Source organism: Tympanuchus pallidicinctus, unplaced genomic scaffold, assembly GCF_026119805.1.
Source record: "Tympanuchus pallidicinctus isolate F22 unplaced genomic scaffold, pur_lepc_1.0 scaffold54, whole genome shotgun sequence".
Taxonomy (NCBI): Eukaryota; Metazoa; Chordata; class Aves; order Galliformes; family Phasianidae; genus Tympanuchus; species Tympanuchus pallidicinctus.
In genome coordinates this window covers 50,001-108,842 of record NW_026294774.1, presented here as the reverse complement: position 1 = coordinate 108,842, position 58,842 = coordinate 50,001, and the positions used below count along the sequence as shown (strand labels likewise).

At 48.2% G+C, this 58,842-nt stretch overlaps 4 protein-coding genes and 1 pseudogene across 4 annotated transcripts; 3 read left to right on the top strand and 2 right to left on the bottom strand.

Moving 5' to 3' along the window:
- The first annotated feature begins 13,535 nt into the window (after positions 1 to 13,535).
- Positions 13,536 to 14,386, top strand: LOC128091863 (olfactory receptor 14A16-like; annotated as a pseudogene).
- Positions 14,387 to 26,389: 12,003 nt separating this feature from the next.
- On the top strand, positions 26,390 to 27,443 carry LOC128091891 (olfactory receptor 14J1-like). Its single transcript, XM_052705297.1, has one exon. It carries the CDS (start codon positions 26,390 to 26,392, stop codon positions 27,323 to 27,325), a length of 936 nt encoding a protein of 311 aa, XP_052561257.1. The 3' UTR covers positions 27,326 to 27,443.
- A 7,727-nt stretch (positions 27,444 to 35,170) lies between these two features.
- On the bottom strand, positions 35,171 to 36,140 carry LOC128091881 (olfactory receptor 14A16-like). Its single transcript, XM_052705288.1, has one exon. The coding sequence runs from the start codon at positions 36,119 to 36,121 to the stop codon at positions 35,171 to 35,173; it is 951 nt and encodes a 316-aa protein (XP_052561248.1). The 5' UTR covers positions 36,122 to 36,140.
- An 8,449-nt stretch (positions 36,141 to 44,589) lies between these two features.
- LOC128091888 (olfactory receptor 14C36-like) lies at positions 44,590 to 45,537 on the top strand. The gene has a single exon (XM_052705293.1). It carries the CDS (start codon positions 44,596 to 44,598, stop codon positions 45,535 to 45,537), a length of 942 nt encoding a protein of 313 aa, XP_052561253.1. The 5' UTR covers positions 44,590 to 44,595.
- Positions 45,538 to 52,359: 6,822 nt separating this feature from the next.
- LOC128091890 (olfactory receptor 14A16-like) lies at positions 52,360 to 56,298 on the bottom strand. The gene is made up of 2 exons (XM_052705296.1): positions 55,401 to 56,298; positions 52,360 to 52,507 (listed from the first exon to the last, which is right to left on the bottom strand). The coding sequence occupies exons 1-2, from the start codon at positions 56,295 to 56,297 to the stop codon at positions 52,448 to 52,450; spliced, it is 957 nt and encodes a 318-aa protein (XP_052561256.1). The 5' UTR covers position 56,298; the 3' UTR covers positions 52,360 to 52,447.
- Between the last annotated feature and the right edge of the window lie 2,544 nt (positions 56,299 to 58,842).

Genomic DNA, 58,842 nt, shown 5'->3' with positions numbered 1-58,842 from the left:
TAACCCTAACCCTAACCTTAACGCTAACCTAACCCTAACCCTAACCTTAACCTTTACCCTACCCTAACCTAACCCTAACCCTAACCCTAAACCAACCCTAACCATAACCCTAACCCTAACCCTAACCCTAACCCTAATCCTAACCCTAACCCTAACCCTAACCCTAAACCTAACCCTAAACCTAACCCTAACCCTAACCCTAACCTTAACCTTAAACCTACCCTACCCTAACCCTAACCGTAACCCTAACCCTAACCCTAACCTGAACCCTAACCCTAAACCTAAACTTAACCTTAACCCTAACCCTAACCCTAGCCTTAACCCTAACCCTAACCCTAACCCTAACCCTAACCCAAACCCTATCCCTAACCCTAAACCTAACCCTAATCCTAACCCTAACCTAACCCTAACCCTAAGCCTAACCCCAACCCTAACCCTAACCCTTACCCCACCCTAACCCTAACCCTAATGTGGAGGAATGGCTACGTGACAAAAGGCACATAAGCAGGGTACCGCTCACTGATCACGAGCTGGAGGGTTACAGAACCTAGCTTGTCTAAATTGTTAACACAGCAGGGACACAGGACATGGTGGATACAAAGAAACAGAAGCAATATCTAAGGAATGAAGAACAGGCATAAGATGGGAGGGATTGGCATTCAGCTTTAAGCACCAATGATGAGCTCGCTTTTGCACTATGTATGAGGATCATTAAGACCTGTATAAAAGAGAATCTTTGGTAATCAATAAACGTGACTTGCTGACCATGATAGCATGAGGCTTGTCTCCCGCGGCTCCTTTCAACAAATGGTGACTCCGACGTGATACAAGGGCGGCCAAGGATAAAGGAGCCCCGTTGGGTTCGGGTCCTGCGGCAACCCAGGACGATGATAAAAGCAAGGTGCTTCGCGTCCTGAGTGACCACATCGGTGGGCTCAGCCGATACGTGCTGCCGAAGCCTGGAGGGTTGCAACAGCACGCGCTGAAAAACAGAGGTAATGGGATAGGCAAGCAGCATATGATTTATTTTCCCATTTCCTGCGTCGCAGACAGGTCAAGGGTATAGATTTAGATAAGGAACTCCCTCAACTGTTACAACATGCCGTGTCTTGCGGGTTTTTTACTAATCCACATACTGTGCATGAGTTAGGAGAATGGAGGAGGTACGGGGATAAGTTATGGGAGTTGGTTTTGAATGACGATAAATCAGCTAAACGGATGAGTAAGTTGTGGAAAGTGGTGCAGGATGAGATACTAAAGAGTCAGGCGGAGAAACGGGTGGCTCAGGGAGCACAGGCAGCGCAACAGAAAAATCAGGATTATGGGGCAGAGGCTGGCGCCCCAAATCCGCCGGCGTTTGCCACAGTGCATGTCCCCACGCCTGTTGCGCCCTCAGCCCCCCCAGTGAGTCAGGGGGGCGATCCCCCGCAGAGCGCCGTTTCAGTTCCTGAACTGCCGTCAGAAAGGGCAAGTGTGGATCCTGTTTTAGGGGCAGAATCGGACTTGTTTGAGGCAATGGCCAGAGAACGGCGAGAGTTATGGGCTTGCTTGGCCAGGGAGGGACTTGCGACTGGCGATGCTGATCTGGTAGAGGCGGCTGGTGAGAATTTAGCTTTTCCAGTTCTGTTCACCCAGAACCCTCAAGGCGGTTTGAACGCTGAGATTCGGACTCTGGACTGGAAATTGCTATCTCAACTACGCGCCACCGTAGGGAGTTATGGGGTTGCAAGTGAACCAGTAAATCAAATGCTTGAATTTCTTTTTAATGCGCATATTTTACTCCCGACGGATATCAGGAGTATTGCCCGTTTGATATACTCCCCACATCAATTGCTCCTTTTTAATGCACATTGGCAGCATGAGGCTACTGCATCGGCATCGGTTCAAAGGGGGCCCGGGGACCCCCTCCAGGGCATCACTGCAGAACAGTTAATGGGCTTAGGACCGTGGGTTCGGATAGAGGCTCAGGCTACCGCGGGTCCTGATGTGCTGCGAGAGGCGATGACCGTGGCAATGCGTGCTATGAAACGAATTAAGTCTCCAGGTGGGACGCCCATATACATGGGAATTAAACAGAATAGGGATGAACCCTTAGGCGCGTTCGTGGACAGGCTAATGGATGCCATTACAAAGGCAGGCGTCCCAGATTACATGCAAGGGCCTTTACTTAAGCAGTGTATCCTACAAAATGGTGGTCCGACTACTCGTACATTATTGAATTCCATGCCGGGTGACTGGTCCTTGCCCGATTTGTTAGAGAAAGCAGCAAACACACCCACCGGCACGCAGGCATTACTGGTTAGTGCTATAGAGAGGCTAGGGGAGAGGATAAAGGAGCAGGCTCGACTCTTGCGGAAACATTCTGAAAGCTCCCAAGCGCAAGTGTTGGCGGCTCTTGCGCCCCTCCAGGCGGCAGCTCTCAGCCCCCGGTCAACTAACAATTCCTGCATACGCTGCTACCGCTGTGGCAACCAAGGACATGTTCGCAAAGAATGTCAAGCTTCTGGAGTCTGGTGCAATAAGTGCCACTCGACTACGCACAATACCAGCATGTGTAAGCGGCGGTCGGGAAACTTCAAGCACAGCGCGAACAGCAGCCGCGCCCAGACACAAATAGCCGCTGCCATGGCACCGAGCAACAACAATCAACGCTCCAACCCCAACCCGCCACTAGGGGAAGCCTCGGCCTGGACCTGGCAGCCTCAGTAGACGTGGTCGTATTGACGTCACAGCCTCACAAGGTTCCCACAGGCATCTTTGGCCCTGTTAACATAAATGGACAAATTATGGGAGGACTCTTAATAGGCCGCTCATCTGCAAGCATGATTGGAGTATTTGTTATACCCGGAATAATTGACGCAGACTATCAAGGCGAAATTATGATAATGATCCACACACCATCTCCTACAATAAAAATTCTAAAAGGTCAGCGAATTGCCCAGTTGGTACCCTTACCCCAATTTACAGCGAATCTGAATCCTCTTAAGTCACAACCTCGCCTTGACAAGGGGTTTGGATCTACTGGAGGACTTACCCTTTTAACCCTGGATCTGTCAACCCGCCCAAGGAAGGAGTGTACGCTGATATTCCAGTCCTGCAAAGTGGTTTTGTTAGGATTACTAGATACTGGCGCGGACACCTCTATAATAGCTCCAGAGAGTTGGCCAACTGAGTGGCCACTACAGCCTGCCACTACAACAGTTTCAGGTTCAGAGTGGATCCCTGCTCGCTGGACAAGACCCGCAGAGTCACCTCACCCTGGAGAGGACGACGATCGCGTACGTTGAAAGCTGTTTGCAGCTACTGGAAGACCCCCACCTTTCGCTCGTACTTTCGATCTGGCTGTCCATCAAAGAACATCTGCGTGAACCGTTTTCTGAACTCTACTACCCATACCGCGAGTTGGCGTGGGCAGTAGGTCAACTGCGGGGTCCTATTCCAACCAAGTCGGGGTGCTGGGGCTGTAATAGCCTGCTTCATAGCTCTCAGATTCAATTAATCTGTGGCGGCTGCGGTGCCTTGGCCTGGCTCCCTCAAGCTCACTTCTGGCACCCCCACCACGCATTGTGGTGTCGTCATTGTTCGTGGACGTGGTGGTCTATTAACGCGGAAGACAAGGGCCTGGACCCGGGAACTCCAGGCCATTCTGCCTGGCACCTGACCCATCTTGCCAGTCGAGCTTTGGCTGTTAGAAGGTCCCGAATTATCAATTATCAATGTCCCCAGGGCCGATGGGCCCCAGCTGCCTAGCCCTATTGGTATGGCCATTATTAAACTATGCCATGTGGGCTCCAGTCCAGCCCAAGGAGAATATTTGGGTTACCCTGGCTAATAAGACTGGCCAGGACGCCATTTGTCTAGCCTTAACAACCCCCGGGAATCCCTTTTCTACCTGCCTGGTGGGTATCCCGTTAGACGAGCCCCCTTGCCCACACAAGGCTACGTCCTGTCAGCCAAACAACACCCAGCATTATGCAGATAATTGGGATTCCCAGGTACCATACTTCCCGTCATCTCCCCTAGAACCCCAAGAATTGGAAATTTTGGGTTCGATTCGGGCTGACTGGTGCGTTTTCTTTAACTGGACCAGTGTGTATCGGGCCGGTCCTACAGGTAGACAGGCAAACCAGTCATACCCTATAAGCGTCAACTCTAGCATTCCGGTGTACAGAAATACATCGGCATGGTGCAACTACAGAAGTAATAATGTCTCCCGATCATCCAATAGCCCTATAGCATTACTCTACGGAATATTCCTGATCTGTGGTGATCGGGCTTGGCCGGGTATACCCTCCAAGATCGAAGGGGGTCCATGCACCCTAGGTCGCCTCACATTGTTAACACCCAATACATCTATGATTCTGCAAGCCTATAGAAATTACTCAAAGGGCTTCTCTAGGGTAAAGCGGGTTGCTCATGCGTTTGCAAAGGATTGCGATGACAACCTTAATTTGTGGAATTTTGAAGAAAGGTTTTTCTACTCCCTACATCCCCTAGGGGTGGCTAGTGCTAAAGCTCTATCCAGCCTTAATAAGCTAGGTTGCTGGCTCGCTAAGCAAACAAATGCCACCTCAGAAGCACTATCTCAGTTGTTAATGGATGTGGATTCAGTACGGCATGCCACGCTTCAAAATAGAGCAGCAATAGATTTTCTGCTTCTAGCACAAGGGCACGGGTGTGAGGACTTTGAGGGTATGTGTTGTATGAACCTATCTGATCATTCGACATCCATACATCAGCAAATACAACAGCTACATGAGCTAACAAGCCATCTGCAGGTTAATTCTGGCTTTGGCCTTGACGATTGGCTGAAAGGCCTGGGCTTGGGGCCCTGGCTAACCTCCCTCTTACAACACCTGATTGTATTTGGTCTCGCGGTATTGGCCATGGTATTGTTACTCCCTTGTATTTTCAAATGCTTGCAAAATGCCCTCATGCGTATAGTTGATTCTAGGACCAGTGTTTCATTGATCGCTTCTAAAGAAAACGGGGGAATTGTGGAGGAATGGCTACGTGACAAAGGGCACATAAGCAGGGTACCGCTCACTGATCACGAGCTGGAGGGTTACAGAACCTAGCTTGTCTAAATTGTTAACGCAGCAAGGACACAGGACATGGTGGATACAAAGAAACAGAAGCAATATCTAAGGAATGAAGAACAGGCATAAGATGGGAGGGATTGGCATTCAGCTTTAAGCACCAATGTTGAGCTCGCTTTTGCACTATGTATGAGGATCATTAAGACCTGTATAAAAGAGAATCTTTGGTAATCAATAAACGCGACTTGCTGACCATGATAGCATGAGGCTTGTCTCCCGCGGCTCCTTTCAACATGGGCCAAGCATAGAATGGGGCAGGAACTTGGTGAGACAGGACATGGAAAAGTCTCTGATACTCATTTCCTTCCTCACGGTTTATTAGTTGGTCTGGGCTTCTTGGAATCCTGGGTGCCAGAGACAGGTGGGAAATGTTGGTGCAAGGCAGATGTACTGTTGGTGGAAGAAGAGGTGATCAGGGAATAGCTGAGCAAACAGGATCCCTTGTTGGAAGAGGCTGACAAGTATTGTAGGATTTTTGAACGGTTTGGGTTGGAAGGACCTTAAAGCCCATCTAGTTCCATCTCCCTTGCTGTGTGCAGGGTTGTCACACAGTAGATGAGGATGCCTGGAGCCTTTGACATCTTCAATATCTCCAGGGATGAGGCAACCCCATCTTCTCTGGGCTGCCTGTTCCATACCAGCTCCATGCCTCACATCATGATCTGTGGAATGCAACGAGGAAGGCTAAAGCCTGCCTGGAATTAAATCTGGTGAAGGGGATAAAGGATAATAAAAAAGGCTTTTTTAAGTATGTTAACAGTAAAAGGGAGACTAGGGAGAATGTGGCTCCCCTGCTAAGTGACGGGGGTGTTCTGATAACAGGGGATGCTGAGAATGCAGAGATACTGAACGCCTTCTTTGCTTCTGTCTTCAGTGAAAAAGCTCCCCGTCAGGAATCCGAAACCCTGGAGGTGAGTGAGAGGGTCTGGGGAATGGAAGACCTCCCTTCAATCAGGTAAGAGGCGATCCGAGAGTGCCTAGGCAACACCAGTGTTCATAAATGCAAGGGAGCCGATGGGATGCATCCACGGGTGCTGAAGGAGCTGGCAGATGTGATTGCTGAACTGCTTTCTGTCATCTTTGAGAGGTCTCCAAGATGGGGGAGGTGCCTGAAGACTGGAGGAGAGCCAATGTCACTCCGGTCTTCAAAAAGGGCAAGAAGGGAGACCCAGGCAACTATAGGCCAGTCAGCCTCACCTCTGTAGCTGGAAAGGTGATGGAACAGCTTGTGCTGGATGTCATCTCCTGACAATGGAAGAAAAGGAGGTTATCAGGAGCAGTCAGCATGGATTCACCAGGGGGAGGTCGTGTTTGACCAATCTGGTAGCCTTCTATGATGTTGTCTCTGGCTGGGTGGATGGAGGGAGAGCAGTGGATGTAGCCTACCTTGATTCCAGCAAGGCTTTTGATACTGTCCCCCACAACATGCTTACAACAAAGCTGAGGAAGTGTGGATGGATGAGTGGACAGTGAGGTGGGTTGAGAACTGGCTGACTGGCAGAGTGCAGAGAGTCGTTGTTGGTGGTGCAGAGTCTGGTTGGAGGTCTGCAACCAGCGGTGTTCCTCAGGGGTCTGTGCTGGGTAAGGTCTTGTTCAACATCTTCATCAATGACCTTGATGAGGGGATGGTGGCCACCCTCAGCAAGTTTGCTGATGAGACGAAGTTGGGAGGATTGGCTGAAGGCCGTGCTGCCATTCAGCGAGAGCTGGACAGGCTGGAGAGCTGGGCAGAAAAAAACGGATGAGGTTTAACAAAAGCAAGTGTAGAGTCTTGCATCTGGGGAGGAATAATTGCATGCACCGGTACAGGTTGGGGGATGAGCTGCTGGAGGGGAGCTCTGCGGAGAGGGACCTGGGTGTCCTGGTGGCCATGACAGGTTGGCCATGAGCCAGCAGTGTGCCCTTGTGGCCAAGAGGGCCAGTGGCATCCTGGGGTGCATTAAAAAGAGCATGGCCAGCAGGTGGAGGGAGGTGATCCTCCCCCTCTGCTCTGCCCTGGTAAGGCCTCATCCAGAGTACTGTGTCCAGTTCTGGGCTCCCCAGAACAAAAAAGACAGGGATCTCTTGGAAAGAGTCCAGCGGAGGGCCACAAAGATGGTGAAGGGCCTGGAGCATCTCTGCTATGAGGAAAGACTGAGTGAACTGGGTCTGTTCAGCCTTGAGAAAAGGAGACTGAGAGGGGACCTGATCCAGGTCTATAAATATCTAAGGTGTGGGGGGCAGAATGGCGAGGCCGGACTCTTTTCAGTGTTGAGTGGAGACAGGACAAGGGGAAACGGCTGGAAACTGCAGCATAGGAAGTTGTGCAGCAATGTGCGAAGGAACTTCTGTACAGTGAGGTGATGCAGCACTGGAACAGGCTGCCAGGGAGGTGGGGGAGTCTCCTTCTCTGGAGATGTTCAAGACCTGCCTGGATGCTGACCTGTGTGACCAGGTGTAGGGAACCTGCTTTGGCAGGGGGTTGGACTCGATGAGATATGGAGGTCCCTTCCAACCCCTACAATTCTGTGATTCTGTGAATGTTAGAAATTCCTTCCAAACGTCTAATGTAAATCTCTCTTTTGGTTTGTTGTGTTTCATCCTTGTCCTATTATTCAGAAATGCTTTAGAAGTCGCCCTCCACCTTTTTTTATTTGAACAAGAAAATGGCTCGAAGATGCAGGAAAGCATTAAGCAGAGTAGTGCCTCCATATTTCAGATCTCCAACACAAGAAAGACGTCTGCAAGTGGGAGCTGATATGTATTACCACTTCTCAACTTCATATAGTCTCACGTGTCATCCCCCTTTTTAAGCTGAAAATGCTCACTTTTGAGGGGATATTGTGTCTTTTATTTTATTTATTTATTTATTTATTTTTCCAAAAAGCACAGTGTTTTCCAGAATTGTGTTTGCAGGACACAGATGCCTTCAGGTACAGGGACACAGACAGTGGTGCCAGTGCCAATGCCCTGTGACCTATGCCCTCCGTCCACCGCTGCTCTACCCTGCTGTGTATTTGATGTCCCTCATCCTCCAGGTGTCTCCAGCTCTCCTAAATCTGTGACCACGGTTCAGGGCATGTTTTCAGCAGGCCATCTGGACACATGCTCTTCCCACTGCTCTCCAGATGTCCCCATCCCTTGCTCGTTCTTCACTCAGATTCTTCCCAAACATATGGCTGATCCATCACCTTCAGGGAGATTACTGGAATTTGCTCCATCTCTCCAAAGTCTGATGAACTCTTTTCTCAACTCTTTAACTGTGATTCTATCTATCCTTACTTATCCCTGTCCAACATATCTCTTGTACAAATATTCCCTGTGAAAGACAAACCTCGTTAGATGCAGCTTGGACAAGGCATGCAGCTGACCACTGTGTTTTACTGTTCACTCAATTGCATCATGTTTCCTTCTGTTTGTTGGCAGAAAGAAAAAGAAAAAAAAAAAAAAAAAAAAGAGAGAGAGAGAGAAATCTTTCCTTGCCCATGTGCAGCTATGTGCACCTCGTTCTATGAGGAAAGCCGGGGGGAGTTGGTACGAAGGAGGTTTAACACTGAGCAAGCGACTCCAGAGGAGAACAGTGTTGTGAGGAAAAGAGATGCAAGTCCTGTGGGGCCAATGTGAGTAGAAATGGGGTGGGGATGTTGAGGTGGATGTTGGTCCACAAAGTGACAAGAGCAAAGCTCATTAGGGGACATCCTGGATCAATACCAGTCGCAAAGTCCTGCTTTAAGTTCATGTTTAAATCTAACAGTATGAAAATTAACAAGTGGACTTCGTATTGCCTGTTCTTCTCTTCCCCTTTTAGCTCTCTCCAGATTCCTCACCAGTTTGCTGTACAAGTTCTGAACACCTGAAAAAAGATGACAGGAAGGCACACGGCACAGCACGGCTCTTCAGGTTGTAATGAGCCCCTAAGGGGCATTTGCTGCTGAGTCCATCAACCTCTGGTGCAGAGAGAAGATTGCACAAAGTGCTCAAGAAGACAAAGTCAGAAGGAACAGTGAAGTTTCTTGGAGTATTAATGGGTCCCACTGAGGGCCATTCACAAACAAGCTTCCCCAGGGACTTGTTAGAGCAGAGAACTGTGATTCCATCTATCCCTTCCTATCTCTGACTAACATATTTCTTGTACAAATATTACCTGTGAAAGGCAAACCTCACTAGAGGCATCTTGGACAAGGCATGCAGCTGACCACTGTGTTTTACTGTTCATTCAATTGTATCATGTTTACAACTGCTGTTGGAAAAAAATGAGAAATCTTTTATTTTCCATGTGCACCTTGTTCTCTGAGGAAAGCCGGGGAGGGCCGGTGCAAAGCGTGTGTAACACTGAGCGGGTGACTCCAGAGGAGAAGGGCAAAGTGAGGGAAAGTGATGCAAGTCCCATGGGGCCAATGTAAGTAGAAATGGGGAAGGGTAGCTGAGGCAGACATTTGTCCACACGGTGACAGAGCAAAGCTCATTAGGGGACATCCTGGATCAATATCAATTGCCAAGTGCTGCTTTAGCTTCCTGTTCATACCCAACTTTAAATAAATAAATAAATAAACAGTCTTCATAAATGCCCGTCATTCTCTTCCCCTTTTAGCTCTCTCCAGATTCCTCTCCAGTTTGCTGTACAAGTTCTGAACACCTGAAGATGACAGGAAGGCACAAGGCACAGGAGGGCTCTTCAGGTTGTAATGGGCCCCAGGAGGCATTTGCTGCTGAGTCCGTCAACGTCCAGTGCACAGAGAAGATTTCATGAAGTGCTCAAGAACACCAAGTCAGAAGGAACAGTGAAGTTTCTTGGAGTATTAATGGGCCCCACTGAGGGCCGTTATCAAGCAAGCTTCCCCTGGGACTTGTTAGAGCAGAGAATGCTCTCTTTGGAAGCCATGATTACAGGCAGACGAAGGCAGTGGGATGGTGGCTGTGATGCTGAGAAAAGCCTCCTTTGTCTTATGGAGCAGAAAGACCAAGCCCTGATCCCCAGAGCCTTGGCAGGGAGATCTTGTCTCTTCTGCTGGCTCAGGGCCCTTTCTGGGGCAGTGGGGTGGAGGTTTGTCTGATGTCAAATGAAAAAGCAGGGGACAGCAGCTGCCAGACTCTGCATGGGGTGCAAGGATGCCGTGAGGCCCAAGTCCCATGTGGGCAGTGTGTCTCATCCCAGGATGTGGGATGTGAGAAGGGACCACTCTGAACAAGCAGTCAATCCAGATGAAACATTGAACTTCAGATTCTCAGTTCTGGTGCTCTCCTTTGGACAGCGTCCCGTAGTTTTATGTCCTTTATGTTCTGCAGTGCCCAGAAGTGCACCCAGTGCTCCAGGTGAGGCTGCAGCAGTGCAGAGCAGATCAGGACAATCCCTTCCCTCACCCACATGGCAATGCCATGCTCAGTGCATCCCAGGGGACAGTTGGCCTTCCTGGCTGCCTGGGCACACTGCTGACTCACATTCAATTTCATGCTGACCATGACCCTGAATCCCTTTCAGTGGGACTGCTCTCCATAGTCCCATATCCAGTCAGTGTGTATGTCCAGGGCTGCCCCTACCCGGGTTCAGAATCACACACTTGTTCTCATTATACTTCATCTGCATTTTGTGCTTACCCAGTTCTCTAACTGGAGCACATCTCTCTGTAAGTCCTCTCCACCCTCAATGGAGGCAAGGAGCTCCACCCTATTTGGTACCAGCCGCAATCTTACTCAAAACATTTTCTGGCCATACATGCACTCAATCACAAATGCATTAAAAAGAAGTGGTCTTCAAACGGAGCCCTGGGGAACCCTGCCAGTGGCCATCTGCAAGCCTGATGGAACCCCATTTGCCACCCTCTGAGTCGGACCCACTGGCCAACTGCTCACCCACCACATTCTATTTCTGTCTAGCAATATGCAGGACATTTTGCCCAGACGAATTCTGTGAGATACAATATCAAAAGCTCTCCTGAAATCCTCAAGGATAACATCAGATGGCTTCCCTAGTTCATCTAAATTTGACCTTGTCATAAAAGGATATGAAGTTAAACAGGACCTTCCCTTCATGAACTTGTGTTCTCTCTGCCATTGACAGAATTGTTCTTCAGGTGCTTTTTAATAACTCTCAGTATCATTTTTTTCCATAATTTTACCAGGCACTGACTTGAGACTGACAGGTCCAGAATTGCCTGGATAATCTTGCTTGTTCTTATTGAAAACTGGAGCAGTGATTGCCATTTCCCTGTGAACTGGGAACTTGCATGACCTGAGACGACTTCTGATGCCATTTACATGACAGCCCAGAGCAAACTACAGTGTCATCAGTGAAAGAATGTAAATGTGTCCTAGCTTTGTAATGCCTTGAACTCCAGAGTATGCCACAGGTGGAGCACAGAGGAAGATCTGCCTCTTCTGTTGTGAGTTCATCCATTTGGTCAGCAGAATAACACCACATGCTCCTTGGGGCAGGTGCAAAAGGCACACTGGGTGCCCTAAGCACAGGGCTGTGGTGGCATTTAGGATGGCCAAGAATGCCTCCCTTCTGGCCCTCAGCTGATGCTCAGGAAGGAGGTGTCTGTCTCACAGATTTGCCACCACAGCTTACAAGCACCAGCACACAGCTGGGATCACCCCAGGCACCTTGGGCATCACTGAGTGTCTGTGTGTGAGCAGTGCAGTCCTGTTGAAGAAAGACCAAGGATTCAGATGAGGGCCTCACACACCGACACCTCATTGTGCACATCTGAACTCAGCTAAGAGGACTCCTGGCTCCCATGGTTCTGTGAGGAACTGATCCCATTTCAGCCCCGGGGTTTCCACCAGCAGATGAGATGCCTACTTTTAGGATTTGGAAGTGATGGTCTGACAGTAATTAGACAAATTGAAACGGCTTTTAAATGGTTTTAGGAAGACATTTCTTAGACACAGGCACTGGAAAATGTTGCCAAAAGAGGCTGTGGATGACCAAACCCTGGGTACATTCAAGGTCAGGATGGATTGGATGCTGGACAGGCTGATCTGGTGGTTGGCAACATGGCTGGGGCTTGGAATTAGTTGACCTGCTTCTGGAATCCAGTGGATGTGTTGATTAATTGAGCTGACTTTGAAATACGTTCTGCAGAGATGACCCTGATGCCTTGGAAGAGCTCAGGAGAAACATGGATATCTCCAGGGAGAGAAAGAAATCACATTCTTGGCTGCTGAGCTAGTCTGGTCTACTGGGAAACAGAGCTCATACAAGTAGGCAGCACTGCAGAGAGACAGTTGTGCCCATGAGCAGCTCCTGTGAAGCATTCAGCAGAGCTGGGGACATGATCTGCAGGTGACAGGACAGAAGAAAGAGATCTTACACGCTGTGTGGCATGTTAGGCTGTGAGCTCACTGGAGGAGCATTGCCCACAGCCCTTGACAAGGCAAGTCTCTCATTGCAGGCAGCGTTGCGACTTTTACTGCAGGAATCACTGAATTTGGGACATCCATTGCAAAACAGGCTGAAGGCATTCCATATTTCTTTATTTTGGATAAAAACCTGCTCCAGCTGAGGGCTTTCCTGCTGCAGCATCAGAGCACAGCCCTGAGGGCTGCGTGTTCCAGGACGGCTGCAGGCTGTGCAGCCAGGGCTGCAGCCGGGTGCCCAGGGCTGTCCTGCAGAGCAGGTCCTGCTGTGCCCCAGGGGCTGTGTGCCGGGGCAGGGACTGTGCTGCCTGCCAGGCTCAGCACTCAGCCTGCCTGGGGAGCTGCCCAGGGCGCTGTGGGGAGATGTGTGGGGGGAAGGAGCCCCCCGGCAGGGCAGGGCAGGGCAGGGCAGGGCAGGGCAGGGCAGGGCAGGGGCCTTCTGCTGTCACAGCTGCTGCCTGGGGCAGGGGGTTCACAAGACACACTGCATGCCAGTGTGTTTCCAGGGGCACGTTGCAAGAGGAGAGACAAAGAAGGGATTTTCCATTTCCTGTTCTTAGGGAAGGGGAAAGAGTTGGGAAATCTGAAAGAAGCTGTGAAATCTGAACACGTCTCTGAGAATCCTGAATTCTACCTTCCTCAATCTGCTATTATATGAACAAGCTCTTCATGTGCTTTCCGCGTCTCCTCTCCGAAAGTACCAGCTGAAATTACCAAAATTATCAGCAGACATGAATATTGCACTTATCCTGCACACAGGCAGCTTTCCCTAAGAGAGAAATTTAATGCACAGAGGCTGAGATGGGCACTCTGAGTGCAGACGGGGAGAAGATCTGAGGCATGGAAATTGTTCCAAAGAGGAAAATATCCACAGAGCTGGGGTGTGATTAGGAAATGAGAGGAACGTAAGAGCTCCTTAATCTTGTACTTCTTAGGGGTTGATGAAACTCATGAAAATAAATTCAAATAAAATGAACATTTTCCTAAGAGAAAGAAAAACTGTTATAGTATGGTGGGAGGAGAGTCTCTGAAAAAGGTCTTGTTTTGTCATTATCTTCTGCACTCTGCACAGGACTCCAGACCCAGCAGGAACTGCAGATGCCCAACAGCAGCTCCATCAGCGAGTTCCTCCTCCTGGCGTTGGCAGACACGCGGCAGCTGCAGCTCCTGCACTTCTGGCTCTTGCTGGGCATCTACCTGGCTGCCCTCCTGGGCAACGGCCTCATCAGCACAGCCGTAGCCTGCCACCACCGCCTGCACACCCCCATGTACTTCTTCCTGCTCAACCTCGCCCTCCTCGACCTGGGCTGCATCTCCACCACTCTCCCCAAAGCCATGGCCAATGCCCTCTGGGACACCAGGCACATCTCCTATGCTGGATGTGTTGCACAGACCTTTCTGTTTGTCTTTCTGATGTCAGCAGAGTATTGCATTCTCACCATTATGTCCTATGACCGCTACGTTGCCATCTGCAAGCCCCTGCACTACGGGACCTTGATGGACAGCAGAGCTTGTGCCACCATGGCAGCAGCTGCCTGGGGCAGTGGAGTTCTGAATGCTCTGTTGCACACTGCCAATACATTTTCACTGTCTTTCTGCCAAGGCAATGCTGTGGATCAGTTCTTCTGTGAAATCCCTCAGATCCTCAAGCTCTCCTGTTCAAATTCCTACCTCAGGGAAGTTGGTCTTATTTTCTGTAGTGTCCTTGTCTTATCCGGATGTTTTGTTTTCATTGTTGTGTCCTATGTGCAGATCTTCAGGGCAGTGCTGAGGATGCCCTCTGAGCAGGGACGACACAAAGCCTTCTCCACGTGCCTCCCTCACCTGGCTGTGGTCTCCCTGTTTGTCACCACTGGCTTTTTTGCCAATCTAAGGCCCCCCTCCCTTTCTTCCCCATCCCTGGACCTGGTGGTGTCATTTCTGTACTCGGTGGTGCCTCCAACATTTAACCCCCTCATCTACAGCATGAGGAACCAGGAGCTTAGGGATGCAGTGAGGAAAATTATGTCATGGCCACATTTCAGCAGGCATAAGCTTTTATTCTGTCTCTACATGTGATACTGTCTTCTCCACAATGACACTATTTTATGCTCGTTTCTGTTTATTTTATGTATTTCTTTTCATTAATATATACTTCTACTTTACTGTTCATATATATATGTGTCTGTATTTACTGTCAATGGATATCATGTTCCTAAACCTGTGTTTGGATTCCTTCCGCCTCTATGAGGCATCACCCTGCTCTTTTTCTCCTGGAGTCCATATGACTGGGAAGGACTTAGCGCTCCTGTTGTATGAAAACCCTTACAGGAGCCAGATGTGTGTTTGCAGCCGGAGACCAACTGTACCCTGGGCTTCATCAACAGAGTGGTGGTCATCAGAGTGAGGGAAGGCACTGTCCTTCTCTACTCAGCCCTCAGAAGGCCCCATCTGGATTGTGATGTTGAGTTTTTGGTGCAGGTCCAGAGGAAAGCCACAAAGATGAACAAAGGGCTCGGGACACTGCTATGAAGAGAGACTGAGGAAGTTGCAGTTGTTCTGCCTGGAGAAGAGAAAGCTCTAAGGAGGATACTTTGCAGCTTTGCAATATTTAAAGAGAGCTTAGAAGCAAGAGGAAAATCAACTTCTTACATGGGCAGATAGTGATAGGACAAGGGGGAACAGTTTTAAATTAAAAGAGGTGTGATTTAGATTAGAAATTGAGGGGAGGTGAGGTCCTGACACCATCCAAGTCTCCACCATCCAAGCTGCAATTTTCCCTTTCTCTTTCCTGCTGTTTCCCACCACCAGGGAATGTTGAATCATAGAATCACAGAATGGTTTAGCTTGGAAGGGACAACAAAAATCACTCAGTTCCAATCCTTCTGCCATGAGCAGGGGCACCTTTCTCTTGCCCCATCCAAACTGACATTGAATTCTTCCAGGGATAGGACTGCCACAACCTGTCTGGGCAACCTCTCAAGTTCATTATCACTCTCATAGGAAAGAGTTTCTTCTGAAAATCCAATTTAAATCTCCTCTCCTTTGATTTAAGCTGTTACCCCTTGTGCCATCACTTCATTCCTAATAGAGATTCCCTCCTAACTTCCTTGTAGAGACTTGTGCTGTGAAAAGCAGCCATATGGTCTCCCTAGAGACGTCTCTTCCCCAGGCTCAATGACCCCAACTCTCTCGGCCTCTCTTTGCACACGAGTCATGTTCCAGCCCTCTGCTCATCCTTGTTACCCTTCCCTGGACTTGCTCCAGCAGACTCATGTCCTGTTGTTTGCGGCCCTTGATCTGAATGCAGTACTCTGGGTGGAGTCACACAAGAGTGGAATCGAGGGGGAGAATTAGAATCATAGAATCATAGAATCACCAAGGTTGGAAAAGACCTAAAAGATCATCCAGTCCAACCGTTCACCTATTCTCAATTGCTCCTACTAAACCATGTCCCTCAATACAACATCCAGTCTTTCCTTGAACACCCCCAGGGTCGGTGACTCCACCACCTCCCTGGGCATCCGTTCCAGTGCCTGACCACCCTTTCCGAAAAGTAATACTTCCTCATGTCCAGCCTGAATCTCCCCTGCCGTAGCTTGAAGCCATTCCCCCTGGTCCTATCACTAATGACACGAGAGAAGAGGCCGACCCCCAGCTCACTACAGCCTCCCTTCAGGAAGTTATAGAGAGCAATGAGGTCTCCCCTGAGCCTCCTCTTCTCCAGGCTGAACATTCCCAGCTCCTTCAGCCTCTCCTCATATGGCCTGTGTTCCAGACCCCTCACCAGCTTTGTTGCCCTCCTTTGAACACGTTCCAGGGCCTCAATATCTTTCTTGCAGTGAGGGGCCCAAAACTGGACACAGTACTCGAGGTGCGGCCTCACCAGTGCTGAATACAGGGGAACAATCACCTCTCTGCTCCTGCTTGCAACACTGTTTCTGATGCAAGCCAGGATGCCATTGGCCTTCTTGCCTCCCTTGACCTACCAGCTACACTTCATTGGATGCAGCCCAGGATACGGTTGGCTTTCTGGGCAGTAAGTGCACGCTGCCAGTTCATCAACTAACACCCAAAGTGTTTCTCCTCAGGACTGCTCTAAGTGCATTCTCCACTCTGCTTGCATTTGTGCTTGAGATTGTCCCAGCCCATGTGAATATCCTTGCAAGGGATGCTGTGTCAGTGCCTTCCACAGCAGTAATGATATCTGTCATTACTGGCTGATACGTGAACCCCATTGTACACTGGAAAAGTGGCTTTAACTTGCTCTTGCTTACAAATCTCACCTGAACAGCTTATTTGCTTTCATAATGACAAAGTTAGAATTGTTACATGCTATAAACACTGTCTTAAAGTATATCTAGAAAGTCAGAATGCTAGAAGTAAATACTTCAGTGTTTCTGGCCTACTGCTGTTTTTTCAGTTGCCTGATCCAGCTACTTATGCAATGAATATCAGCCTCTCAGCAACACCATTTTGATGATGCTGTCAGTACGTGCAGAAATACATATCACTTTGTACGTCCTCAGCACTACCTTGAGGGTAGAATTATTATATAACAACCATTTCTGTCTCTCAGAAATGGTGCATTTGTCTAGAAATAGCACCTCAGGCATAAAGATTGTCACAGAATAAGACACGGAACAGGTTTTGTTTTCCTCTGGAGTCAGTTTGGATGTGGAGACAGAAATGTGTTTTGTTGTTTTGTTGGATTGTTGTGGGGTTTTTTGTTTGTTTGTTTGTTTGTTTGTTTTCTTGAGAACGCTGACAGTTTTCCATGCTTTGAGGAAAGTACATTTTCTTACGAAATTAGCTTAATGAAGAGTAGCAACAATGGTTATAATAACATAAATGCACAATCATGGAATCGTAGACTCATAGAATGGCTGGGGTTGGAAGGGACCCCAAGGATCATCAAGTTCCAGCCCCCTGACACAGGCACGACCACCAACCTCCAGCATAAGTAATGCACAGAATGGAAATTTGTAGAGATCTTCCGAGAACTTCAGACAAGGAATCACTATTATGTAGAAATGTTAACGCGAGACGCTGTAGGAGACTGCGCTCATCGTCTCTCTGGAAGTGTAGTGGTTGGTGACACCTAGTGGCCTTCAGCATTCACTACAGCAGCGTGCCACAAAACTTTTCAGTAATGGAGTTCAGTTGAAAGGGGAAAAAAAAATATTCCTGGAGCTGTTGAAAGTGATTGTTTATTTCTCAAAGGCATGAAAATTTTGCCTCATACAAGAGTTCTTTTCTTTCTTCTATTCAAAATGATCATCATGAGGGATTGTGGAAAGAGGGAGAGCTTTTCTACTGGGTATTTCTTCATTACTACTTGAGGATGCAGGATGTAGAATTGTTTTTTGGGGGCTATTTGGGGCTATTTTTAATGCTAAACAAATCAGCTTTATTTTTCAGTGAGAGTTCTTCCACCAAGCTATGTTAATGAAAAAAAGGAAAAAAAAAAAAAAAAGAAAAAAAAAAAGCAAAGCAATGTTTTCTGACAAGGAACAAAGTATTTCTTACATTTGGCTGTTAGCATGGTCTTTCTCAAGGCAAAGTGTCCTCACTGAAAATGATATAAAATTAATTACGTTAAGCTTCATCTCACCAAACAAGGCTGTTGTTCTTCTGTGAGTCTCACATTTATTGGGAAGCTGAGGCTTGTCTTTACTGATGCTTTCAAAGGTTAGGAAAGAAAAATATGAAAGTTGCCTTCCTTCTTTTCTGTGGTTAGGCCAAGGTAAAGTGAGGAAGACTGTTAAGCAAAACAGACCTGGCTGGCCTGAAAGGGTCAAACAGGGAACATGCGGCCCCTCCTGAAAGGGAAGGACTGTCATGTGAAACTGGCAAGCATAAGTTACAGCTTCTTCGTTCCGTGACCAAGAGCAGAACATGTGCTGTGAATAGAACGCCTTTTGATCATAATCCACAAAAGAGTTAATTAAGTAATGATGTATTGCTGTCAGCTGCATGAATGTTATCTGATTTAAGTATTGTATACTCCTGTAGCTAAAAGATATAAAAAGCCTGTAACAACAATGAAGATTGCTTCTTGCGCCACCAGAGCCTAAGCCCGTCTGTTCCAGGTGTCTTGAGCTGGTCTCCGTCAGTAAAGGAAACACATATCTTACTGTCAAGTTCTGTTCCCTAATAAAAGTACATTTTAGTTCTTAGCTTCACTGAAGAAAATGAAAATAATAAGAATCTACAAGCGTCCTTTGCAGCATCAGATGCTTACCAGAATGCTTGTGCTTGGCCAACAGCTTAGTGGGTACATAATGGTTTGTGTTTATCAGATGACTTGTGTTCATGTTGGAAGTTATGCCTTTTAGGGCTGTTGTTCCACTTTTTAATTTATTTTAAATCTAACAGAATACTTTTACAAATTTCCTTGTTGGTCATATTGAAGAATTTATCAAAAACTCTTTGGAGTCTGATCTTAAAGTAAGCAAGTATTGTTCCAGTAAGTTTTGTGTTGATTTAGTGATAAGTCTGCCTCTCACCAGGGTAGACATGAAAGCACAGTCATCTCAGTGAGTTATAACATACACAAGGATGTTTGTGGTGGAGCAGGAAGGTTTGTCCTAGTGAGAGGCAGCTGCTGTGCCTTTCAGACCTTTTCTACTTCTGGAGAAACATCATTTAACAACCCATTTCCCCTGAAAGTACTGGTGGTTCATGTTCTTCTATGGCAGATGTGCTCAATTGGCCAGAATCCATTGTAATCTCTCATTTAGCGGTTCTGATAATGAAGTCTTGACTCTGAGCAGATGGGGATTGCAAAGCAGTTCTGCTTACCACTAGTGGAATCTATGGGCCAATTTGTGCCTGAGTGTGACTTTTACATGCAGTGAAATGGCAGACTGGGTTAGGTGCTGTAGGGTGCTGAAGCTGGAATTACTCTCGGACTTATATTTATATACCTCACAGCAAGATGATGTCTGGACTAATCTTTGCTTTTGTCTCACCATGTATCCTTCTAGCTACTGCATTCAGTCCATGCATGATCTTCCAAAAATGCTGAGAACTGTTTAGATCAGTTGACAACTCAAGAAGGCAGTCCAAGTTTGTCATGCATAAGTTTCTGTTTATGTAACTGCTATAGGAGTTCTGCAGCTTCAGTAGAATGAGTTCTAACAAGTGCATTATTTGGATTGCTATGCAAATGGTAAATGTGGAAGGCAGTGTTGGTTGCACATTTGTGTCTCACACTCAAGTTTTTGATAGGATTCCTTATCCACTGAGTGGCCGATCCATCAGTTCATGCCTCTACCATCTAGACAGAAGGGTGTCATACAAGGCAGTATCAAATGTCTTCCAGCAGTCCAGGTAGACTGAAAGTACAATCATCTCACGGTCTACCCTCCAGGCAGTGTACCAACACATCAGCCTTCTTTTGGCCTGCCAGCAGACCGCACAGATGAAATCTCAACATGACCTCTCAAGTTGTCGGCGCTCAGTCCAGTTAGAGCTCTCACAGTTTCCTGTAACATCAAAATAGTTCTCCTTTATTGTGTTCAGCATGCATCTTATACACCATTCACTTAAAGCAAGAAATTCTGTCCTGCTAATGAGTTAATTGGGCTTAGCTTCTCCCAAACAGCAGTGATAAAGGATGAAAGGATTCTTAAGTGTGATCAGATTAACAGTGCATACAAACAGAACCTCCTGTTTACCCTTGGACAAACAGACATCATTTGCTCTCTGTCTTACACTCCAGACTCCCAAGGTTTCACAGTGACAGGGGCTATCAAGGAGACTGATAAACTCTTTGCTGATTCGCTCAGTTACATCTTCCCCAAGTAAACTTGGATAGAAGTGTGATGTAACCCCAAGTGAAGTGTGAGAAAACACAGAGAAAAGGGTTAGCAAACACGGAATAAAGTGTGAGTAAAACCCAGAGTAAGGTGTGAGTCCACCGGGAGTAGAGTAAGAGTAATCTGAGAGTAAAGAGTGTGCAAGCCTGGTGCAAAGAGTGAGTAAAACCTGGAGGAAACTGTGAGTAAACCAGGACTAAAGTGTAAGAAAATCTGGGAGAAAAGTGTGGGTAGGTCCGTAAGAGAAAGCATACACAGCCGGAGTAAAATGCCAGAAAAACCCTGAGAAGTGAGAATAAAGCCAGAGAAAAGTGTGAGTAAAGTTGAAGGTAAGTTTGAGTAAGCCTTGAGTAAAGTGTGAGTAAACTGGTACAGTAAAGTGTGGTAAAAGAACAGCGTCAAGTGTGGGTAGGCCCCAAAAGAGAGAGCATACACACCCGGAGTAGAATGTCAGTAAAGCCTGGAGAAAAGTGTGAGTAAACCCAAAGAAAAGTGTGAGTAAAATTGAAGAAGAGTTAGAGATGACTCAACACGAGTTAGCAACTAAGTCCAACATTTAATGGTAGAGCAACAGAATACATAACTTTTAAGTACACTTGTCATGTTTTCACTGGCTATCACTAATGTCTGTCGACCTGTAACCATGACAACGTGAAGTTCCCTGCTACGCCTGCTTCCCACAATGGCTTTCCCATACAGCACAACTTGCAACCAGTTGTTTACTCAAACTCCTTTACACCGTTATCGTGTCCTTGATACTCTAAACATAGCCTTGTTTTTCAAGCCAGCCCTCAACAAGGGCATGTTTTCAGTAGGCCATCTGGACACGTGCCCTTCCCACTGCCCTCCTGATTTCCCCATCCCTTGCTCTTTGTTCACTCAGATACCTCCCAGCCATCTGCCTGATCTCTGATCTTCAGGGAGATTATTGGAACTTGCTCCATCTCTCCAAAGTTTCATCTACTCTTTTCTCAACTCCTTAGCTGTCATTATATCTATCCCTTCCTGTCTAACTCACTTCTTGTACAACTATTCCCTGTGAAAGACAAGCCTCATTAGATGCAGCTTGGACAAGGCATGCAGTTGATCACTGTGTTTACGGTTCATTCAATTGCATCACGTTTTCTACTGTTTGTTGGTAAAAAAGAGAAATCTTTCATTTCCCATGTGCATCTGGTTCTCTGGGGAAAGCCAGTGGGAGTTGGTGCAAATGAGGTTTAAAAGTGAGCGGGTAACTGCAGAGGAGCAGAGTGATGTGAGGAAAAGTGATGCAAGTCCCATGGGGCCCACGTGAGTAGAAATTGAGTGGGGAGGCTGAGGAGGATGTTTGTACACACAGTGACAGAGCAAAGCTCATTAGGGGACATCCTGGATCAATATCAGTTGCCGAGTGCTGCTTTAAATTCTTGTTCAAACCCAACTATAAAAAAATAAATAACTAGACTTCTTAAATGCCCATCTTTCTCTTCCTCTATAAGCTCTCTCCTGATACCTCTCCAGTTTGCTGTACAAGTTCTGAACACCTGAAGAAGATGACAGGAAGGCACAAGGCACTGCACGGCTCTTCAGGTTGTAATGGGCCCCAGGGGGCATTTGCTGCTGAGTCCATCAACCTCCAGTGCAGAGAGAAGAGAAGATTGCATGAAGTGCTCAAGGAGACAAAGTCAGAAGGAACAGTGAAGTTTCTTGCAGTATTAATGGGCCCCACTGAGGGCCATTCACAAGCAAGCTTCCCCTGGGACTTGTTAGAGCAGAGAATTGGAAGCCATGATTGCAGGCAGACCAAGGCACTGGGATGGTGGCTGTGATGCTGAGAAAAGCCTCCTTTGTCTTATGGAGCAGAAAGGCCAAGCCTTGATTCCCAGAGCCTTGGCAGGGAGATCCTGTCCCTCATGCTGGCTCAGGACCCTTCCTGGGGCAGTGGGATGGAGGTTTGTGTGATGTCAAATGAAAGAGAAGGGGACAGCAGCTGCCAGACTCTGCATGGGGTGCAAAGATGTCATGAGAACCAAGTCCCACATGGGCAGTGTGTCTCATCCCAGGATGTGGGATGTGAGAGTGGCCCAGTCTGAACAAGTAGTCAGTCACAACCGATCTTTCAACTTCAGATGTCTCAAGTCCAAGGTACAGGCACCATTTCCTCACTGGGATGTATGGCTCTGAGGATGGCATATGTGATGCTAAACCCACATGCAGAGCTCCTTCCGGGTCCTTCACTTTGGATACAATAACCGCATGCAGCGCTACAGGCTTGGGCATGAGTGGCTGGATGACTGTGAAGTGGAAATAGACCTGAGGGTGATGGTTGATGCTTGGTTGAACGTGAGCAGACAGCATGCCCAGGTGGCCAAGAGGGCCAATGGCATCCTGGCCTGCAATAGAAACAGCATGGCCAGCAGGAGCAGGGAGGTGATCATCCCTCTGTACTCAGCGCTGGTGAGGGAGCACCTCGAATATTGTGTTCAGTTTTGGGCCCCTCACTACAAGAAAGACCCTGAAACATGTCCAGAGAAGGGCAACAAAATTGATGAGGGATCTGGAGCACAGGTCTTATGAGGGGCGGCTGAGGGACCTGGGATAGTTTAGTGTGGAGAAGAGGAGGCTCAGAGGAGACCTCACTGCACTCTACAGTCTCCTGAAGGCAAGTTGTGATGAAGAAGGGTTTGGCCTCTTCTCCCAGGCAACAAACAGGACCCGAGGAAATGGCCACAAGTTGTACCAGAGAAGGTTTAGGTTAGACATAAGGAAAAACTTGTTCTCTCTGAGAGTGGTCAGGCACTGAATGGCTGCCCAGGGATCTGGTGGAGACGCCGTCCCTGGCAGTGTTCAAAAGGCATCAGGATGAGGAGCTACAAGATATGGTTTAGTGCTTGTGGTGGAAATGGTAGTGGGAGGACGGTTGGACCAGATGATCTTACAGCTCATTTCCAACCTTGTGATTCTATGATTCTATGATTCTAATCTGCCTTGATCCATCATCACTGCCCTACTGCCCATTGTGACAGAGCAGTGGATCTGCCTTCACTGTGCTCCTTCCCACTGTGACAGCACACTAACTGACATCACAACGCTCCTGGCCTGCATCCACTGGACAGCACTGTGACCCTGACATTACAGTGTTCCTTCTCACTGTCACAGAACAATGACTGCAACACCACTGTGTTCATCACAGTGTGCTGTGACAACACAGTGCAGCTGAAATCACTGAGTTTGTCTCTCCTTTACAGTGCAGTGACTCTGACATCACTGTAATACTGACCACTGCCACAACTCAGTAATTCTGACATCACTGCTCTCCATGTCTCCAAGACATCACAGTGACTTGGAGTCGCTGAGCTCCTATCCACTGTGACAGCACAGTGACTTCAACATCACTGTGCTTGTGCCCACTGTCATAGAATCCTGGCATATCCTGCAATGGAAAGGACCTGTAAGGATCATTAAGTCCAACTTTTGGCTCCAAACATCTGCCCTAAAAGCAGACCATATGACTGAGTGTGTTGTCTTATCATGGAGTGATCTAGAGCAATCTGTGCCCCTGACAGAGGGCAGCAGGCCTGCAGTCCTACTGGCCAAAAATAATAATAATAATAATAATAATAATAATAATAATAATAATAATAATAATAATAATAAATCAAAATAAAATAAATAAAATAAATCAAAATAAAATAAAATAAAATAGTAAAAATAAAGCAGCGACAACAATCTAAGGAGGAAAGTCAAATTTACTAAATATGATATCAAAATGCAAGACAACATAATATTATAAAATAAGATTGGAATTTACGGTATTAAATCAAATAAAATGAGAGAGTGAGTGTCTGAAACCAAAAGCCTGACTTTGAACTGAAGGTGCACAGCTGGGGAGCGCTCCCACACATGGGGCAGCAAGTAAATGAGAGATCCCGGGGCTTCCTCCCTTATCTTCCTTATCTTCCCTATCTTCCTCTCTGAACTCAGAGTCCTCTGGGGTATGCAGTTCTTCTTCTCTTCTGAGAGCCAGGTGTTCAGAACAGTCAGTCCACAGAACTGGAGTGTTAAATCTTCAATTCCCCGTGCTTTACATGATGTTATGATGTGGAATACCGATAGCAAGAACTGTAAAACCACCAGACCAGATGGAGCATTTGCAGCTTTGCTAGGCACACACAATCTGCTAGGACAAGCAATGCTTCAGGAATCAGTCTGTCTACTGGTGATTAATTCATCTGACTTCAAAGTGCATTTTACAGAGATGACCCTGTTGTCTATCAGGAGCTGCCAGCCCCAGAGCCCCAGGGTCATCTCCAGGGAGAGCAGTGAGAAAATGACATCCTCTGCTGCTGAGCTGGGCCGGGCTCCTGGGAAACAGGGAGCTCCTACAAATGGGCAGTGCTGCTGCAGAGAGACAGCTGTGCCCAGGAGCAGCTCTTCTGCACAGCACAGCCTGCAGGTGACAGGAGGACAGAAGGGAAAGGAGAGAGAGATCTCAAGATGTGTACATTGTGAGCAGCTGTGAGCTCAGTGCAGGAGCATTGCTCGCAGCCCTTGACAAGGTAAGTCTCCCTGCAGGCCATGCAGCTGCTTTTAGTAGAGGGATAACTAACTCTGGGATATCCCATTGCAGACCAGGCTGAAGGCACTCCATGTTTTGTTATCATGGAAACATTTTGGCTTCAGCTGAGGGCTTCTGTGCTACAGCATCAGAGCCCAGCCCTGAGGGCTGCGTGTCCCAGGACGGCTGCAGGCTGTGACATGCGGAAAATCAAACCCTGTAGCCTGTAAGGACACAGAGAAGCTATGTTTTATTGGCAATTGCACAAAAGCCCTGGTGCAAGGGGGATAATTCCTCCAAGCTGGCACACTGTCCAGAAAAGTCGTGCTACAGATAAAGGGCGAACTAATAAAAAATCAATGGTTTCCCGGAATTCGGATACATATTCATTATAGCCCAAAGCATGCAGACCCTCCCCTGTTGCGCTTGCATAGTGGGTCATGAGTTGAATTTGTTGTCTTTTTCGTGAAGGCTTCTGACCTTCCTCGCCATAACTCCTGGCAGAGAAGGGGGGGGCATCCCCCAAACTAGTTTTGTCTCACTCTTGTGGACATCTAATCACCTCCCTGCCAGATGTCTCAAACCTTATCAGTATGGCCTTCATCCCCCTCACTATCCCAGACCCTGTGCCTGCTATTCCCCTTTCTCTAACAAGCTCTACATTCCTGCTTCTACAAACTATCCCTAAATATCCGCCTTTATCCTCCCCCCTATTCTCAGTTACAGTGAAACCTTCTTTTTGCCTTTTGCTTTTCTTATGCGGCCCCTTTTCCGTCTTTCAGGCTGTGCAGCCGGGGCTGCAGCCGGGTGCCCAGGGCTGTCCTGCAGAGCAGGTCCTGCTGTGCCCCAGGGGCTGTGTGCCGGGGCAGGGACTGTGCTGCCTGCCAGGCTCAGCACTCAGCCTGCCTGGGGAGCTGCCCAGGGCGCTGCGGGGAGACGTGTGGGGGGAAGGAGCCTCCATCACAGCAGGGCAGGGGCCTTCTGCTGCCACAGCTGCTGCCTGGGGCAGGGAGCTCATAGCTACACTGCACCCAGAGTGTTTCTAAGGGCATGTTGCAAGAGGAGAGGCAAGGCAAGGATATTCCTTTTCCTACTCTGACTGAAGGATGAATGAAGGCAGGAATATAAAAGGGGCTGTCAACTTTGAAGACAGCTCTGAGACTCCCAGATTTTTCTTTAATCAATAGCTTGTTTTGTGTACAGGCACATGCAATCAGTCTCTCCTTTCTCAAAGGATTGAACCTGTTGAAATTATTGCAGACATGAATAATGCACTTATCCCACAAACAGACAGATTTCACTAACAGACAGTGCACAGAGGTTAGGGTTGTGGGCTCAAAGAGCAGTTGGGGTAAAGATATGAGACATGAAACAGATGAAAATATCCTAGGAGATGGGATAAGATTAAAAATGAGAGAAGGGTAAAAGCTTCAGATGCTTCCTCTGCTTATGAGTAGTGGAGCTTCATGAAATTAAATGGAGCCAATGGAACATTTGCTAAAGAGAAAGTAAAGGTATTATAATATAGCAGGAGGAGTGACTCTGAGAATGGCCTTGACTTGTCATTATCTTCTGCACTCTGAACAGGACTCCAGGCCCAGCAGGAACTGCAGATGCCCAACAGCAGCTCCATCAGCGAGTTCCTCCTCCTGGCGTTGGCAGACACGCGGCAGCTGCAGCTCCTGCACTTCTGGCTCTTGCTGGGCATCTACCTGGCTGCCCTCCTGGGCAACGGCCTCATCAGCACAGCCGTAGCCTGCCACCACCGCCTGCACACCCCCATGTACTTCTTCCTGCTCAACCTCGCCCTCCTCGACCTGGGCTGCATCTCCACCACTCTCCCCAAAGCCATGGCCAATGCCCTCTGGGACACCAGGCACATCTCCTACTCAGCATGTGTTGCACAGACCTTTCTGTTTGTCTTTCTGATGTCAGCAGAGTATTCCATTCTCACCATCATGTCCTATGACCGCTACGTTGCCATCTGCAAGCCCCTGCACTACGGGACCTTGATGGACAGCAGAGCTTGTGCCAGCATGGCAGCAGCTGCCTGGGGCACTGGGCTTCTCCATGCTCTGCTGCACACTATCAGTACATTTTCTCAGCCACTCTGCCGTGACAAAGCTGTGAATCAGTTTTTCTGTGAAATCCCCCAGATCCTCAAGCTCTCCTGCTCTGGTTCTTACCTCAGGGAATTTGGACTTATCATATTTAGTGCCTCAGTTTTTGTTGCTTGTTTTGTTTTCATTGTTGTGTCCTATGTGCAGATCTTCAGGGCCGTGCTGAGGATGGCTTCGGAGCAGGGACGGCGCAAAGCCTTCTCCACATGCCTCCCTCATCTGTCTGTGGTCTCCCTGTTTGTTACCACTGTGATGTTTGCCTACGTAAAACCCCCCTCCATTTGCTCCCCATCCCTGGACCTGATGGTGGCAGTGATATACACAGTGGTACCTCCACTAATGAACCCCCTCATCTACAGCATGAGGAACCAGGAGCTGAAGGATGCTCTCAGAAAACTGTTTGGGGATATATTGTTTCAGCATCGGTGAAGTGCTCGTCATGTGGCTACCAGAAATTCAGGAACAGCTCAGATTGCCTTTATTTCAACTCTCACCCTCCCTCCCTGTTTGTTGTTCCTATGATAATTTTCATTCCAATAAAGCAATACAGGTCATCACATTTCTTCTTTATTTTCTACCTTGTTTTTTGAATGGAAATCCTACCAAAGTACAAAAGTAACTTGGCTCTTTGAATAGATAAAGAATTCATCAGAAACTCATTTATCTTGGGTTCCACCTGCTCTGGATCACAGAGAGCAACCCTGTACACAGGTGGGGTGCAGGAACCAAGAGCCCAATGCCACACGGAGCAGCAGCCCTGGTGTCTGTGGGGCTGCCCCTCACTGCCCGCTGGGTGCTCCCTCTCTGCTGCCTTTGAGCAGTGCTGCTGCTTCCCTGCAGCCATGGTCATGGGCAGCAGCAGGACGTGGTCTTTTCAGTGCTGCTTTCTTTACATCTCCCAGTTGTCCTCTTGTGTCCTTGCATTTCTGTCAGCTCTCAGTTCTGGTGCAATTGGTGACAGTGCTGCTGTCTCAAGGGTGGCATCCCTGTGGCTGCAGGCAGGGCAGGCAGTTGTGCAACACTGTGCCACAGCTGAGCCCCCTGCTGGGACCATCGTAACAGATGGAGCTGCTCAGCGCAGGGCCACAAGTCTGAATGCCTCTTCCAAAGCTGTGCCAGGAATACAGCAAAGGAGTTGCCCTCGGGAAAGTCCTCTAGCTTTGCTGGTGTTCAGAATGGTTCACAGTCCCATGTAGAGGAGCAAAGGATGGATGAGAGCTCCCTTCTTGGTTGTACATAGCCCAGCAAACAGTAACTGGTCTTGAACATGACTGTGTGGGACAGTCATCGCTGCAGTGGGGCTGATGGCAGATGTTGTCCAGGAGAGAAATCTGGAGCAGCCCAGAGATGCCAGGGGATCTCCAAGGACAGTGTTAGAGCCTCAGAGGGCAGTGATTGCTTCCTTACGCAATGACAGACCACTGATCCAAAGGAACAGGTGAACCTGGGGAGCCCACATGCAAATGAGGGCTCTGCAGTGGTGCTGCTGAGCCAGCAGGGCAGATGGAGAGGGACTCAGCAGTAGAGATCCCATCCAGCTGAGACTGCCTCCCACCCTGAGCAGCACAGGGATGTGCTGGGATGAGTGGTGTAGGGATGCGCTTCCTGTCCCCACATTGACTCGCTCCAGCTGCCAGCTCGGCAGGCTCCTGGGGGTACCGATAGTGGAGTTGATGGTGTGGAGCAGAGTCCAGAGAGAAAAGGTGATGTGAAGCAGCATTTTGCTGTGGTGGCCTCCATGTTAATTTTGCAAGTGAGAGCTTGTGCTCAGTGTGCTTGTGGCCTGGAGCTTCTACTCCAGCATTACCTTCATTGGTCATGGCACAGGAATGACGTTTCATAGACCAACTGTGACAGAGTTAACTAGATCTATCCATGCCTGTGACAAGCGGGCAGTAGGCCCCTGGCTCTGCCCCCTTGGCCCCACAAAATGGGAAGGAAAAGGGAAAGAGTTAGGGAGGTGGTAGCTGGGCTCAAGTAAGGAAAAAAAAAAATAACAGCAGCAACAATCTATGGAGGAAAATTATTTTACTATGATATTGGAATGCAAGATAATACAATATAATACAATCTAATTAAAATTAAGAGTAATAAATGAAATAAAATAGGACAGAGAGAGTTCCTGAGACTGAGTCAAACCTGGAAAGCTTGGAACATCTAGGAAAGTACCTCCAGCACCCACTGCAAGGCAGTAAGAGACTGCCCCACCCAGAAGGGGCAGATCCCGTGACTTCCATAAACGTATAGGGACAGGTACCTGGAATTGCAGCATGAACACTTTAACTCCCAGTGCACTGCATGATGTTATGATGTGGAATACTGAAAACCAAAAACATAAAACTGTGACACAGTTAGTAAACATGGAGTGAAATGTGAGTAAAACACAGAGTAAGGTGTGAATCTACCTGGAGTAGAGTAAGAGTAAAGCCATAGAAAAGAATGTGCAAATGTGTTGCAAAGTGTGAGTAAAACCTGGAGAAAATAGTGAATAAACCAGGAGTCAAGTGTCCGTAAACTTGGAGTCAAGTGTGTTAAAAATTCGGAGTAAAGTGTTGGTAGGACCAGAAGAGAGACCATACACACCCGGAGTAAGGTGTCAGTAAAACCCAGAGAAAAGCATGAGTAAACCCAGAGTAATGTGTGAGTAAAGTTGAAGGCAAGTTGGAGTAAACCCTGAAGAAAGTGTGAGTCAAAGGTGCTCCCAAAAAAAAGTGTGAGTAAGCCCAGAGTACAGTGCAAGTAAAATTGGAGTAAATTGTAAGGTAACCCCAAGTCATCAGTGAGCAAAGCTGGAATCAAGTGTTAGTAAACGTGGAGTAAAGTGTGAGTAAAACCCATAGTAAGGTGTGAGTCCACTCGGAGTAGAGTAAGAGTAATCCCAGAGGAAATAGTATGCAAGCTTGGTGCAAAGTGTGAATAAAACCAGTAAACACTGAGTAGCCCAGGAGTAAAGCATGAGTAAACTTGGAGTAAAGTGTCAATAGGCCCGGAAGAGATAGTGAACAGACCCAGAGTAGAATGTCAGTAAAAGCCGGTGAAAAGTGAGAGTAAACCTCTGAATAAAGTGAAAGTAAAGTTGAAGACAAGTTTGAGTAAACCTTGAGTACAGTGTGAGTCAAACACACTCAAAAAAGAAGTGTGAGTAAACCCGGAGTAAAGTGCAAGTCAACTGTTTTTACTCTGGCCACAGAGCACAGCGGGTTGTTGCTGCCCGCTGAGCTGCTCTTTAAGGCTAAAGAGGTCCAGGCTCCTCAACTCAAGATGGAAATCTTAAAGGCACAAGAACAATCTGCCCAAATGCCATAAGGCAAGCCATAGTGGAAGAAGACTGGTGTGGATGAGGTAAGAACTGTTGTTGAGATTCTGGAGGAAAAAGAGAGTCTATGTCCTCTGGCAGAAGGGACAGGCTACCTGGGGAGATTACAAGGAAGTTGCAAAGGTATGCAGGGAGGAAGTTAGGAGAGCAAAAGCCCAACCTGAACTCAGATTGTCCACTGCAGTAAAAGAATAAGAAATCCTTTTATAAATATATCAGCCGTAGAGAAGAACCAAGGAGAATTTCCATCCTTTACTTGATGCAGCGGGGAATGTGACCACTGAGGATAAGGAGAAGGCTGAGGTCCTCAGTGCCTTCTTTACATCTGCCTTTAATAGGCAGATCAGTTATCCTCAGGGCATGTTACATCCTGATCTGGAAGTCTGGGATGCTATGCAGAATACACCCTGGTGATTCAGGTGGAGACAGTCAGAGAGCTCCTCCTCCATCTGGACTGTCACAAGTTCATAGGGCCAGACAGGCTTCATCCTAGGGTGCTGAGGGAGCTGGTGGGGGTGATTGCTGAGCCGCTTATGGCCATCTGTTTGGCTTCTGGTTATCTGGAGAGGTAGCAGAGGATTGGAGGCTTGCCAATGTGACTGCTATCTACAAGAAGGGCTGTAAGGAGGATCCAGGGATCTACAGGCCTGTCAGCCTGACATCGGTACCAGGGAAAGTTATGGAGCAAATCTTGGGTGAGATCACATGGTCAATCTACCTTGGCTTCAGCAAAGCCTTTGACATGGTCTCTCACAGGATTCTCCTGGGGAAACTGGCAGTTCATGGCCTGGACAGGCATACACTTCTTTGGTTAAGGAACAGGTTAGAGGGCCTTGCCCAACACTTAGTGGTTAAGGGTGTTAAGTCCAGCTTGTGACCTATTACAAGTGGGGTCCACCAGGGGTTGGTACTGGGCCCCATCTTGTGTAATATTATGTCATCTTATTGATGACCTAGATGAGGGGTTGCGTGCACCCTTAGTAAGTTTGCAGATGACACCAAGTTGGGAGGTAGTGTCGATCTGCCTGAGGTAGGGAAGCCCTTCAGAGGGATCTGGATAAGCTGGATCACTGGGCTGAGGTGAGTGGGATGAGCTTCAACAAGGCCAAGTGCCGGGTCCTGCACTTTGGCCAAAATAACCCCATGCAGTGCTACAGGCTTGGGTCTGAGTTGCTGCATGACAATGAAGAGGAAAGAGACCTGGGGGTGTTGGTTGATGCTTGGCTGAACATGAGCCAACCGTATACCCAGGTGGCCAAGAGGGCCAACAGCATCTTGGCCTGCATTAGAAATAGCATGGCCAGCAGGAGCAGAGAGGTAATCATCCCTCTGTACTCAGCTCTTCTGAGGCCACGCCTCGAGTACTGTGTTCACTTTTGGGCCCCTCACTACAAGAAAGACATTGAGGCCCTGGAGAGTGTCCAGAGAAGGGCGCAAAGCTGGTGAGGGGTCTGGAGCACAAACTTTATGAGGAGCGGTTGAGGGAGCTGGGATTGTTTAGTCTGGAGAAGAGGAGGCTCAGGGGAGACCTCAGTGCACTCTACAGCTTGCTGAAGGGAAGTTGTGGTGGAGAGGGATTTGGCCTCTTCTCCCCGGCAACAAACAGGACCCGAAGAAACAGCTGGAAGCATGGGGAGATTTAGAGTAGACATAAGGAAGAACTTTTTTTCTCAGAGAGTGGTCAGGCACTGAATGGCTGCCCAGGGAGGTGGTGGAGTTGCCGTCCCTGGCAGTGTTCACAGATGTCTGGATGAGGAACTATGAGATATGGTGTAGTAGCTTGTGGTAGTAACGATGATGGGAGGATGGTTGGACTAGGTGATCTTACAGGTCGTTTCCAACCTTGTGATTCTATGATTCTATGTGAGTTGCTGGGCACCCCAGGGAACTGGCATGACGCTGGGTTGCTTCTGATGCTATTAACATGTGAGCCTTGAGTAACATGAAGTTTCGTCAGCTGAAGAATAAAGATGCGTGCTAGTTTTGTAGTGCTTTGTGCTCCAGAATGTGCAGCAGATGAAGAACAGAGAAAATCTGTGTCTTCTTTTATGAACTCATCCATTTATCCAGCTGAATAACTCTGTACGCTCCATGGAGGTGGGTGGAAAAGGCACACTTGGGTGCCCTTGATACTGGAGTCTGTTGTCAGGTAGGCATTCTTGGACATCCTCTGTTCCCTCCCTGGCCCTCAGCTGATGCTCAGGAAGGAGGTGTCTATCTCAGATGTTTCCCACGCAGTTTACAAGCACTAGCACACATCCAGGAGCACCCCAGGCATTTTGGTCATCGCCCAGGGTCTGCTTGAACAATGGAGACCCCACTCCATTGGGAATAAATGCCAAGCATTCAGATGAGGGGCTCACACAGGCACATCGTTGTGAACATCTGAATTCAGCTAAGAGGACTCCCCAGTCCCATGGTTCTGTGAGGACCTTAGTCCCCTTTCAGCCCCTGGGTTTCCATTTGAGGATGAGATGCCAAACGCCAGGGTTAGGATGAGATGGTTGGATAGAAATAGGACGAAGGGGAATTGCTTCAAACTAAAAGTGGGAGATTTAGATTGGATGTTAGTAAGACTGTTTTTAGTTGGACTCACTGGAATTGGAGTCACTAAGAAGTTATATATGCCCTATTTGTGGGGGCAGTCAAAGCCTGCATAATTGAAGCCTTGTTCAAGAACATCCTGAGCAGTGACCTTGACCAGAATAGCACTGCACACAGAGAAGTCAGAGTAGTGCCTTACTGTGCTGCGTGTCTGATGTGGCCTTCATGGCTGTGCTGGGATGCTCAGATTCCTTGGCCCCGGGACAGCCTCAGCAGCTCCGTGGAGCAGGGCAGCCTGCAGGTGGTGCCCACTTGGTTCCACCTGTGTGGCCTTGCCTATATTTGATTGTGCAGTAAGAAGCTCATGTGAGAGCGTTGAAAACCTTGAATCATCTCTTGCAAACACAGGCTGTAAGACTCAAGAGCAGGTCGCTTCAAGAGGCTGGGATGGAACCCATCAGCTCATCCCACTAGACCATAATGTTCTTGTCTAGCTAAGGAAAATGCAGCAAATAAAGCCAAAAGACTCATCAGGTCGATCTGCAGAGTAAGGGAAAAGTAAGATTTATTGAGCTGTAGAGGCAAAAAGGAATAAGCATTCATTTGTGACTCATACTCACTGAAGGAAAATTAAATCACAGCATTCAAGAGTGAAGACAAATCACTCCGAGCACAGAACAGAACCATGAGTTGTGACCTTATATGAAGAAACATACAATTGCTGGTGCAGGAACTGCCTTTCTTCTGCGATGCCCAATGCAGATAACTCTGGAATAAAAGCCTCTGTCCAGCATCAAGATAGGGAAGTCCTATGCAGACTGACTTTGCAAGACCTCTGCCAGTGACAGCACAAAACAGCAAAAGAATCTAGGCAGTAGTAGATCCTTTTCTGAGCTGTGTGGAGGCTTTCACTTATTAAACCAGCACAGACTTCTCAGCTGTAAAGCTACTGCTTTACATCATCTTTTTCTTCATGCTTTATTTATTATTATTATTATTTTTTCTGCACAGTAGGGTCTGATTTCAGCACACTTTGTTTCAGGCTTTATGTATGAACACTACAGGGCTTGAAAGCAACATATCCCGCCTGAGCTCTGACAGTCCGCGGAGTGAAAGTGATGGAGATGACCGTAAAGGTTCCAACCTTTGTGATTCTATGTTTCTTAGCAAGCAGAGCTTGGAAGGCACAAGTTGTGATGCTGATGGTGTGGACTTGTTTGTCTCAGGAGGCTGCTTGTCCAGCAGGCGGCAATTTGGAACAGGAAACACATCCCATAAGCACTCATCCTAGTAGGGACATGACAGTAGCCACCTTGCTCAAGAGGAGCCTTGAATTGAGTGGAAAATCTTTTCCTTACCTTCAGGCAGAGTGCCTCCAGATTCACCCATCACTTTCATCCCCCCACTGTGCACAACAGCACGGAGTGTGGCTCTGTATTCTCTAAGATCTCCATGCAGGCTCTCACAGGCTGCAGTGATGTGCCCTCAGCCTTCCCTGACTGCTCTGCCAGGGCACACCGCTGCCTCCTGCCCGGCTCCCTGTGTGCCAGGACCACCTGGTTCCACCTCCTGATGGCCGTGCTGGGTTTCCCATCTGTGGCCTATCAGTGCACTGTCCCAGGCACGGCTCTGCCATGCCTGCGCTGCACAGGACAGGTGTGTTCGGGGTGGGGAAGAGTTCCCCAGCACAAGTGCCCATGGCAGCCCTCAGTGCACCACACTTCTCAGCAATCCTGCTTTTCAGACCCAGTGCTGCTCCAGCCGTGTCCTACACAGGGGTCTGCAGGCAGCCCTGCTTTACCACCAGGAGCATGGAGACAGCTTCAGGAAAAAGCTCTGCCATAAACATGCAGTCAGTGCTGGAAATGGCTGGTGTGAGAGGCTGAGGGTGGCAAAAGTCCAGAGCCACCTTCCTGGTCCACGTGTGTCCACAAGGATGTAGAGAGGAAGGGGAAGAGGGATGGAATGGAGAAGAGAGCAGCACTGCAAAGACCACATCGTGCTGCTCTCTGTGGCCATTGGAGCTGGGAAGCTGCGGCCATGACTCAAACACAAAAGAGAGGATGGAACCACTGGGCATTAAGGGGCAGCCCAATGACAGTGAGGCTGCTGCTCTGTGTTGCAGCTGGGCTCCTGGACCCTGCACCACTCCTGCCTACATGAGTCGCTCCTCCAGTTTCAGAGGTGGTAAAACATGGGAGCACAGACAACTGAATTTCTGCTGGCTTCCTTATTGTACTTATCAACAGAGCTCCTTGTTCTATGGGTACATGAGATGAGAGTGTCAAAACACTACAAAAATGAAGCATGCCAAGAATAACGGATTTAAATTGAAGTCATGTCTGTGAAAATAATAATAATAAGAAAAATAGAAACAAGAGATTGTTCTATCAATTTCTGAATTACTGTGAGACTCATCTTAGGCTGGCATGCATCTTCTGGATGCTGGAGAAGTATGTATTGCTCACTGCAGTCTTGATCTCCTGGTTCCTCATGCCATAGAGGAGGGGGTTCACTGCTGGAGGCACCACCGAGTACAGAAATGACACCACCAGGTCCAGGAAAGAGGAGGAGACTGAGGGGAGCTTCAGATAGGCAACCATGGCAGTACTGACAAAGAGGGAGACAACGGCCAGGTGAGGAAGGCACGTGGAGAAGGCTTTGTGCCGTCCCTGCTTAGAAGGCATCCTCAGCACGGCCCTGAAGATCTGAACATAGGTCACAACAATGAATACAAAGCACCCAAAGATTAAACAAAGACTTAAATAGATATTCACAGTTTCCCTCAGGTAGTCTGATTCTGAGCAGGAGAGCTTGAGGATATGGGCGATTTCACAGAAGAACTGGTCCACAACATTGCCTTGGCAGAATGGTATTGAAAATGCAGTGGCAGTGTGCAGCAGAGCATAAAGAAACCCAGTGCCCCAGGCAGCTGCTGCCATGCTGGCACAAGCTCTGCTGTCCATCAAGGTCCCATAGTGCAGGGGCTTGCAGATGGCAACGTAGCGGTCGTAGGACATGATGGTGAGAATGCAATACTCTGCTGATATGAAAAAGAGAAAGAAAAAGCCTTGTGCAACACATCCTGCGTAGGAGATGTGCCTGGTGTCCCAGAGGGCATTGGCCATGGCTTTGGGGAGAGTGGTGGAGATGCAGCCCAGGTCGAGGAGGGCGAGGTTGAGCAGGAAGAAGTACATGGGGGTGTGCAGGCGGTGGTGGCAGGCTACGGCTGTGCTGATGAGGCCGTTGCCCAGGAGGGCAGCCAGGTAGATGCCCAGCAAGAGCCAGAAGTGCAGGAGCTGCAGCTGCCGCGTGTCTGCCAACGCCAGGAGGAGGAACTCGCTGATGGAGCTGCTGTTGGGCATCTGCAGTTCCTGGGCATGGAGTCCTGTGCAGAGTGCAGAAGATAATGACAAGTCAAGGCCATTCTCAGGGACACTCCTCCCAACATAGGATAAATGCTTTCCTTCCTCTTAGGTAAATGTCCATGTGACTCCATAGTTTGTGTTTAATTTCATGAGATTCATCATTATTCTATAAGTAGAAGCTTATGTATATCTTACTTTGCTCTCATTTCTTAATCACTACCAAGCTTCCTGCATATTTTGCTCTTCAGAGCAATTCTCTTATCTTGTATCTTTATCTTCTCTGCACTCAGAACAGTGATCCCAACCTCTGTGTACTTAAATTTAAGTTACAGAAAGCTGGCATTTTGCAGCATGTGTGTTCCTGTCTGCAGAAAAGGACAATAATTTCAGTTGGAGTTGTCCTTTGGGATAGGAGAGGCTGAAAGCAAATAAGGAGTTTGCACTCTTAACAACAGAATGAAGGGTACACAACTTGGGATTCTCATAGATATTTCATATTTCCCAGCTCCTGTTACGTTTCAGCCTCCAACTCTTTCCCCAGTGATAAGAAGAAGAAATGAAAAAATTCTGCCTTGGCTCTCCTCTTGGTAAGCAACCTCGGAAACACCTTGTGGTGCAATGTAGCTGTTATCCCGCATCCCCAGGCAGCAGCTGTGGCAGCAGAAGGCCCCTGCCCTGCCCTGCCCTGCCCTGCCCTGCCCTGCCCTGCCCTGCCCTGCCCTGCCCTGCCCTGCCGGGGGGCTCCTTTCCACACTTCTCCCCGCAGCGCCCTGAGCAGCTCCCCAGGCAGGCTGAGTGCTGAGCCTGGCAGGCAGCACAGTCCCTGCCCCGGCACACAGCCCCTGGGGCACAGCAGGACCTGCTCTGCAGGACAGCCCTGGCACCCGGCTGCAGCCATGGCTGCACAGCCTGCAGCCGTCCTGGGACATGCAGCCCTCAGGGCTGTGCTCTGATACTTCAGCACAGAAGCCCTCAGCTGGAGCAGGTCTTTTTCATGATAAAGAAACAAAGTATATGCATCCCATTTTGCAGTGAGATATCTCAAATTTAGTGGTTCCTCCAGTAAAAGCCTGCATTGAGAAACTTACCTTGTCAAGGGCTTTGAACAATGCTCCCTGCATGAGCTCACAGCCTGCTAGCATGCAATGCAGCCTTTAAACTCTTTCTTCTTCTCTTTGTCTCCTGTAGTTCATGCCCACAGCCAGTCTGCGTGGTGCACAGGAGCTGCTCCTTTGCACAGCTGTCTCTCTGCTGCGCTGCTTACTTGTAGAAGCTCCTGTGTCCCAGGAGCCCAGCCCAGTTCAGCAGCAAATGATCTGAATTCCTACTCTCCCTGGATATACCTATGGCTATCCTGAACTGACAGCTCCTGCAAGGCAGCAGGGTCATCACTGCAGAATGTACTGCAAAGTCAGCTCAATTAATCAGCACATCCACTGGATTCCACAGGCACGGTTGTTCCTACTAAAATAAATTTGACCATTTAGAAAGAAACAAAGGGCAAATCTTGGAAACCACCTGTAAGTGCAGTCCTAACATTACAGAAAGTCTTAGGTTGGAGGGGACTTGGAAGATCACCTGGTTCTAATCCCCCAGACATAGGAAAGGCTGCCAACCAGCAGATCAGGCTGCCCAGCATCCCATCCATTCTGACCTTGAATGCTTCCAAGGATGGATCATCCGCAACCTCTAGGCAACATTTGCCAGTGCCAGTGTCTAAGAAATCACTTTTTAACATCTAAACTCAATCTGTGCTTTTTAATTTAAAGCCATTTCACTTTTTTTCTATCAGGCCATCTCACCCTAACTCCAGGGTTAGGCATCCCATCTGCTGGTGGAAACCCTGGGGCTCAAATGGGATCAGTTCCTCACAGAACCATGGGAGCCAGGAGTCCTCTTAGCTGAGTTCAGATGTGCACAATGAGGTGTCGGTATGTGAGGCCCTCATCTGAATCCTTGGTCTTTCTTCAACAGGACTGCACTGCTCACACACAGACACTCAGTGATGCCCAAGGTGCCTGGGGTGATCCCAGCTGTGTGCTGGTGCTTGTAAACTGTGGTGGCAAATCTGTGAGACAGACAGTCATGCCAGGTCCCAGTTGACAGGAAGCTGGCAAACGTTGTTCCAGTTTCAAACAAGAGCAAGAAAGAGGATATAGGCAATTACAGAGCTGTCAGTCTTACTTCAGTACCTGGTGTAATTATGGAAAAAAATGATTTTGGGAGTTACTGAGAAACACCTGAAGGACAATTCTGTCATTGGTCCCAGCCAACACAAGTTCATGAGGGGAAGGTCTTATTAAACTTAATGTCCGTTTATGACAAGATCACTCCTCTAGTTGACCAAGGGAAGCCAGCTGAGGATGTCCTTTAGGATTTCAGTGGAGCTTTTGAAAGGCTTTCTTAGATAATTCTTCTGGACAAATTTTTCTGCACAGGGCTAGACAGAAACTGTATGGGAACTACTGAGTCACGGCCTGAACCTCTGATTGATCACCTGAGGAGAGCCATGAGTCAGCCAGAGAAGCACAGGCGAAGGCAATTCAGCTGTGCTGCCGAAGGGGTGAAGCCAGGCCTCCTAGACCTCCTAGACCTATTTAAGAGCTGGCTACCAGTGGGGAAGGATCTCTTCTGGAGGTTGCCTCTTCTGGTGTTTTGTGGTGAGCCCAGCTGAAGGGTAAGCCTCCCATTTTGTTCTCTTTTGTTTTCATTGTCCACTTTGCCTAGCTCTCTTGATTATATTATGACATCTTGATATCCATTGGTTATACAATTGTAACATCTTGATATCCATTGATTATACAGAGACATAATGTGATGGGTGAGCCGTTGGCCAATGGGTCGGCCTAAAGGGTTACATTAAATGGGGTTCCATCAGGCTGGTGGATTTTCACTAGCAGGGTTCCTCAGGGCTCCATTTGAGGGCCTCTTCTCTATAACGTTTTCACCAATGACTTGCATGCAGGGCTAGAAAATGGTTTGAGTTCATTTGCTATTGATACCAAATTGGGTAGAGCTGTTTCCTCAACGGAGGGTAGAGAAGATTTTCAGAGAGATGTACCCAAGTTAAAGAACTGAGTAGGCACCAACCACATGAAGTATAACAAGAACAAGTGCCTGACTCTGCACCTGGGTAAAGGCAACCCTGGACATTCACACTGATCTGTGAATGAGACACTGGAGAGCAGTCCCACTGCAAGGGATTGGAGGTCCTGGTGAACATGAAATTCAAAGTGGCACAGCAGTGTGCCCAGGCAGCCAGAAAGGCCAACCATCCCCTGGATGCACTGAACATGGCCTTGCCAAGTGGGTGAGGGAAGGGATTGTCCCACTCTGCTCTGCACTTCTGGCGCCTCACTTGGATCACTGGATTCACTTCTGGGTGCCACAGAACATAAAGGATGTAAAACTATTGGAGACTTTCCAAAGGAGGGCTCTAGAACTGAGAGATCTGAAGTTCCAAGTTTCATCTGGATTGACTGCTTGTTCAGAGTGGGCCACTCTCACATCCCACATCCTGGGATGAGACACACTGCCCACATGGGACTTGGGCCTCACAGCATCCTTGCACCCCATGCAGAGTCTGGCAGTTGCTGTCCCCTTCTTTTTCATTTGACAACACACAAACCTCCACCCCACTGCCCCAGGAAGGGCCCTGAGCCAGCAGAAGAGACAAGATCTCCCTGCCAAGGCTCTGGGGATCAGGGCTTGGCCTTTCTTTAAGAAGTCTAGTTATTTGTAGTTTATAGTTTAAACAAGAATTTTAATCAGCACTTGACAATTGATACTGATCCAGGATGTTCCCTAATGAACTTTTCTCTGTCACTGTGTGGACAAAATTGCTCCTCAACTTCTCCACCCCATTTCTACTCACATTGGCCTCATGGGACTTGCATCACTTTTCCTCACAACATTCTTCTCCTCTGCAGTCACCCGCTCAGTGTTAAACCTCCTTTCAAATAATTCCCCCTGGCATTCCTCAGAGAACCAGCTGCAAATGGGTAAAGAAAGATTTTTTTCTGCCAGTGTTTTGGTCTTTTATTTATTTTATTTTTTCCCAGAGACGGAAGGAAATGAGATGCAATTGAATGAAAAGTAAAACACAGTGACCAACTTCATTCTTTGTCCAAACTGCATGTAATGAAGTTTGTCTTTCACAGGGAATATTTGTAAAAGAAATTGGTTATGCAGAGATGGGAAGGGATAGATATAATGACAGCTAAGGAGTTGAGAAAAGAGTCCATCCAACTTTGGAGAGATGGAGCAAGTTCCAATAATCTCCCCGGAGATCAGAGATCAGGCAGAAAGTTGGGAGGGAGGAATCTGAGTGAACAAAGAGCAAGGGATGGGGAAATCTAGAGAGCAGTGGGAAGAGCATGTGTCCAGATGGGCTGCTGAAAACATGGCCTGAACCACGGACATTGATTTAGGAGAGCTGGAGACACCTGGAGGATGAGGGCCATTAAAAAGCAACAGGGTGGAGCAGCGGTGGATGCTGGGCATTGGTCACAGGGCATTGGCACTGGCACTGCTGCCTGTGTCCACATACCTGAAGGCATCTGTGTCCTGAAAACACAGTTTTTGAAAACATTGTCCTTTTAGGAAGAATAAATAATTAAAAAAATATAAATATAAATAAAAATAATAAAATAAAATAACAGACACAATATCCCCTGTAATATAAGCATTTTCATATTAAGAAGAGAGATGACACATGAGAATATTTGAAGTTGAGAAGTGTTAACACATTTTTATCAACTCTCACGTGCATACATCTTCCTTGTTCTGGGGATCTGAAATGTGGAGGCACTACTCTGCATTATGCCTTCCCTACGTCTTCTAGCCAATGCCTTGTTCAAATAAAAAAGATGGAGACTGACTTCTTACAGCATTTCTGAATAATAGGACAAGGATGAAACACAATAAACCAAAAGAGAGATTTTCATTAGATGTTTGGAAGGAATTTCCAACATTCCGTAGATCATGATGTGAGGCATGGAGCTGGTATGGAACAGGCAGCCCAGAGCAGATGGGGCTGCACCACCCCTGGAGATGTTTGAGATGTCAAGGGCCCCAGGCATCCTGATCTACTGTGTGACAGCCCTGCACACAGCAAGGGAGATGGAACTGGATGGGCTTTAGGATCCTTCAATCCAAACCGTTCAAAAATCCTACAATACTTGTCAGCCTCTTCCAACAAGGGATCCTGTTTGCTCAGCTATTCCCTGATCACCTCTTCTTCCACCAACAGTACATCTGCCTTGCACCAACATTTCCCACCTGTCTCTGGCACCCAGGATTCCAAGAAGCCCAGACCAACTAATAAACCGTGAGGAAGGAAATGAGTATCAGAGACTTTTCCATGTCCTGTCTCATGATGCTCCCTGCCCCATTCTATGCTGGGCCCACATTCTCCCTAGCCTTCCTTTTGTAGACTACATTGTATTTCTACAAGCCCTCCTTGCCTGTGATATGCCTGGGCTCATTCAATTGCGGTTGAACTCTGATGTTCCTGAACTCATCTCAGCAGAAACACTGGACAAAGTCTCTGCATTGCTGCCAGGTGACCTCTTCTTGTTTCCACTTCCTGCACGCTTCCTTTCTGTGTTTGGTTGAGACCAATGCAATCCATTCCCAGTCATGCAGGAATTCTGACATTTATATTTGGCTTCCTTTTCCTTGGAAAGGACTCATTCTGCTTGGAAGCCATGATCCCTATATTGTAAGCCCATTTTTTGACCCCATTCCCCTCAAAGCCTTTCCCTGCTGTACTACAGATAACTGAAGAAGCCAAGGTGTGCTCTTCTGAATCCCAGGGTTGTGAGCTTGTCTTTTATCCTCCCTTCAGGCTCCTCAGCTCCACCATCCCATGGCCACTGCAGCACAGGTTCACTTTGGTTTTCACATTCACATTCCCCACCAGCCCTTTCTTGCCAGTGAGTTTGAGATCCAGCAGAGCACCTCTCCTCTTGGATTCCTCTATGGCTTGGTCAAAGAGCTGCCATCTGTGCTCTCCAGGGATCTCCTGCATGGTGCATGCCCTGCTGTGCTGTCCTTGCAGCTGACACTGCAGTGAAAGAGGACTCCAAATGTCCTGACAAGATGAGGCTCCCATCTGCCTGCAGAGGACACCTTCCACTTGCTCTTTCTGATCAGGAAGCCAGGAACAGACACTGCTGGTCTCCTTTGATTGCCATTACCATTTGCTCTGACCTGGCTGCTCTGCCATCCCCAGGAGAAGTTCAGTGCACTCTCCCAGAGCACAGTCACCTTTCCTTGTCTCCTCACTCATCCATCACAAAGATTCTGTATCCCTCTTGTGCTGCAGTCCAGTTGTGGAAGCCCTTTAACCGTGTCCCTGTGGTCCAAACAAGAGCTCAGGCCTGCAATTGAACAAAGATTTCTAGCTCTGCATGTGTTGGTGTTCTCATTACTGTAAAAGCACATAAAGAAACAAGCACCATTGTGCCTAGCATGGCTGCATAACACATCTACGGTATTTGTGTTCAGAAGGTGGCACACAGGCATTAGACCCACTGTGAGGCTCGGAGTTGTCCCAGCAGCACGGACACTCCTAGGGCATGGCTTTCCTGAAGGCTGTGTGCTGCATTTGCCAGCAGCATCTGTGTGTGCTGGAGCACCTAGGGAACTGGCATGGCACTCGGCTGCTTCTGATGCCATTCACGTGTGTGCCCATAGAACACTGAGATTTCATCAGTTGAAATATGAAGATGTGTGCCAGCTCTGCAGTGCCTGAAGCTCCAAAATATTGAGTAGATGGTGAACAGAGAAAGATCTGGCTCCTCTTTTGTGAGCTCAGCCATTTAGTCAGCTGTATAACTCCACACGCACCATGGGGACGGGTAAAGAAGGTAAACTTGGGTGCCCTAAATTCAGGAGTCTGTTGTCATTTAGGATGGCTGAGAATAGCTCTATCCCCTCTCTGGCCCTCAGCTGATGCTCAGGAAGGAGGTGTCTCTCTCAGGGATGTCCCACATACTGCACAAGCACTGGCACACATCCAGCAGCACCCCAGGCACCTTGGTCATCACCCAGGGTCTGTGTGTGAGCAACTGACTCCCCTTGAAGGACCAAGGACTCAGAGCAGGAGCTCACATGCAGGCAACTCCTTGTGCACACCTGAACTGAACCAGAGGAATCCCTGAAATTCCTCTGTGTCCGTGGGGTGCTGAATCCTATTTCAACCTTTGGGTTTCCATCTAGGGATGAGACGCCTCACTGCCTCAAGGAAATTCCACTGTCCTTGTCTGTGTGCCCTTTTTGTTTCAGCAAACACTCTCTGGTAGGACTGACCATATGTCTGGAATCAGTCAGTGTCCACTGGACGTTTGGTGATTAATTCAGCAGATGTAGAAGTACTATAATGACACTGAAGTCTTTCAGGAGCTGTTGGCCATGGAGACCCAGGGACGTGTCAGGGGAGATCAGTGGGTGGAATAGAAATGACATCATCTGCTGCTGAGCTGGGTCAGGCTCCAGGGACACAGGGAGCTCCTACAAGTGGGCAGTGCTGCAGGGACACAGCAGTGCAAAGGAGCAGCTCCTGTGCAGCACACAGCAAGACTCTGGGCATGGTCTGCAAGACACAGGTAGAGGAAATAAGGAAGAGAGCTGACAGGCTGTGTGGCACGTTAGGCTGTGAGCTCACTGGAGGAGGATTTGTCACAGCCCTTGACCAGGTAAGTCTCTCATTGCAGACAGCGTAGTGGCTTTAATACAGGAATCACTAAATCTGCGACAGCCCATTGCAGGTCAGTCTGAAGGCACTCCATGTTTCTTTATTTTGGATAAAAACCTGCTCCAGCTGAGGGCTGGAGCACTGATTCACTGCATGCCAGAGTGTTTCCAGGTGCACTTTGCGAGAGGAGTGACAAGGCAGGAATTTTCCTTTTCTTTTTTGTAGGGAAAGTGGAAAAGTTGGAGGCATAAAGGATCTTTGAAATAAGAACACATCTCAGAGAATCCTGAATTGAATTTCTCTATCTGCTGTTATGTGTGCAATCTCCTTAAATGCTTTCAGCCTCTTTGCTCCCAAAGGAGAGCACCAGCTGAAATTATCATCATTTTTTGCAGACATGAGTAATGCACTTTTCCTGCAACCAGGCAGCTTTCTCCAGCAGAAATTTAGGTGCACAGATTAGGGGTGAGGTCTCTGAGTGCAGACAGGGTAAAGATGAGATTTCTGGAAACAGCTCCTATGAGGAAAATATCTAGCAGCCTGGGATATGATTTGGAAAAAGAGAGCGAAGTAAGAGCCACATATATTGCAAATCCTTAAGGAATTGTGAAGCTCATGAAAATAAACTCCCGTCATGGAGTTAAATAAACATTTTAAACAGGAAACAAAAAAATTCAAAGTATAGCAGGAGGAGGTTCTCTGCAAGTTATCTTGACTTCTGTCATTATCTCCTGCACTCTGCACAGGACTCCAGGGCCAGCAGGAACTGCAGATGCCCAACAGCAGCTCCATCAGCCAGTTCCTCCTCCTGGCGTTGGCAGACACGCGGCAGCTGCAGCTCCTGCACTTCTGGCTCTTGCTGGGCATCTACCTGGCTGCCCTCCTGGGCAACGGCCTCATCAGCACAGCCGTAGCCTGCCACCACCGCCTGCACACCCCCATGTACTTCTTCCTGCTCAACCTCGCCCTCCTCGACCTGGGCTGCATCTCCACCACTCTCCCCAAAGCCATGGCCAATGCCCTCTGGGACACCAGGCACATCTCCTACGCTGGATGTGCTGCTCAGGTCTTCTTTTTATTATTCTTCTTTTGTGCAGAGTATTGCATTCTCACCATCATGTCCTATGACCGCTACGTTGCCATCTGCAAGCCCCTGCACTACGGGACCTTGATGGACAGCAGAGCTTGTGCCACCATGGCAGCAGCTGCCTGGGGCACTGGGCTTCTCTATTCCCTCCTGCACACTGCCAGTACCTTTTCAATACCACTTTGCCAACACAATGCCATTGACCAGTTCTTCTGTGAAATAGCCCAGATCCTCAAACTCTCCTGCTCAAAATCAGACTTCCTCAGGGAAACTGTGAATATCTATTTTAGTGTTTGTTTAATCTTTGGTTGTTTTGTGTTCATTGTTATGTCCTATGTGCAGATCTTCAGGGCCGTGCTGAGGATGCCCTCTGAGCAGGAACGGCACAAAGCCTTCTCCACATGCTTCCCTCACATGTCTGTGGTCTCCCTGTTTCTCAGCACTCTCTTGTTTGCCTACCTGAAGCCACACTCCCTTTCTTCCCCATCTCTGGACCTGGTGGTGTCATTTCTGTACTCGGTGGTAACTCCCACGGTGAATCCATTTATCTATGGTGTGAGGAACCAGAAGCTCAGGGATGCCCTGAGGAAACTTTGGGAAATTCCCAACTGTAGCAGGAAATATTAGAACAGCATTTTGTTACATGTAATGTTTGTCATTTCTTAAAACTTGCATTACTTTTTAAATATAGTTATCTTAATTATGTTAATATAGTTATCTTCCAGTGCATAAATGCAATGAAGAGGACAGCAGACATTTATTTCTCTCAGCTCACTTTTCTTCCCTTCTCCTCCAGAGCTGGAAGAGAAACCCCCTCACGCAGGAGGGATTCAGGGGCCAAGGGCCCAGCTGCCAAATGGAGCAGCAGCCCAAATTTCCTTGGAGGCTGCCCCTCACTACTCAGTGGGCTTCTGCACCTCACTGCCTTCAAGTCAGGGCTGCTGCTTTGCTGGGGCCACGGTGATGGGCAAGGGCAAGATGAGGTCTTTTGAGTGCTGCTCTCTTTCCACTTCCATGCCTTCCTATTGTACCTCTACACTCCTGGTAGCCCTCGGGTCTCATATGAATTGACAGCAGTCCTGTTGTCTCTACAGGGCATCCAGTGGCATCCACTGGCAGTGAGGTGGCAGGCAGGAACAGGCCATATGCACCAATGTGTCAGAGTTTGTCTCGCTGCTGCCACCACCATAAGACAAGGGCTGCTTGTCACAGGCTAGCAAAATGACACAGGGTTCTTGTGCAAAAACTCTCCTTTATTTTCCCATCAAGGTTTTTAGAGTCCAACACATGTATTCAAGGCATTTCCACTAACAGTAAATTGGCTAGAAAACAAGCAAGCTTCAAAACAGATCTTCATAGCAGTAGCGAGCCTATCTTATGCCTAGATACTGTGAGAAATGTGCTCAAGATCAACAATTTCTAATCAGGCAAAGATCTCTGTGAAGAACAGTTTCTTCATTATTGCAATAATGGGTGCACACCCTACTGACAAGGGAGAAATTGCACAGCTAGTTAGTGAAATCCATTATATACTCTGGGTCCGACGCAGGTAAAGCCTCTCCTGGCACTCCGTGGTTGAGCATCTCAGGCTCACAGTGTTCTGACTCTATAGCTACGTTACACTTCCATAGCTGTGTTACGCTTCCATAGCTGTGGCTACACTTCCATAGCTACGTTTACATTTTCACCATGCAATGTGCGTTACCAACCTGCTGTCTTTGTGTATGTTCAGGAATTTATACAGCAATAGGAGGACAATTCATTCACTCATTCTGTCTCTCCTTTGCATTAGCGCCAGTGCCAATTCTACCTAGGTTGGAACGCTACAGTCTCAACTTTACTCTGTTCAGGAGTTTTCTTAAAAGGTTACTTATCCGATGCTGCATGCAGAAAATACTGGAAAATCTACTGCAAAAGCAGAATCTACTTCACACATGAGTAAGACCAGGAGTAAACTGTGGGTAGACCCAGAGTAGAAAGTGAGTACAGATGAATTGGAGAGTAAGTAAAATCTGCAGAAAAGTTTGGGTAAACCTAGAATAAAGTGTGTGTAAACTGGAAGAAAAGTGTGAGTAAGCCTTGAGTAAATTGTGAGTAAAACACACTAAAAAGATTGAGTAAACCCAAAGTAAAGTGAGAATAAACTTGAAGTAAACTGGGAGATAACCATAAGTAAAGTGTGAGAAAACCCACAGCCTAGTGTTAGTAAACATGGAATGAATTGTGAGAAAAACAACAGGGAGAGAAGTGTGAGCAAACCTGGTGTAAAGTGTGAGAAAACCTGGAGTATAGTGTTAGTAAATGTGGAGTAAGGTGTGAGTAAAATCCAGAGGAAAATGTGAGTCCACATGGAGAAGGGTAAGAGAAAACCCAGAGCAAATTGTGTGCAAACCTGGCATAAAGTGTGTGTAAACCTGCAGTATAGTGCTGGTAATTGTGGAGTAACGTGTGAGTGAAACAGAGGAATGTGTGAGTACACACTGAGTAAAGTAAGAGTCAACCCAGCATAAATTGGGAGTAAAACCAAAGTAAAGGGTGACTAGAGCACATCGTAAAGTATGAGTAAACGTGGAGTAAAATGTGAGTAAACTCTGAGGAAGCTCACTTTCAGAGCAGGCTTTTTTTTCAGCCAGTAGCAGGGCTGCACTTGTGCCAGTAGGCTGGCAGCTTGTAGGCAGGCTGTTGAGTGAGCATGGTGGGGCTGGCACTGCCCACTATTGACCTCGACACCTGGTCCATGGTGATAATCTTCCAATAGCCTCGGCGGAGGCTCGCTTCCGGCCACAGAGCACAGCAGGTTGTTGCTGCCTGCTGAGAAGGGCGACGGTAAGTCTGTGTGTGAGCTCAGCCCACGCTGCCTCTGCGGTGCTGCAGCTGTGGGTGTGGGAGGTGGGTCAAGTGGCAGGGTGTGTAAGGGTTGTCCCTCTCGGCTCAGGAGACAGGCGTTCCTCTGGGCACTCTCTGAGACCACAGGCTTCAACACGGTCTCCACAAGACAGCGGGATCACTGCAGGAAGACCGTGGTGACCCAGACGAAGGGCCTGCCAGAAATGCGGCTGTTCAGATCTGAGGGTGCAGGGAGTGCCTGAGCCTGCTGCTGCCGGGGGAGGGTGGCAGGGATTCCAGCAGTGTGAGGTGTGAGCAGGTGGATGAGCTGCTCAGCCTGGTGGGGGAGCTGAAGGAGGAGGTGGAGAGACTAAGGGCCACCAGGGAGTGTGAGTGGGAGGTGGACTGGTGGAGTCACTGGCATGCCAGAAGGAAAAGTGGCAGGGAGGGTGGACTTTGACCCATTCAGGACACTTGTAGCATGCGTCCCTTGGGAGCAAAGGCTTTGACATGGTCTCTCACAGTATTCTCCTGGGGCAACTGGCCTGGACAAGTATACTCTTCTTTGGTTAAGGAACAGGCTAGAGGGCCATGCCCAGCACGTAATGGTTAATGGAGTTAAGTCCAGCTGGCGACCCGTTTTAAGTGGTGTCCCCCAGGGGTCGGTACTAGGAACCATCTTGTTTAATATCTTCACTGATTTCCTAGATGAGGGGATTGAGTGCACCCTCAGTAAGTTTGCAGATGACACCAAGTTGGGAGGTAGTGTCGATCTGCCTGAGGTAGGGAAGCCCTTCAGAGGGATCTGGATAAGCTGGATCACTGGGCTGAGGTGAGTGGGATGAGGTTCAACAAGGCCAAGTGCCGGGTCCTGCACTTTGGCCACAATAACCCCATGCAGTGCTACAGGCTTAGGGCTGAGTCGCTGCATGACAATGAAGAGGAAAGAGACCTGGGGGTGTTGGTTGATGCTTGGCTGAACATGAGCCAACCGTATACCCAGGTGGCCAAGAGGGCCAACAGCATCTTGGCCTGCATTAGAAATAGCATGGCCAGCAGGAGCAGAGAGGTAATCATCCCTCTGTACTCAGCTCTTCTGAGGCCACGCCTCGAGTACTGTGTTCACTTTTGGGCCCCTCACTACAAGAAAGACATTGAGGCCCTGGAGAGTGTCCAGAGAAGGGCGCAAAGCTGGTGAGGGGTCTGGAGCACAAACTTTATGAGGAGCGGTTGAGGGAGCTGGGATTGTTTAGTCTGGAGAAGAGGAGGCTCAGGGGAGACCTCAGTGCACTCTACAGCTTGCTGAAGGGAAGTTGTGGTGGAGAGGGATTTGGCCTCTTCTCCCCGGCAACAAACAGGACCCGAAGAAACAGCTGGAAGCATGGGGAGATTTAGAGTAGACATAAGGAAGAACTTTTTTTCTCAGAGAGTGGTCAGGCACTGAATGGCTGCCCAGGGAGGTGGTGGAGTTGCCGTCCCTGGCAGTGTTCACAGATGTCTGGATGAGGAACTATGAGATATGGTGTAGTAGCTTGTGGTAGTAACGATGATGGGAGGATGGTTGGACTAGGTGATCTTACAGGTCGTTTCCAACCTTGTGATTCTATGATTCTATGTGAGTTGCTGGGCACCCCAGGGAACTGGCGTGACACCGGGTTGCTTCTGATGCTATTAACATGTGAGCCTTGAGTAACATGAAGTTTCGTCAGCTGAAGAATAAAGATGTGTGTTAGTTCCGTAGTGCTTTGTGCTCCAGAATGTGCAGCAGATGAAGAACAGAGAAAAATCTGTGTCTTCTTTTATGAACTCATCCATTTATCCAGCTGAATAACTCTGTACGCTCCATGGAGGTGGGTGGAAAAGGCACACTTGGGTGCCCTTGATACTGGAGTCTGTTGTCAGGTAGGCATTCTTGGACATCCTCTGTTCCCTCCCTGGCCCTCAGCTGATGCTCAGGAAGGAGGTGTCTATCTCAGATGTTTCCCACGCAGTTTACAAGCACTAGCACACATCCAGGAGCACCCCAGGCACCTTGGTCATCGCCCAGGGTCTGCTTGAACAATGGAGACCCCACTCCATTGGGAATAAATGCCAAGCATTCAGATGAGGGGCTCACACAGGCACATCGTTGTGAACATCTGAATTCAGCTAAGAGGACTCCCCAGTCCCATGGTTCTGTGAGGACCTTAGTCCCCTTTCAGCCCCTGGGTTTCCATCTGAGGATGAGATGCCAAACGCCAGGGTTAGGATGAGATGGTTGGATAGAAATAGGACGAAGGGGAATTGCTTCAAACTAAAAGTGGGAGATTTAGATTGGATGTTAGTAAGACTGTTTTTAGTTGGACTCACTGGAATTGGAGTCACTAAGAAGTTATATATGCCCTATTTGTGGGGGCAGTCAAAGCCTGCATAATTGAAGCCTTGTTCAAGAACATCCTGAGCAGTGACCTTGACCAGAATAGCACTGCACACAGAGAAGTCAGAGTAGTGCCTTACTGTGCTGCGTGTCTGATGTGGCCTTCATGGCTGTGCTGGGATGCTCAGATTCCTTGGCCCCGGGACAGCCTCAGCAGCTCCGTGGAGCAGGGCAGCCTGCAGGTGGTGCCCACTTGGTTCCACCTGTGTGGCCTTGCCTATATTTGATTGTGCAGTAAGAAGCTCATGTGAGAGCATTGAAAACCTTGAATCATCTCTTGCAAACACAGGCTGTAAGACTCAAGAGCAGGTCGCTTCAAGAGGCTGGGATGGAACCCATCAGCTCATCCCACTAGACCATAATGTTCTTGTCTAGCTAAGGAAAATGCAGCAAATAAAGCCAAAAGACTCATCAGGTCGATCTGCAGAGTAAGGGAAAAATAAGATTTATTGAGCTGTAGAGGCAAAAAGGAATAAGCATTCATTTGTGACTCATACTCACTGAAGGAAAATTAAATCACAGCATTCAAGAGTGAAGACAAATCACTCCGAGCACAGAACAGAACCATGAGTTGTGACCTTATATGAAGAAACATACAATTGCTGGTGCAGGAACTGCCTTTCTTCTGCGATGCCCAATGCAGATAACTCTGGAATAAAAGCCTCTGTCCAGCATCAAGATAGGGAAGTCCTATGCAGACTGACTTTGCAAGACCTCTGCCAGTGACAGCACAAAACAGCAAAAGAATCTAGGCAGTAGTAGATCCTTTTCTCAGGAGTGTGGAGGCCCTCACTTGTTAAACCAACACAGACTTCTCAGCTGTAAAGCTGCTGCTTTACATCATCTTTTCTTCATGCTTTATTTATTATTATTATTATTTTTTTCTGCACAGTAGGGTCTGATTTCAGCACACTTTGTCTCAGGCTTTATGTACGAACACTACAGGGCTTGAAAGCAACATATCCCACCTGAGCTCTGACAGTCCGCGGAGTGAAAGTGATGGAGATGACAGTAAAGGTTCCAACCTTTGTGATTCTATGTTTCTTAGCAAGCAGAGCTTGGAAGGCACAAGTTGTGATGCTGATGGTGTGGACTTGTTTGTCTCAGGAGGCTGCTTGTCCAGCAGGCGGCAATTTGGAACAGGAAACACATCCCATAAGCACTCATCCTAGTAGGGACATGACAGTAGCCACCTTGCTCAAGAGGAGCCTTGAATTGAGTGGAAAATCTTTTCCTTACCTTCAGGCAGAGTGCCTCCAGATTCACCCATCACTTTCATCCCCCCACTGTGCACAACAGCACGGAGTGTGGCTCTGTATTCTCTAAGATCTCCATGCAGGCTCTCACAGGCTGCAGTGATGTGCCCTCAGCCTTCCCTGACTGCTCTGCCAGGGCACACCGCTGCCTCCTGCCCGGCTCCCTGTGTGCCAGGACCACCTGGTTCCACCTCCTGATGGCCGTGCTGGGTTTCCCATCTGTGGCCTATCAGTGCACTGTCCCAGGCACGGCTCTGCAATGACTGCACTGCACAGGACAGGTGTGTTCGGGGTGGGGAAGAGTTCCCCAGCACAAGTGCCCATGGCAGCCCTCAGTGCACCACACTTCTCAGCAATCCTGCTTTTCAGACCCAGTGCTGCTCCAGCCGTGTCCTACACAGGGGTCTGCAGACAGCCCTGCTTTACCACCAGGAGCATGGAGACAGCTTCAGGAAAAAGCTCTGCCATAAACATGCAGTCAGTGCTGGAAATGGCTGGTGTGAGAGGCTGAGGGTGGCAAAAGTCCAGAGCCACCTTCCAGGTCCACATGTGTCCACAAGGATGTAGAGAGGAAGGGGAAGAGGGATGGAAGTGAGAAGAGAGCAGCACTGCAAAGACCACATCGTGCTGCTCTCTGTGGCCATTGGAGCTGGGAAGCTGCGGCCATGACTCAAACACAAAAGAGAGGATGGAACCACTGGGCATTAAGGGGCAGCCCAATGACAGTGAGGCTGCTGCTCTGTGTTGCAGCTGGGCTCCTGGACCCTGCACCACTCCTGCCTACATGAGTCGCTCCTCCAGTTTCAGAGGTGGTAAAACATGGGAGCACAGACAACTGAATTTCTGCTGGCTTCCTTATTGTACTTATCAACAGAGCTCCTTGTTCTATGGGTACATGAGATGAGAGTGTCAAAACACTACAAAAATGAAGCATGCCAAGAATAACGGATTTAAATTGAAGTCATGTCTGTGAAAATAATAATAAGAAGAAAAATAGAAACAAGAGATTGTTCTAACAATTTCTGAATTACTGTGAGACTCATCTTAGGCTGGCATGCATCTTGCGGATGCTGGAGAAGTATGTATTGCTCACTGCAGTCTTGATCTCCTGGTTCCTCATGCCATAGAAGAAGGGGTTCACTGCTGGAGGCACCACCGAGTACAGAAATGACACCACCAGGTCCAGGAAAGGGGAAGAGATTGAGGGGAGCTTCAGATAGGCAACCATGGCAGTACTGACAAAGAGGGAGACAACGGCCAGGTGAGGGAGGCACGTGGAGAAGGCTTTGTGCCATCCCTGTTTAGAGGGCATCCTCAGCACGGCCCTGAAGATCTGCACATAGGACAGCACGATGAAAACAAAACATCCAGATAAGACAAGGACAGTACAAGACAAGAAGCCCAACTTCCCTGACGTAGGATTTTGAGCAGGAGAGTTTGAGGATCTGAGGGATTTCACAGAAGAATTGATCCACAGCATTGCCTTGGCAGAGAGGCAGAGAAAATGTGTTGGCAGTGTGCAGGAGGGAATAGAGAAGCCCAGTGCCCCAGGCAGCTGCTGCCATGGTGGCACAAGCTCTGCTGTCCATCAAGGTCCCGTAGTGCAGGGGCTTGCAGATGGAAACGTTGAGTCACAAAAATGACTCTACACCAGGTTTGCACACTCTTTACTCTGAGTTATGCTTATGCAATTCTGGGTGCACTCGAACCTAACTCAATTTTACTCATACTTTACTCCACGTTTACTAACTCTTTACTTCGGCTTTACTCACAACTTCATTTTTGAGTGTGTTTCACTGGCACTTTAATCAAGGTTTACTCAAATTGCTCTTCAACCTTACACACACTTTACACAGGGCTTACTCACATTAATTTCAAGGTTTTACAGACACCCTATTCCTGGTGTGAACACTCTGTCATCCGGGCCTATCCACACTTTAATACGGGTAGACTCACACCTTACTGTGGGTTTTCCTCAAACTTTACTCCACATTTACCAACACTTTGCTCTGGACCAACCCACACTTTGCTCTGGGAGTTTCTCACACTTGACTCCAAGTTTACTCACATTGGACTCCTAGTGTATTCACAATTTTCTCCAGGTTTTACTCACATTTTGCACCAGACATGCACACTCTTCACTCTGAGTTTAGTCTTACTCTACTCTGGGCAGATTCACACTTTACTCTGGCTTTTACTCACACTTTACTCTGGGTTTATGAACACTGTACTCTGGGTTTACTCATACTTCTGTTTTGACTGTGTTCCACTCACATTTTACTCAAGGATTCCTCAAACTTTTCTTCAACATTACTCACACTTTACTCCTGGTTTACTCACACTTTTCTCTGGGCTTTACTGGCACCCTACCCTGGGTGTGTGCACTCTCTCTTCAGGCCTACCCACACTTTACTCCGGGATTGCCTCACACTTGACTCTGAGTTTACTCACACTTCACTCCATGATTCCTATAGGAAAGAAAGAAGATTTCAAAGGGCACCCAAGAAAAATGTTTTCTGATTTTACAAGGTGCATCTTGTTGCTTTTGGAGCACCATTGTCCAACTGATGTTGATTGAGGGTGTCTCCTAAGGAGATCTGCATAGGCAGGAGAAGCAATTGCTTGAGGTCTGACACAGTACAGACAACCTGACTGCTCACCTCCCCAGGCCTGACGTGTCTGCTGTATGCCACCTGGCACTTGCATCACTTTTCCCTACACCAGAATTCTCCACTGGAGTCTGCAGCTGGATGGTACAGTTCCTTTACACCATTCCTTTACCTGCTTCCCTAAGAGAACTGTCTGCACACAGGCACAGGATGTTGCTTCCTGCTTTAAAACAAACAACAGTAAAGCACAATACAATTTGCCTAAGAAGAGAACACACTCCTCAGCCATATCCCACCAGTGTGGTTCACCTTCCCACTAGGACAAGTACTTTACATCAGTAGACAGGAAATGATAATTATTAATGGGAAAAAAGGAAAAGGAGCAAAGCTCCACTGTGTGATCACAAGCATCCCATGCCATCTCCAAGGGCCCCAGAGATCGTGTCTGGGACAGGCAGCTTTCCAAGAGGACCTGCAGGAGAGCAGAGCCCTCTGGAAGCTGCAGATGGAACTTGGGAAGAAGGTCTCAGGGCAGTACACTGCCAATGTTGTTTTTGTCCCTGCAGCTGCAGCCCAACCCAGCACACTCAATGACCCCAGACAAGTCACTGGATTCCTGGGGGTGACCCAGTGCTGAAATGGCCACTGGGAAGCCAAGAAACTCTGATTTCTTCTCAGTGAACACAAACATCCATGAACCATTTTGGGTCATCACTGTCAGACTCTCTCTACTGCTGAGTCCCTCTCCATCTGTCCTGCTAGCTCAGCAGCACCACTGCAGAGCCCTCATTTGCCTGTGGGCCCCCCAGCTTCCCCTGTTGGAGTGGGTCCAGAGGAGGGCACTAAGATGATCAGAAGGCTGGAGCAGCTCTGCTAGGAAGAAAAGTTGAGGGAACTGGACTTGCTTAGTTTGTGGAAGAGAAGATTCTGAGGAAACTTCATTGTGCCCTTCCAGTACTTCAAGGGAATGTATAAAGAGGAGGGGGAATGGCTGTTTAGCACAGTGGCTGGTGATAGAACAAGGGGGAGCGGTTTTAAACTGAGGCTGGGGAGGTTTAGGCTAGATATTAAAAGGAGGTTTTTCACCCAGAGGGTAGTAAAGCCCTAGGACAGGTTGCCCACATAAGTTGTGGATGCCCCATCCCTGGAGGCTTTCAAGGCCAGGCTGGAAATGAGAGGCTCTGGGCAGCCTGCTCTGGTGGTTGGTGACCCTGCCTGTAACAGTGGGGTTGAAATTAGATGATCTTTATAGTCCTTTTCAGTACAGGCCATTCAATATTTCTAAGACAACATAGACATGTTTCAGAAAAAACTGAGTCATTTGTTCAGGCAGATGAGAAGACGATCCCTACTGAAATTTGTCCATGACATCATTTTCCTCACTGCATCCTTGAGCTCCTGGTTCCTCATGCTGTAGATGAGGGGGTTTAATGATGGAGGCACCACCGAGTACAGAAATGTAACCACCAGATCCAGGGATGGGGAGGAGAAAGATGGGGGCTTCATGTAGGCCAAAAAGTCAGTGCTGACTAACAGGGAGAGCACAGCCAGGTGAGGGAGGCACGTGGAGAAGGCTTTGTGTCGTCCCTGCTCAGAAGGCATCCTCAGCACAGCCCTGAAGATCTGCACATAGGACACAACAATGAAAACAAAACACGCAAATACAGCAAGAACACTAAGAACAATGAAACCAATTTCCCTGAGGTAGTCTGATTCAGAGCAGGAGAGCTTGAGGATGTGGGGGATTTCACAGAAGAACTGATCCACAGCATTGCCTCGGCACAGTGGCTGAGAAAATGTACTGATAGTGTGCAGCAGAGCATGGAGAAGCCCAGTGCCCCAGGCAGCTGCTGCCATGCTGGCACAAGCTCTGCTGTCCATCAAGGTCCCGTAGTGCAGGGGCTTGCAGATGGCAACATAGCGGTCATAGGACATGATGGTGAGGATGGAATACTCTGCTGACATCAGAAAGACAAACAGAAAGGTCTGGGCAACACATCCAGCATAGGAGATGTGCCTGGTGTCCCAGAGGGCATTGGCCATGGCTTTGGGGAGAGTGGTGGAGATGCAGCCCAGGTCGAGGAGGGCGAGGTTGAGCAGGAAGAAGTACATGGGGGTGTGCAGGCGGTGGTGGCAGGCTACGGCTGTGCTGATGAGGCCGTTGCCCAGGAGGGCAGCCAGGTAGATGCCCAGCAAGAGCCAGAAGTGCAGGAGCTGCAGCTGCCGCGTGTCTGCCAACGCCAGGAGGAGGAACTGGCTGATGGAGCTGCTGTTGGGCATCTGCAGTTTTTGGGCACGGAGTCCTGTTCAGAGTGCAGAAGATAATGACGAGTCAAGAGCTTTTTCAGAGACACTCCACCCCTATATTATAACAGTTTTTCTTTCTCTTAGGACAGGGTTCATTTAACTCCATAACTTGAATTTACATGAGCTTCACCATCCCTTGAGAAGTCAAAGATGAAGGAGCTCTTGCTTTCCTCTCATTGCCTAATCATATCCCAGCCTCCTGGATACTTTCTTCCTATGACATATTTCCATTCCTCGTATCTTTTGTCTGTCTGCACTCAGAGTGCCCATTCCTACCTCTGTGCACTTGAATTTCTACTAGAGAAAGCTGCCTGTTTGCTGGACAAGTGCATTATTCATGTCTGCAGAGAAGCATGGAAATTTCAGCTGGTGCAATCCTTTGGGAGAAGAGGGGCTGAAAGCACATGAGGAGTTTGTGCATGTAACTGCAGACTGAGAAACGTACAGTTCAGGACTCTTATAGCTGTGTTCATATTTCACATCTCCTTTCAGATCTCTGCCTCCAACTCATTCTCCTTCCCTAAGGACAGGTATGGGAAAATCCCTGCCTTGTCTCTCCTCTTGCAAAGTGCCCTTGGAGACACTCTGGGAGCGCTGAAGCTGTGATCCCCATGCCCCCAGCAGCAGAAGGTCCTGCCCTGCCCTGCCCTGCCCTGCCCTGCCCTGCCCTGCCCTGCCCTGCCCTGCCGAGGGGCTCCTTCCCCCCACACATCTCCCCGCAGCGCCCTGGGCAGCTCCCCAGGCAGGCTGAGCACCGAGCCTGGCAGGCGGCAGAGTCATAGCCTGCAGTGAGACTGACCTTGTCAGAGGCTGTCAGCGATGCTCCTCCAGTGAGCTCACAGCCTGCTCACACCATACACATCCTACAAGCTCTCTCTCCTTTCTCTGCTCTCCTCCTGTCACCTGCAGGCTGTGCTGTGTAGAAGAGCTGCTCCTGGGCACAGCCGTCTCTCTGCAGCACTGCCCACTTTTATGAGCTCCCTGTGTCCCAGCAGCCCGGCCCAGCTCTCCAGCAGAAGATGTCATTTTCTCTTCCTCACTGCTCTCCCTGGGGATGTCCTTAGGTCTCTGCATTGGCAGCTCCTGATAGACAACAGGGTCATCTCTGCACAACGTACTTTGAAGTCAGATGAATTAATCACCAGTACACAGACTGATTCCTGCAGCATTTTTTGTCCTAGCAGATTGTGTGTGCCTAGCAAAGCTGCAAATGCCCCATCTGGTGTCATGGTTTTACGATCCTTGTTATTGGTACTCCACATCATAACATCATGTAAAGCACAGGGAATTAAGGAGTAAATACTCCAGGTCTGTGGACGGACAACTTTCTGGATCCCTGGCTCTCAGGAGAGAAGAACTGCATACCCAGAGGACTCTGAGTTCAGAGGGGAAGATCAGCCATGGGAGGAAGTCCCAGGATCTCTCCCTTGCTCGCTGCCCTGCAGTGTGTGGCTTCGCTCCCCAGCCGTGCGCCTGCAGTTCAAAGCAAGGCTTTTGGTTTCAGACGCTCGCTCTCTCATTTTATATGATTTATTACCCTAAATTTCAATTTTAGTTTATAATATTGTGTTATCTTGCATTCCCATATCATATTTAGTAAAATTACATTTCCTCCTAAGATCCTTGCTGCTGATTTATTATTGTTGTTGTTATTATTATTATTGTTCATATTATCATTCATATCTTTATTTTTGGCCAGAAGGACTGCAGGCCTGCTGTCCTCTGTCACGGGCACAGATAGTTCTAGATGGCTCCGAGACAAGGCAGCACACTCAGTAATAGAAAACAAGCGATGTTTAAGGTTAAAAACAGGGATTTCTAGGAAAATAAGCGATATTTAAGAGGAAAAACAGGAATTTCTGGCAGAAAGAGCCATACTGAAAGGGAAAGACCACAGATTTAATGGGAAAAATCGATTTTTAGCCGAAAAAGCCATATTTAAGGGGAAATGCCCCATATTTAAAGGGTAAAAGAAGGATTTCTAGCAGAAAAAGCCATATTTAAGGGGAAAAACAGGGATTTCTATGAAAAAAACTCCGATTTCAGATGAAAAACCCCATATTTAAGGGAAAAACAGGGATTTCTGGCAGAAAAAAGCCAGATTAAAGGGGAAAAACAGGGATTACTGTGAGAAAACCCCAGATTGAAGGGGAGAAATAAGGATTTCTAGCAGAAAAAGGCATATTTCTGGGAAAAAAACCCAGATTTAAGGGGAAAAACAGGGATTTCTAGCACAAAAAGCCATTTTAAGAGGAGAAACAGGGATTTCTGGCAGAAAAAGACATATTTAAGGGGAAAAACCCTATATTTATTGGGTAAAAGAAGGATTTCTAGCAGAAAAAGACATCTTTAAGGGGAAAAATACCAGATTTAGTGGGAAAAAACGGGGATTTCTGGCAGAAAACCAAAGATTGAAGGGGAAAAACAGGAATTTTGAGCAGCAGAAGCTCATATTTAAGGGGAAAAATCCCAGATGTAATGGGAAAAACTGGGTTTTCTGGGAGAAAAAGCCAGATTG

Coding starts and splice junctions, on each gene's coding strand:
- LOC128091891 (XM_052705297.1), top strand. CDS start 26,390: ATGCCCAACAGCAGCTCCATCAGCGAGTTCCTCCTCCTGGCGTTGGCA.
- LOC128091881 (XM_052705288.1), bottom strand. CDS start 36,121: ATGCCCAACAGCAGCTCCATCAGCGAGTTCCTCCTCCTGGCGTTGGCA.
- LOC128091888 (XM_052705293.1), top strand. CDS start 44,596: ATGCCCAACAGCAGCTCCATCAGCCAGTTCCTCCTCCTGGCGTTGGCA.
- LOC128091890 (XM_052705296.1), bottom strand. CDS start 56,297: ATGCCCAACAGCAGCTCCATCAGCCAGTTCCTCCTCCTGGCGTTGGCA. Junction 52,508..55,400: donor ACCAGGAGCTCAAGGATGCA/GTGAGGAAAATG, acceptor CAGGAGATCAAG/ACTGCAGTGAGCAATACATA.